Below are 72,089 nucleotides of genomic sequence, written 5' to 3' on the forward strand. Positions count from 1 at the left end.
TCCATTAGACGACGAATACACGGACAACTGTCAATCAAATGACGTCCGCATATGAACTCCTCCCATGTCTTTCTCCACGGCTCACGTGGAACAGCACGTCACTGGTGACACCGGATCTTCCCGGTACGTCATCATGATGATATGGGAATCCCGCATCTGATTGGCTAAGAGGTATTTAAAAGTCCTGGCTTTTTCGAAGGCAATTGTTAGCCCCTGACGAAGGTGTCATTGTACACTGAAACGCGCGTCGGGCTTCAGCTCGCTCTCTCTTCACGTATTTCTTCACTAAGGGACACCTTTATTTCACTATGGGTATTTAGACCCACTTTCAATCTTACACTGTGTGCTCGTTCCTAGATAGCACGGCAATGGGGGCTTAGGCAGTGGATTTAACCGCACAAGTTAGGCTTAGCACAGAACACCCTCGAAGGTGTTACATGAGAACCAGGGATTAGTTCAGAGGATTTCTTTTCAAGAACCCTTTCTCTGTCCCGTTCCTTTTACGCTATTATAGCTCACTTCTCCTGGTTAGAAGCCAATACTCAAGGGTTGATGCTGATACATATTCCTATATCATTATATGATTCATGTGAAACATATCTTTATATCTATATATTAGATTCAACTACAGCATTACTCTATCCTGTGCAGTTTCTTGCCTAAACCTATAGATTTAGAGGGATGTGTCTCTGCCCCTGGCTCTAAAATACAATAGGTGAAGCATCACCATTTTTTTCATATCAGTAGCCATAATTGGGGGAGATCCAATATAGTGTTCCTTTGTCTATTTTATTTTAAAAGGACTCAATAAAGATATATTTTTTATTTTATTTTTTTTTACAAAGGACACTTGCTAAGCTAATAGGAAGCATACACTCCTGCTTCTTATTATTTTCTCCCTCCTCTATATTTGCCACACGTTCTAGGACTGGTGGGTAGTTTCTAGACAAGTTGTTTAATTTGTTAACTTGCCAGCAGTAGATCTCCCCTAGGGGAGATTTCTCCTGTTTTTTCTATAATTCATTAGTGGGTACAAGCCCCTGGTGGAGCTGGCACCACCCTCTGACCATACTTTCCTTGCCTCCACCTCCCACACCCTTCTTTCTACATCTTTGAAGGGTGATAGGTGAGACAGGAAAAATAACTGTTTACTTATATCAAGTAACTAGTTCTGCCTAACTGTGGTGGGTCCGCACGAAGAATTGGCTGGTCTGCCTGGGGTGAATGAACGCCACTGTTATCAATTTATCAGTTTTGACGCATGTGCATCAAGCCAGCCGCAGTCACAGGGTCCTGGTGCAGAGTTAATTCAGGATCCTAGTCCAAACTTTTACACATTCGCATCAGCTCTGCCACTGTCACAGGTTCTTTCCTCCAATGTGGGCACAGCGCATCAATTCAAAAACCACAACTGTGTAGGTGTGAGTGCATCATCGTGTTCACTAGGTTGTGTCATTCTCATTCTAAAAAATGTCGCAAGCCGCAACCTTTGGACTTTTTTAGATTATTTTATTATTCCGTCTGACACATTGTGCATCAGTGACGCTACTTTGACACAAGAGAATGGGCTTATATAAACTATTGCAATTTGCAAACTCTGGTCCAGGGCCTCTGTGATTATCTTCTCCCTTGTAGGCAGATCTCCTGCATGGAAAATGTTGCTCTTACTTTCACCTGGTGCTGGATTCCAGTTAAGTAAAAATCTATTTTATGTTAAAAAAAGAGGGTCTATAATTGTAATAGTCCCTAACAGGGCAGGATCAGATTAAACATACTTTATTGCACTATGAATTATAGGAACAATTTAAGCACATTCACTATTGTTCCTTATTTCTGTTCCTGACCCACTTATGTTTAGTGATATTTATATGGTTATCTACCCTTTCTTTCTGTGCCTTTATTAGGATTGCTGACTTATATTTTGCGGAGGATCCTCTCGTATCCTGACAGTCAAGCATGCCGACCCACCACCGGCAGACAATGCAGAGAGCACTTTCTCACCGCTCTCGGCAGGGTTCTAGTGCTCGGAGCATAATGAGAGCGTGTATAACGATGAACTTGAGCTACACATTCTGGGGACAGTTTGGTGACCCCAAAAGCAGAACACCAGGGAACAAAGTCATGGTGCTGGGGTAGGACCCTAAAATAAGGACCACCCCAGTGAAATCTGGACAGTTGAGAGGCCTGGGGCATGTGTATTCTTACAAATGAATCCTGTGAGTTTCCCCGTGGCACTACCTCCACCAGATACAGCATGCTTGGAAGATATGGCTGTTTTAGTGCTTTATAATCTTCAGAATATAACATTCTGTAATAAGATGCATCATATCGGTCAGCACCAAGTCTAATGGGCTCTTATCCAGGCACTAATGCTGTGGAAGTGACATAGTGATGGCATCTCACCTGTCATAGGGTTATATTCATATCGTGCATGTTTCCAAATATTTTTCCCATTTTTTTTCCATCTATGCTATGCTGTCATGTTATATTTTATCTGTATGCCAGTCTCTGGCGTGTCTATAGCCCCTTTACATTGATCCAACTGCCAGCTAATGTGTACCTGGCAATTGATGTTTATCTTTCACTGTTTAAATAATTTCCAATAATCTCCCGCTTCCAGTTTCTGTTGTTGAAGTTTGTCATCCTTGGAAGGATGACCATGGCCAGTTATAAGGATTATGCTATAACTGTGTATAGGTTCCATCCAATGCATTCTTCAAGGTAACTTGTTATGTCTGGCCATTCTATACATTTTTACAGGCAGAACGAAATCTTACCAAATACTTAACTCTAATACCCTTTAAGTACTAGTTATATTTTATTTAGCATACCCATTGGGCATTCCTAATTAGGATTAGGCCCCCCTTTAAAACCTGCAATAAATGCAATTATCTTATCTGTAATTCAGCACTGAGTAAAGCTACCTCCAGGGCTGATGTCATCGCTGCCCTCATATGGAAGAGTTTGATTGGCCCATGTCACCGGCTCAGAGTGGGCTCAAATATCTCTGAATGTGCAGCGTTTCAAGCAGAAACAATACACATACAGATCCATGCCACCATGACCACTTCTAAAAGCAGTCATAATCATTTTAGTTGGAGCAGCCCTTTAAGGATCTCATGACCGTGGCCACAGCAGGAATATTTTTTTTTTTCCTTGCTTAATGCCCTTTCTGTGGTCTTATTCCCTTTAAAATACAAACCGTTGATAAAGTTTAAATGCCCAATCCATTTTAAAAGGTTTTAGAGTTATATCCACATATACAAAGTGCTAGTAAAATATCTGATAGAGCCTAGAAAGCTGGGGTTGTTATATCTTAAATTACTGATGGATAGACTCAAAATTGCATTCAGGAAATCTTAAAGGAACACAATAGTGTTAGAAATACAAATACGTATTCCTAACACCATAGTGCTGGTATATCTGGCACTGTCACCCCAAGATTGCAATGAAAAGGTTTCTAACTTTTTCTCCCTTTCCGTGGCTGGCTCTGCCCTTATGGCTGAGATCATCAATCTTGATTATCTCAGCCAATCCAATGCTTTTTTTTTATAGGAAAGCACTGGGAGACTATCCTGCATGCGTGGCAAAATGCCCCTCTGAGCCAACCAGTATCTCCTCTTAGAGATGCATTGAATTAATGCATCTCTATGGAGAGTGTTCAGATAGGAAGCACCTCTAGTGGCCATCTGAGAAGTATTACTAGTTAGAAATATAATAATAATAATAATAATTATACATGTATTAAGCCTTTGCATTGAAAAGCCTACAGGAGCATGCTATAGACATCAGAACCACTAAATTAAGCTGTTGACTATGTCCCTTTAATAGGTTTGTGCTTCACAGGTAAGTTGAAAACAGCAACAGTCTTATTTAGTGCAGCTTGAAGCATTAAGTATGGTATGTTTACGTGGTATAAGGCTTTAATAAATTGTGAAGAGTAAATGAGATTAAGAAAAACAGAAAAAGCAGTGTCGGGGGAAAAAAATCAATCTTTCTGTGTCTATTAAGTGGTTTTAGGCATTTTTAATAGAGTTTACTTTTATTACTCAAGAAGCAAGTGTTCCAGAGGCAGAATACATAACATACCATTTCTTGTTTAGCAAGTTCTGAAACACATTGAGCTTTCTGTGGTCTTAGATCTGTGCAGGTAATTTCATGGAAAACCCATTAAAGGGACACTATAGTCACCTGAACAACTACAGCTTAATGTAGTTGTTCAGGTATGATCTATAGCTCCCTGCTGGCAATCTAATGTAAACACTGTATTTTCAGAGAAAATGCAGTGTTTACATTGATTGATAGGAATACCTCCAGTGGCCGTCACTCAGACGGCCACTAGAGTGACTTCCTATCACGCAGGGCCCTAAAAAGGCCCTGTACACGTCAGACATATTAAAATACGTCTGACGTGTGCAGGAGAGAGAAGGCACTGTGTGCGCGCCTTCTCTCTCCAGCCTGTCAGCTGAGGAGGGGGGGCGGGCAAAGACCGCTAGCTGAGCTGTCACTCAGCTCAGCTCGCGGCCGCGCACACCACGCGCATGCGAAGCCGCGCATGCGCACAAGGGAGCAATGACGCTTCCAAATGGAAGCGTCTGATTGCTCGCGGCCGCCTATTTTATCATTTTGACGAAATAGGGGGCACGGCTTCACGAGGCTCCCGGCGCTGGAACCAGGTGAGGAAAGAGGCTTGGCTGGAGAGTCCCTTTAAATATATACACCAGAAAATATAATGTGGAAAGCAAACCGATCAAGGGGGCAAATGACCTAATATCCAGGCAACTCAGAATGTGGACTGGGTTAGACAAGACTGGAAAGTCATAACTTTTAGTGGACTGGGGCGGCTGGCCTAGATTTGTTGTACTGGTTCCTGTTTTTACCACATTTTCAATATAACTCTGTACCCCCTCACATGACAGCCTATCACTTCAATAGTACTGTGTGTCAGTAGGGTGGACATAGCAAGTTATGTAGCTATATTGGTTGGCATGGAGTGACATGGCAATGGGGAAGTCCACTACCCAGGATTACACCCTCATACTAATTCTTTAAACAAGCAATCTTTACTGATACACATTTAGGTAGTAGATGTAGAATGGGCAGACCTGTGAGCCTAATCACTTCGACCTGTGAACGTAATCACTTCGGCCTGTGAGCCAGAAGCATCTTTGTAAAGATGTCGGGAGCACCAATGGAAATCGACTCCTCTCTGGAAGACGGAGGGGCAGTCGAGGCAATGTCTGCCTGTTCCGTGACAAGTGGGTAAGACATTACCCTAAAAATTGGGGTGGAGATGGTCTGGTCTTCCATCTTAGAATGGGGTGGATGACGCAAAGGGACAACTCTAGATTTTAAGCTGTGATCCAATTTACCATTACAAATCATGTTTAGAGCATATGTTTTTGTAAATGAAATGCAGAAACCTGGTCGTAACAAACATAGAACGGTCATATAAATGAGATTGAGTCTCATCCAGCTTTATTTTCTGCTAATAAACTAGAAAACATGATAGTAATTATAAAAAAAAAAAGTGGAGCGCAAAGAAATACTTAGACTAATTCCTGGGCTTCATTCCAACGAGAAATAGATTTGAACCCCTAATGAACTTAAATGAAAATCGCAATTTCTTTAGAGAGAAGGGAGGGAATTACAACTCACTCCCCATCTACCCTTTCCGCCAGAAAGAGATACAGGAGAATAGAGGGAGAGAAAATAGGGGAGGAAGAAAGGAGAAAAAAAAGAAACAAGGACATGTCCTCTTTAGGGATTTTTAATTTATCTGAGAAAATTTTAATACTGACCACATTTCGTTGCTCATTAAGGGATTGAAATTTGCACCCACAAAAATGTTTAATAAATTCCAATGTTATATAGATCTCCACAAATTGAATAGAAATGTATGTTTAAGAAAAAAATTTCTGGGGGTGGAGCCTAGCAGCTGCGCTGACTGGTCACATGTCTGGTGAGTTCCGTACTGTACCGCTCATAGATCGCCGATATTAGAAAAAATAGCCCTGAATTTTGGCAGCAGACGTACCCCTGAGATGGATGCTTCCACCGTAGTCAAAACCCATCGTGTTCTTGACCGAGATCGGCGGCTTTCTCTGGGGATAGACCTGCGGCCTACAAGGAGCCTATTCAGACAGCGCAAGGGAGGTGGCTGATCCCTTGGCAAACTGAGGCACACTTTCCTGCCGGTGAGGGATATCCTGGCAACTACTACCAGTGCTACAGAGGCCAACATCAACCTACTTGTACAAGCAGGCCATCTATGACTATCATGGCGGATTCCACGTATAACTCTACATCCAGCGACTCGCAACCCTCTCTCTCTCTGAGAAATTGGATCACCTGTTTCACGACTTCTGGGCTAAGCTCTCCTATCGCCAGTGCATAAAGGAGAAGGCTCCACCAGCACTGATTCCACAGCTGACCGCCCAACTCTCCACAACTCCTGGGCAAGACCCTGACGCGGCTCCAAAGGTGAAGAAGCAAAGGCAAGCGCCCAAACAAGTGCATCAGCGCCGAAGATTTGACTCGACTGCTGGCCGCCCTCTCTCCAGGCTGCGGCCTACACTGAAAAAGCCCCCTCAAAGCTTCACTCACCTTCGGGAGCACAACACTCAGCATGTTAGAAGACTTGCCAATAACCCCAGAGTTGTATCAACACTCTGACATGGGACTCATGACTCAGGTTAATATCAGATCCGACAGTAGACATTAAAAATAAAGTTTCTAAATTGGTAGAAAAAGGTGTCTTAATAGGAGTTTTAAATAAAAAAGAAGCTGAATATTTGAATATGAAACAGGTAAAAATACCAGTCTTTTATTATCTATGGAAGATCCACAAAAACCTAATGAAACCTCCAGGTAGACCAATAATCTCGGGGATTCATTCAGCTTCTAGCAGATTATCAGAATATGTGGATAAAATTCTTCAACCGGTAGTGAAAAGTTGCCCTTCATAACTCAGAGACACTATAATTATTTTACATGTTTTAAAGTAAATAAAACGGGAGAAAGACGTTTTATTAGTAACGGCAGACGTGCCTTCATTATATACCATTATAAAACATGAATTAGGTATTTGCGCTACTGAATATTTTATTTTATTTCTTTTAATCTACTATTAATCCAGACAATCAAATTGGTTTTGTTTTAGAGGCCATTGAGATTATTTTAAATAATAATTATTTCTGGTTTCAAAACAATTTTTACTTGTAATATGTGGTACAGCTATGGGCACCAGGTTTGCCCCCAGTTATACAAATTTGTTTATGGCCCACTGGAAATTACAATATATTAACAAGAAAGGAAATGTGGTCAAACCTGGTGCTGTACAATAGATATATAGATGGTCTATTTTTTATTTGGAGAGGGGACAAAAATCATCTTACAGAATTTATACAAGACGTTAACTCTAACGAATGGGGAGTCTCACTAATTTTTAATTATAGTGAATTTAAAGTGGACTTCCTTGACCTTACAATTTTAATAGAAGATATTCAAATTAAAACTGAAATTTTTTTTAAAACAGTTGATGTCCATAGCTATATCGACAAAACAAGCTGCCACTTTAGTCCTTGGTTGGAAAATATTCCCAAGAGTCAACTAATTAGAATAAAAAGAAATTGCACCAACACAAGCACTTTTATCAACCAAAGTCAAAGATTAACACAGGATTTTAAATACAGAGGATATAAAGACGCTCCGTTGGAAATGGCCGTGGAACAAGTTTTTAATATGGATAGATAGACCCTTTTAAATTATGAAGAAAAATTATCAATTATAGAAAGAGAATAATTTCCCTTTTTTTGCCAGTACTCAGGAAGACACTCTAAAGTTAGAAATGCAATTATCAATAACTGGCACAGTTTACTAAAAGATTCCATTTTAAATAAAATTTTACCAACCCATCCTAGAATCATCCATAGGGGGTTACCAACCCTGAAAATAACTCTGGCAAACAACTTAATTAGAGAACATAAAGAAGATAGAATAGAAACAAATTTTCTAAAGCAATATGAAGGTTTTTTTTGGGTGTGGGAAGTGTAGAGCATGTCAAGAAACGAAAACACATGGACATTATATAAAGGAATTTACTAATAAAAACAGGAAATATACCATTACAGATTGCATTACCTGCAATACAAATAATGTTATATATGTGCTCACCTGTCCGTGTGGTCTCAAATATGTGGGACGCACCACTAGACCACTGAAAATGAGGATAAGAGAGCACATACATAACATAAAAAGAAAATATGCCCAACATCAAGTGTCCGTACACTATAGGGATAAACATAATCCAGATCCTTCAAGCTTGAAATTTAAAGGCACTCAAAGGGTGAACAAAAATTGGAGAGGGGAAGATCTTATTAAAAGAATGGGACAAGTAGAGATGAGATGGATATTCGAACGGCATACACTAGTCTCATATGGACAAATAATGGCTACTATAGTAACCATTTATTCAGGAGCTTACTTAGTGGTGTGAGTGAAATAAAATAGATAAAAAATAAATAGAAAATTAGTCAAATTGAACTGAAGAGTGAGAAGAAAGAGAAAAATAATGATCTAAATAATGATCTAAAGTGCAGGTTACGTGACTTCCTTTGATATACTTAATATGGATTAACCCTTAATCGTTTGATTTAATCATATAATTAGACCCAGTTATGTGGGACCCAAATGGGTAGGGAAGGTATACAAAGGAGATGAGATAAAATGCAACTCCAATACTTAGTTGTAGAGAAAAGTAAGAATAAGTATCTATTTAGAGGATACAGTAACCAAATGGTTAAAATGTGTCACAAAGTATCCAATATCTTCTATTGAAACAAATGATTTCTTAGAGTGAATAGGCTTATTATAATAAAACTATTCTGTATTAGGCAATATAGATATATATCGCTAAAGACAACTGTAGGTATAAAAGTATTATTTATTAAAAATATTAAAAAATCCAAATATTCAAAAAATAAAGTTAATAGCACATCCACAATATTAGTGCCAGTCTATTATGGGTAAAAAATGCAAGACCACCTTGTAAAAAAGTATGGATGGATCCGGATGCTGTATGTGATCCTCTTGCCCAGATCCTGGTTGCCGGTGAGGACGGCGTGCGTTCCACAGTGCGTTCCACCTCAAGCCTCACTTCGGGGAATAGCTCTACTTCATCCGTCTCTGATGAAGTAGAGCTATTCTCTATGAAACGCGTTAGACAGCTAGAACAGCAAGAAGGAACATCCACACAAGCTGTATCCAGCCAGGGTACTTCTGCAGAATCACTCACCTGTCCCGGATCCCAGGCGCATTACTGACACCGCCGCGAGAGCAGTACTGTTCCCCCTAAGTGAGGCTCGAGGTGGAACGCACTGTGGAACGCACGCCGTCCTCACCGGCAACCAGGATCTGGGCAAGAGGATCACATACAGCATCCGGATCCATCCATACTTTTTTACAAGGTGGTCTTGCATTTTTTACCCATAATAGACTGGCACTAATATTGTGGATGTGCTATTAACTTTATTTTTTGAATATTTGGATTTTTTAATATTTTTAATAAATAATACTTTTATACCTACAGTTGTCTTTAGCGATATATATCTATATTTCCTAATACAGAATAGTTTTATTATAATAAGCCTATTCACTCTAAGAAATCATTTGTTTCAATAGAAGATATTGGATACTTTGTGACACATTTTAACCATTTGGTTACTGTATCCTCTAAATAGATACTTATTCTTACTTTTCTCTACAACTAAGTATTGGAGTTGCATTTTATCTCATCTCCTTTGTATACCTTCCCTACCCATTTGGGTCCCACATAACTGGGTCTAATTATATGATTAAATCAAACGATTAAGGGTTAATCCATATTAAGTATATCAAAGGAAGTCACGTAACCTGCACTTTAGATCATTATTTAGATCATTATTTTTCTCTTTCTTCTCACTCTTCAGTTCAATTTGACTAATTTTCTATTTATTTTTTATCTATTTTATTTCACTCACACCACTAAGTAAGCTCCTGAATAAACGGTTACTATAGTAGACATTATTTGTCTATATTCTCTTCTAGGTTTTTTGGTGAATCCCTATACCTTTCCAGTTTCAGAGCTTTTGTCTAACAGGCTGACTCCCTCTTTTCTGTTTTCTATTACAGTGAGCAGTTGTGTTTCTTACTAGTCTCATATGGACTGAAAAAGTGTTTTGAAATTTGCCATTTTTTATAATTATATTTTAGGATTTTTAGAATTTGTATATTAGACATATATATTTTTTGGCAAATTGACATTAAAATACCATCTCATCTCTTTGCTCCAATATATTTTATATGATACTTTTTTGATAAGGTGATGGAGATTTGCACTTGTCGTATTAATGCTGATTTTTTTTTATTGATTTTTTTATTGTCCTTTTGTTATAGGTGCTGTTCTTTTAAAATTATGATGCTAATATTTTATTGATTGTTTATTGATTTTTTTTTAATTGTCCTTTTATCAGAGTTACTGTTCCTTTAAAATTATAAGGAAGCTGGAGCTTCTTAAAACACTTTTCTCTGCAATATATATTCTAAACATCCGATTATGTTTTTCATGTTTTCTAAGCTGTTATGCTGCAATTTTAATTTTTTTATTGTTTGATAATGTGAATAAATATATTAATTTAAAGTTATTTGGTTAAAGAGAATGCAAATCGTGTTTATACTAATGGATTTATGGGATTATGTTACTTTGAGACACTTAGATGTCCGTGGACTTGTAATTATGCAAATAAGGACTTGTAGATGTAGCCAATGAGGATTAAGAGAGCCCAAACAAACTTTGCCCATAACAAATATGGAGTAAACTATGACTCACATCCTGACGAAGCCGCAGGCAAAACGCGTATACGTGCGTATTGACGCCATAAGGTGAGTGGAGCTAAAGAAAGCCACAAGATACAAACTATACACGCAATAGAGAAGGAGCTCGGTATTATTGGAGACACTGCCCGGAGAGACATTGTCCGGAGGAAACAGACTGGATTGGGACCTAGACAACTATAGTTGACCGTCTGAAGGTCAAAGCGCTTGTGAGTGGTGGTGTTTTATATCACGTATGCTCACCACAAATCTCTAGTAAGGGACAGTGATACCCATCTCTATGTTGCTGTATCTCTCGTGCAGAGAGAACTTGCTGGCATTTCGGATCTGGACTACCCGTATGGGTGGGACCAGTCTGATATGCTTCAGATATGTTCTCTCTGTAATGGCACAAGATGAGCTAAAACCAGCTTGAGTTCTGAGCGGGGACCCACCGAAGGGCAGGCTATTTCAGCTGCTGTCCGTTCTCAGAATACTCTTGCAACACCTTTTTTCTCTCTATTGTCTTATTATATGTTGATTTTGGCTTTGCTCAGTGGTCAAGTCCTGGGGAAAAAGTGAGGGAACTCACCCACTATTTCCAATGACTTAAGATGGGTGAACGGTCCTGTATTTGTTTAGCATAGCGCAATTGAGACACATGAGCACTGCATTTGCTGGTGTATTGTCTCTGCTGTTCCCACAAGTGGGTTACCAAAGAACAAAATTGGACAGGGCTGGCGTATGTGCAGAAGGAGCTGTTTGTGGTGAAGTGTGTGTAACGGGATCTTTGGTAAACTATGTGTAGCTGGGGGCTGTGTTGTGTGCGTCTACACTTGTATAAGGGCTGTAGAGATTGTGCGTGTGTTGACAGGGGCTGTTGTGTGTGTGTGTGTGTATGTATAGAGCCTGTAGAGAGTGCATGTATATCTAGTGGTTGCAGTGTGTGAGTGTATATGTATTGTGGATGCATTGTGTGTATGTATCAATAGGCTGCAGTGTGTATGTATGTGTACAGGGGTGAAGTGTATGGATAGGTGTCAAGTGTGTATGTGTATGGGGTGTACTACATGTGTGTGGGGGACGTACTGTCTGTGAGTTTGTACTGTGTGGGTGTGCTTACTGACACATACACAGACAGTAACCCATATATGCACACGCTGATCTAAACACTGACCCACACACACACTGACCCACACAAACAAGCATTCAATGACTTGCACAGATGATTCATACATACACAGACAGTGACCCATATGAACATGCACACACTTACCACAGTCACAATATATTGATTGTCAGCCTTTTGGAGATTTTACTAACCAGTAAATGGTCCAGCGTTTTGTTTGTTTTTGGTTTCACAGAGACTGATTATGCCCTAGGGACACTATACTCAAGCCTGATCCTTAGCTATAGCCTAATTCAGTCTTTATATTAAAAAGGGACACTATACGCACCCAGACTATTTCAGCCCATTGCAGTGTCCCGGTCTCCATTAGTCCTGCAATGCAAATTATTGCCTTTTAAAGACTTTAGGTCACTTGGAGCTGGACGTCCTCACACTCTGCATGAGGACTTCCAGTGTCAGTTAAAAAACCATATGAAGGTCCTGAAGCAATGCTTTCCTATGGGGAAGGCATAATGTGCTCGCTGTGCATGGAAATTAGTTGACCCTGTTGGATGACATCAAAGGAGGCAGCGCTGAGGGAGATCGAAGCTTCTCTTGAAGCACTGTGTTAATAAGATTCCCAGTCTGTGTTAGGTGATTGGCTGAGGTTATCCTGAGATTAGCCAATACACAATGGTGTACAAGAGGGGATGTGTGAGGAAAAGTACAGGAAGCTAATTAACACTAGCTAATTAGCATGACTGCTGACCCATATTCCATCCCACCGTTGCCCCCAAATAATACACTGGACACCTTTTAAGTGGATAAGGGCAACGGCCACAGCTTTATTAAACAGTAAACTTAATTCTTAATTCCTGCCAGCTGTTGGGTGAGGACCCAACAGGCAGTTCTCCTTCTTTGTTGTCCATGAGCCCAACCCAGCCGTCGCTAGCCATCAGCCTTGCGCCGACTGTCGTCTCCCCAAGGTGACCTTGCGTCATACTCCTTTCCTTTTCGATTCCGCAGTCCAGGGAAAACCGCCAGCTGTGACAATGAGAAAAAACACGAGAAACCACCAACACACCACAACACAAAAAGACCAGGGAGGGAGGGTGGGAAATTAAACCAGGGTAATGACAATCTCCTTCTGACTGGTAAGTCTCCTCCCCTGCTCCCCCTTTATCCTTCCATCTTTGCAACATTGTTGCTCCCATTATACCATCCCACTATCCTGGGCAGCAGTCATGCTCCCCCTTCCCTATTTGTCCAGGGGGACACTTGACTGCTGACCCATATTCCATCCCACCTCTGCCCTCAAATAATACACTGGACACCTTTTAAGTGGATAAGGGCAACGGCCACAGCTTTATTAAACAGTAAACTTAATTCGTAATAGTAAGAGGAGCACATAAGGCAAAGTATTATATATATATTTATGTAAAAACTAGAAAACAGAAGTTTACACACACACGTAAAAATAATGTCTTAAATAATAATGCAAATTTCTCTATTTTGCTAGTGTTTATGTTGGTACTAAGACCCACTTAGCAGCATCTATTTTATCCTTGTTTACTTTAAAACCATCTGCCACACATCACAAAATATTGGTAAAACTATGATCATAAAGTTATTAAAAAAACAAACAAACAAACATACAAACAAAAGCAAGGAAGACTCAATTTCAGGACTTCTGGAATAAAAAATAGAATTCTGCCCTCAAAACAATTCTACATTTACCACCAGGAGTAAATCGTCATATATGGATATCCCGCGGATTAATATATCTGGGTCTCTGTGGGTGACAACCATCTGCTCTTAGTACATACCCCTTTGTAGTCTAGTGAATGGAGAGGATCTGTGCTCTAAGCAGCACAAATCTCTCTCCTTCAATCCTATGTGTGGTTTGAATTAGAGGGCATTTCTTAATGCTCCAGCACCCTATCTGTAATATAGTGCTCAACGAGTGGGAGCATAGAAGGAGCACAGATCACCGGCTTCTTACCTCTAGGTAACTAGGCACAGACAAGGCTACATGGGTACCGAGCACCTGGTACCCAGGGGCTCAGACACAGCTGCACCTTCTGCCACTTCAATGCTTACATCTAGTTACACCAGTCTCTCCTGCAATAAATTCTCTGGTTCTGCAAAGGCTAAATTGCCTGCTGACAGAACACAATTGCTATGTATCATGCTGTTTGTGGAAGTATGAGACAGATTGAAAGTACTTCCTAACTGATTTATGTCACAGTATATGATACATGGATTGCCATCTGGCCTTATTAACCTAATAATTAAAGCTAAAATATAAAATTTGTAGGAGATGTATATCAAAAACTAAAAAAATCCATTTTTTTTATTCATGACAATGCATATCAGAGCCAGTGAGTTAAAGAACGCGTTAATGGAAGGGTGTGATTTATTTAAAATGTTTCCATTTAAATATAATGTTTTTGGCAAAAGGAAAGAAAATTATAAATGCTAACTCTTTTCTAACAAACTCTTTAGCAATAACATATTGCTCTGGAATACATTGCAGGCTCCTTAAATAACAAAAGACTTAAATATATTTTAAAAATTGGCAATGTTTCCATAGCAACTGTATTCTTTTGTAGCATTTCACGATCTGCACCCCGTCTCTTTCTGATACGTTTATTTTTGACACCTTATGTCTATAGAAAATTATACATGGAAATGTTACCAGCAGAAGCCGTGCTACAAAAAAAAAAAAATCATCCATGTAACGAATGCCACTCAGGATGTGTCAAAAATCTTTGGGTTGGAGGCGATATTTTTTCAGCCCTACCCCCAACCCGTTCTGTACCTTCTCTGGTGGCCTAGTGAGGGTTCAATGGTTGTGATACAGCTAGCACAAATCTTTACAGGGATCTCTTGTGGTCTTCTCAAATTATAAAGAGGAACAGTAATTTCTCAGAGTCAGTAAAACACAAACTCACTTTCACCAACAATTTAAAAATAGTATTACATATTAAAAACAAATAGCTACCCAGTAAAAACAATCCAGTCACTCTGATCACTAAAGCACACTGTAGTGGTTATGGTGCCCATGTAAGTAGTCAAAATGTTTAGAAATTGGGGCGGAGCCGCACCGCCGAGCTGGACTGTCGCAGGCAAAAGGAGCTCCTGCTACACATCACCAAATATGAGAAAAAAACCCATATCTTTCGCCAAACAGCGGACCGACAGCAACAGTGCCCACAGCAGAAGGCCTGCTGGTGCCAGGGAGAGGCTGGCTTGATACGCTGCAGTCCCCTGGAGGAGAGGACCATGTTGTCCCAACTGGGGCCTTCTCCGGCGGTGAGTGAGGCGGACGGCCGCCGCATCACTATCCTGCCACATGGCGGACCCGGCCCCGTCCCCCCCCTATGGACCGGGGGGGTGATCCCGGTCCTCACCCGGAGGCATGGCAGCCAGAACACAGGGGCGCCACCGTCCCTCTCGAGGGCCAGACCGCACCACATAAGATGGCGGCTGCCACGTGCGCCGGAGTCAGCAGAGGGGAGCGCATATCAGCGAAGACGCAGATCTCTCCCTCCACCCCTTGGACCGCAGGGGGTTATCACGGTCCACCACGGCACCCTACAAGCCTGTTATCACACAAGCGGACCCTGCTGGACAGACGCAAGCGGGAGAATGCTACAATGCTCCACACATCTAAGATGGCGGCAGTCCTCATCACGATGTCTCATACAAACGAGCCGCCCCACACATCGGAGTAGCAGGAGGCTGACAGGCTCTGTGCAGCGATGGAGCAGCAGAAGCCAAAGAGGCCGGTGGCTATCAACCAAAAGCGGCAAGCAGTAGAGAGTGCCCCACGACAGTGTTAGAGAGAAGCCTTACCCACTCTCTCCAGCACTACACGCCGGCACACAGAACGCAACGGCTGCTGCATGACAACAATGCATATTGTCCTGGCCCTCTCTAGCCTCGACCAAGGACTGCATGACCCAACCACAAGGGATGACGAAGTCTCGAGTGGCATGGACTGATCCAGGGACTATACTTACCAATAGAGCGCTGAATGCTTCTTACCCAGTCGCAACCATACTGCCACACATCCCCTCTGCTCTCACCACCGGGGGTTACCTGCTGGGAAGCTCATCCTGATCAACGGTGCTGTGACTCATAATAATCTGACACTCCAGGTTTAAACATCCTTTACCAAGCTGGTGTACCATCTTAGTCTTAAATTCCTCTCTCTTTTCCTTTTTTCTTATTTTTGTGTCTAAGTTTAAGTTTAAGCATGTTTGAGCCTGTGTACCAGATAACTACTACATCTAATTTCTAAGCTTGCTAGGGAAGCTTGCCCACCTATATTGGCTTGGCATTCACACACTGAGGCTACTTACCTGCATAGTTTAGACATTAAGACATAAGTTTATTTTATACGCTCGGTCGTAAACATCTGGCTCCCTGTGAAGGGTTGCCTCTAAGCCTCATCTAAATTACTACTGTAACCATGCTTAACCGCGCTAGCCTGTGTAACTTACTAGTAATATAAGCTTGTACAATTTGTGTTATCACCAGATGGTCTGACGAACGGACCTAGCCTGTTTGCAGCTTGAATGTACACTTTAAATCGATGCTGTACTGCTTTAACTGATTCTGCCTACTTATATTATAAAATTGTGCCTGTAAATCAAAAACCCCGCATGTTCAGCGAGGGAAATGCCTGAGGATTGCTGTCGGGGCACCTCAAGCATGTTTGTACCATTTCTTTGCACTACAAAAATAAAAAAATTGAAAAAAAAAAATGCACGTTATTCCAAACAATTTAGGAATGTTTGGTGATTTATGCCCTTTATAGAAATGGTTTCACCTCTTAAAAGAACACTATATTATTAGGAATACAAACCTGTAGAGCCCCTGTCTCTAGTTACATATAGTGTCCCTTCCAATATATTTAATAAAATAAAGCTTTTTACACATCTTTTTCCAGGGCCGAGACTCACTCGGCGGTGCTCAGCTCTCCGCCAAACGCAATATTGTGAAGGAAGCATGGCTTTCTCTTCCAGCGTGGTCCAATCCACATCACAGGGAAGAATGAAAAACCTTATGAGCAAGCATGCTGTAGTGGTTATGGTGTTTGCAGTGTTTCTTACAGGGATACTTGAAGCACCAAAACAACTTAAGCTTAACGAAGCAGGTTTGTCGTGTAGATCATGCCCCGGCAGCCTCACTGCACTTCTATACCAATTAGGAGTTAATCCAATTTTGTTTCTGTTTATGTAGCCCTAGCCACACCTCATCTGGCCAACATGAAGCATGGTTTAATTTACAATCAACCTTTACAGCTCAGTATGTTTACTGTAGAAGTTCTTATCCCCTGCTCTGTTAACTGAAAAGTAATCATACTGATAAGGCTGTTTCAGACTCTAACAGGCTGTTAACGGAGCAGGAGATAAGGAATGCGAAGTTAAACACACTGTGCAATAAGCAAAGCTACAATTTGGACACTTTTTCAGGACATGTGCAGGGAGGCTGTGTGAGTCTCAGCCAGCGAAGGTATGGCTAAAGCTACATAAACAGAGTGATTTTACTCCTAAACGGCAGAGATTTGAGCAGTTGCATTTAATACAAAGATACGAACATGCAGCCATTCAAAATAAATAAACTCCCAGCCACACAATGAAACATGCAAACCCACTTCATCCTGCTTCATCCATATTCCATCGTTCTATCCTGAGTCTCGTGGCACAGCAACTAACAATCCAATTTCTACTACTTTTTATAGACTGCTTTATCATTAGACTACCAATCATTGGTAATGAGTATAGTCTTAGGGAATCACAGTATGCTTTCTCTTGGGGAAGAGAGTAATATAGCATGGGCCAGGGTTAGGCAACCTTTGGCACTCCAGACATTGTGGACTACAACTCCCCTGATGCTTTGCTAGCATTAGGGCTGTTAGATCATTATGGGAGATGTAGTCCATGACATCTGGAGTGCCAAAGGTTGCCTAACCCTGGCATAGACTAGTTTTTGTGGACTATACAGAAAAAGGGGGTATATGTTGTGCTGTGCTTTATAGCATTATGTAGTCATGTGATACAAAACAATTGAAAGGGACAATTTCATATTTTTTTTTATTTTTAATTTTTAAATGTAATCAGTAAAGAATAAGTCAGAACATCAACATTAAAGGATCACTAGAGTGTCAGGAAAACAGAACCCGTTGTTTTCCTAAAACTACAGTGCCCTTAGGGTCCCCCTCCCTTGGCAGTGAAGGGGTTAAAACCCAGTCAGCAGCTTACCTTAATCCAGCGCCGAGTGACCTCTCCTCCCCCGCCGACGTCAGCTCCCAAGTGGAGCGGCAAGTGCCGCGCGCGCATTCAAACAGTCCATAGGAAAGTATTTCTCAATGCTTTCCTATGGACGTTCTGCACGCTGGATGCAAATTTTGTGTCCAGCGTCACAGTAGCGCCTCTAGCGGCTGTCAGGAAGACAGCCACTAGAGGCTGGATTAACCCTGCAATGTAAACATAGCTTAAAATCTGAGGGACCATTGAGCTGAAGTGGTCTGGGTGACTATAGTGTCCCTTTAATATTTGGCAACACTGAAGCCAAATAGGCAAAATTGCAGATTGTTTTTCCCCAAATCATCTTTTTTATTTGTATTTGTCACTTGTCAACTTAACTGTTTACAGAATCCTAAATTGTTATTGATCTTCATTTTCTATATATAAGGATAGACCTTGGCTAAGTACTTTGCTGACATTATCTGGGATAACATTCTGCTTTCACTGGCTCTTTAACAAAGTCGATTAACTCTGAGTGTAAATCAATATATATGTGCAATGTTCAACCCATGCTCCTACACAGTCTATAGTATTTTTGTATTGAAAAAAAAAATCAGATGTTTCACTGTAGTAATAGATGTATAATTATCTATTCACGTCAATATTTATAAAACTGGATTATAAAGTTAACAGCATGCATGATTATCAATTAATTCTTTTAAGGCAACTAGATAATGTATCCATGTGTAGCGGTACTTACCCTTTCCGCGCGGCTCATCCGAAGGCAGGAACAGGAAGGCGGGCAGTGACCGCGAGAAGCGGTCACGTGTCCCGCCTGACTCTAAGAGTGCGCCGCGGGTCTCGGGCGCGCTCTTAAAGGGACAGTGGGAGCCTAAATTAGAAAAGGCCTCCCATTGGTCCCTGTCATGCCACACTCCCCATACACTTACCTTTTGGGGGCGTGGAGATGACAGGGACCAATCAAAATAGATGTTAGTTATTTATACTCACCTTTTCCCCTTGGTTGCTTGTCCTATCGTGGTTTCTGTTTCAGTTCCCTTTAGCACTTGTTGTGTTCAGTTGTGTTCCTTCGTACTTGACCGTGGCTTTGTTTTCTCACTACGTTATCTCTTTCTCCTTATCTGTTCTGTTTGCCGGCTTGCTGTTTACTGTGTACCAGACCCCGGCTAGTCCTAGTTTACGCTGTCTCTTTGTGCCCTTGACCTCGGATCGTTCCTGACTCTGTACTTCTCCTATATACGTCGAGTCCGGACATTCTAAGGTCCGGTAGACGTATCTCCCCTCTGTGTTGTCTTCTGTTTAGCTGAATCCTGTGTGTTGGGGTATATTCTCGTTACATTACGATAGGGCCATGGACCCCGCAGATTTAGCTCAGCAAATGGCATCCCATGAGGCTTGATTTGTAGAGCAGGATCACCGTATGGATCAGATAGCCCAGGCTCTCCAGACGCTCTTATCTAGAACCATTCCAGCAACCACACATTACCCTCCTACACCTCTTCTTCCTGAAGTATCTACTTTGCCTAATACTTCGGCCCATTTAACACCTCCTCCTAGGTATGGAGGGACTCTAAGACATGCAGAGGTTTCATTAATCAAATAGAATTCCATTTTGAGATGTCTCCACATTCATTTCCCACAGAAAGGTCTAAGGTGGGGTTCTTTATGCACGACTTACCGATAAAGCACTTGAGTGGGCAAACCCTATTTGGGAGGCTAATGGACCTATGGTGCATGATTTCAACAGTTTTCTTACGGCTTTTCGTAGAACTTTTGACACAACGAAAAGAGGTCTAAAAAGATTGTCTTCTAGGCAGGCTAGGTGGTCACTGTTTTTGTCTCATTTCAATTATATTATCACCTATATGCCAGGTGATCGCAGTACTAAAGCAGACGCTCTGTTCAGACAGTTCGAAACTGCTGACAAACAAGAGATTGATGTTACTCCCGTCATTCCCCCAGACAGGATAATAGCTACTACTATTTTGTCTATTTCCTCGTCCCTCTTGCAGGCCATACAAGCGAAACAAAGCATGGCTCCTAGCGAGAGGCCTACTGATAAACTATTCATTGATGTTCCCGAGAGACGGGATATTCTGTTGTTGTATCATGACACTAAGACTGCTGGTAATCCTGGTATTTCCAAAACGGTGTCAGCTGTTTCTCGGTGTTTCTGGTGGGATTCCTTACGCAGGGATGTCACCGACTATATAGGTGCTTATACTACTTGTGCCTGTATGAAATCTTCTCGCAGAGTTCCTTGTGGGCTGTTGCATCCGTTACTCGTTCCCGAAAGACCTTGGTCTAACATGTCCATGGATTTTATTGTTGAACTACCCCCTTCGAATGGTAACACAGTTATCCTAATGATAGTAGATCGGTTTTCCAAGATGGCCCATTTTGTGTCTCTTCGCAAGCTGCCCACGTCTAGGGAACTGACACTTATATTTGCTAGAGAGGTGTTTAGGTTGCATGGCATTCCTGTATCTATTGTGTCCGATAGGGGTAGCCAATTTATTTCCAGGTTCTCGAAAGCCTTTTGTTCAGAAATGGGTATTACTCTCTCATTTTCTTCCGCATACCACCCCCAGTCTAATGGAGCTGCTGAACGTGCCAATCAATCTCTGGAGCAGTACCTTCGTTGTTTCGTATCCCACCATCAGAACAATTGGTCTGACCTTCTTCTTTGGGCTGAGTTTGCTCGGAATAACGCTACTCATGATTCTTCCGGCAAAAGTCCTTTTTACGTTGTCTATGGCCAGCATCCCATTGTTCTTCCGGCGGCTTTCTCCTCACAGGGCATGCCAGTTCTGGATGAGCATTTGGCTGGTTTACGTAATACTTGGGAGCAGGTTCAGCGTTCTTTGGTGGATTCCGCTGCTCGCCAGAAGGTGCAGGCTGACAAGCATCGCAGGGCGGCTCCTTCTTATGTCGTGGGGGACAGGGTTTTGCTTTCCACGTGGAATATTCGCCTCCGTGTGCCTTCTATGAAATTGGCTCCCCGCTTTATTGGTCCTTATCGTATTTTGCATAAGGTTAATCCTGTTTCGTATGCTTTAGGTCTTCCTAAGAATCTGCGTATTCCTAATGTCTTTCACACGTTGAAGCCTTACATACGCAACCGCTATACCCGGCATACTCCTCCTCCCCCTCCTGTCTCTGTGGAGGGTCATGAGGAGTTTGAAGTTTCTGCTGTTCTTGACTCTCATTTCCTTAGAGGTCGACTTCAGTACCTGGTGCATTGGAAGGGCTATGGGCCTGAGGAACACAGTTGGATTTCTGCTGACGCTGTTCACGCTCCTCGCCTTGTGCGTTCATTCCATTCTCATTTTCCTGCCAGGCCTGGCCCTCCCCGCCCAGAGGGCGTGTCCTCGGGGGGGGTACTGTAGCGGTACCAGTGCCGGCCTTAGGGCTTTAGGCGCCCTGTGCGAAAAATCTTCACCGCGCCCCTTCCTGGTCATAAAAAGTTTTTAGAATAGTGCAAATTTGCAACTTTCCCAGGGAAAGCACTGGATTGGCTAAAGTTGGCAAAGAGGTGGGGCCAAACGCAGTTTTGGCCAATCTGTACCTCCTCATAGAGATGCATTGACTCAATGCATCTCTATTAGAAAATGTCAGCGTCTCCATGCAGAGCATGGAGACACTAAACGGCAGTGCTGCCTACTGTGCAGCACTGCCCCAGGAAGCACCTCCAGTGGCCACTTGGAGGTGTCCCTAGGGGGCAATGTAAATGGCAGTGTTTGCATGAAAATGCCTGAAGTAAATGATTATACTAAACAGAACAACTACATTAAAGCTGTAGTTGTTCTGCTGACTATAGTGTCCCATTAAAGGAACTGTCCGTTTATTGTTTCTAACAATTTAGTAGATGTACCCCCAAAGGAAAATATGTGCATGCAATTCTTTGTGCATGTTTTCTTTGTGGATGTGTGAAATCTGTTTGCAATAGCTGCAGATCTAGATTGATTTACCCTGCTTTGGGACACTTACCAAAGCAGGGCAATGTAGGTGCTGGTGCTAGTTTGTAAGTTCTTGTTCAAAACACCTTAGACTTGCAATATGTAGTTCTTTTGTAAAAGCAGACATGTGCATTGAGCATCTGCCCATTAAAAAAACAAAATAAAAAAAATACACACACACTACATTAACCTGGACATTTACTGACAGTATACACATTGACTTGAGTCCTTCACATACAAGAATATTGCACAAACTACCCCATATTAGGCTTCTCCCTCTTCCATAAACTTCACCTCTCTCCCTCTACCAAACCTCTTTTTTTTCTCTCCCACACTCCTAGAAAGGTTTATCCTTCTAACCCCACTTGTCCATTTTTCTATCTTACTCCACCTCCTGTCCCTTTGGTCTTACCATGCTGTGCCTGCTGTCTGTCCCTGCCTTCACAGCAGACTTCTCCCTGCTTCCCACACTGCTTGTTCTGTGTGAGGAGGGGGCGGGGCTAAGGTGTCACACTGAGTACAGGGAGTGGAAGTGCTGCTCGGTCAGCATTGAATGAGTGAGTGTGGGTCCCTGCTGCCTGCCTGCTTACCATGCAGTAAGTACTGCTTAGTTAAATTCTGTGGGCTGGCTGGGGAGATCTGATCTCCCCAGCCAGCCCATGAAAGCTGCAGACATTGAATTGTGTCGGCTGCCAGGGCGCCCCTGTTGCCATGGCGCCCTGTGCGACCGCACAGCTCGCACACCCCTAAGGCCGGCCCTGAGCGGTACTTACCCTTTCCAGGGGCCGGCCGGGGTCCTCTGTTCGAGCCGCGCGCGGTCCTGCTGCTGCACGAGCCGTACGCGGCTCATCCGAAGGCAGGAACAGGAAGGTGGGCAGTGACCGCGAGAAGCGGTCACGTGTCCCGTCTGACTCTAATAGCGCGCCCGAGACCCGCTTTATCCTTATCTGTTCTGTTTGCCGGCTTGCTGTTTACTGTGTACCAGACCCCGGCTAGTCCTAGTTTACGCTGTCTCTTTGTGCCCTTGACCTCGGATCGTTCCTGACTCTGTACTTCTCCTATATACGTCGAGTCCGGCCATTCTAAGGTCCGGTAGATGTATCTCCCCTCTGTGTTGTCTTCTGTTTAGCTGAATCCTGCGTGTTTGGGTATATTCTCGTTACACCATGCCTTTAAGGGACTGGGTATGCAATAATGCATATCTCCTGAAAGCAAGACCATGATGACAGGAGGGACCTTAATTGTCACTGTTACGATATGTGTAAGCAGAGGCATAACTAGAAATCACAAGGCCCTGGTGCAAAAATTGCCCTGGGGCCTTCCACCATGCGTCTCACATCTGCCGAACAGGGGCCCAGTATATGCCGCTGCCCTGTACATATATACAACCTAATAAACTGTTTTGACTTGGGGCGCCTTGGAAAAAATATTGAAATATTAAAGGTGCCTTGAACCGAAAGTTTGGGAACCACTGCTATAAAGTAATTAAGCAAGCTGAAGTGCTTTAGGAGACTGGATATGTAATAATGCATATCACCATAAAAAAAGCTGGACCATGATGACTGCCCCCAAAAATTATCTAGAAGGAATCTTTCCTCTTGTCCTCACTCTTTCTACACCCATGGCAGTACTGATACCATCTTATTTGGATATAGGCACCCCCATCTGAATGAAATGCTGTAGACATCTGAGGATTTTCAAGAACAGTGCATAATCATATCATCTCCATGGCTTCTTATTTTAAGTGAATTTTTCTGAAACTTGCGGGGGCGTTACAAAGAGTGGAGTATTAACACTCTCAGTACCAAAGACGTGTAATCAACACAGAGTATTCAGGAACAATCTCACAATATCCTCAACTATAAGATGTTGATGGGAGCTCCGGACCAGCAAATATCTGCTTCTGAGTTTAGTAATTTCTTCTTAAATAATCTATATCACCTGGTTTAATCATTCGGTAATTTAGCTCAGCTTGATACAGGCATATGTTATCGCAAATAAGATAAACCTCTATTGTTAATTGTTACACTCTTTGTACAAGGCACTCTTTCTGTTTGTTTGGGAAGGGTTAATGAGTTTTTCTTTGTGTACTGTATTTATTGGGAGGGTGAGTACATACTTCAGCCATTTATCTCCCCTGATGTGTAGGAGGTGAGAGTCAAATGTCACTGACTGGCAATAGATAAGGTGAAGGTGTTTAAAAGAGAAACTCTGTTTGGCGTTGTGCGATACGTAGAGTACAAGAGACGCAAATAAGGAGGCTGTTGTATAACTTGGATTCCGCTAGAGATGCTCTCACAGATTTAAGCAGTACTGAAGGTTTATCGAGCGGACACAACTGTGGTTCCGAGCAGGATTAACCATAAGGTAGACCCAAGGCGGCTGCCTAGAGCTCAGGGGTAAGACCGGGACACTAAAACTATGAATTTGCTTGGACCCATTAACCATCCCTATGTGAAGATTGAAGAGGTCCCAAAACGGTTAACCCGCCTAGGGCCATTTGTTGCAAAGGGTGTGAGTAACATGTAACGAGGGCAGCCATTCTGCCACTAATGCTAAACTGGTGATGTGGTTTGCATTCGGATGTGGCAGGATGTTTTAGTGTAGCTAATGAGTTAAGTTGCCAATTTGCTTAACATTATGGTAGATTATATGGATTTGGAGAAGCCCCTTTGATATGAAGGTTAGGGAGAAGAGTGTGAAATGACGACAGATTAGAATTTTGTGATCAGAGGTAGGAAATGCATATACTGAGACGTAAGACTACAGGGTAAATCAAGTGAGTGTCATAATCTGTTGGAGAAGAACACAATGTGGGAGGTCAGAAAAGGAGTTAAAGGCATTTTGTTAGAAGTAACACAGATTAAAGCCCACTGTTGTCAACAAGAGTGGAGGAGCACTATAGTCTCAGGAATACAAACTGTAGTTGTAAAAATTCAGTTAGGTGCCGCCATCCCTCTGCTTACTTTAAAAAGGTGTTATGAATGTCAGTGCACAGTGTGCAACAGTGACCCAAAAAGCACTTGTAGTGGCCGTCTGAGTGACTGCCACTGGAAGTGTTTCTAGGCTGTAATGTAAACACTGCCTTTTCTCTGAAAATGCAGTGTTTGTGTTGAAAAGCCTACAGGGACTGACTAAACCTACCAGAACAACTACATTAAGCTGTAGTGGTTCTATGACTATTGTGTCCCTTTAAATACTCCCAGTATCAGCATAGAATGTTGCAAGAAGGAAAATTGGAACGTCATGTGACAACGTGATTCTGAAATTGGGAAGTTGTGCTGTGGGGAGGGGGAGGATGATAGATGACCATGTGACAAAGAGAATGGAAAGAGACAGACATAATTTACTTTATATGAGGTTGAAAAGTATAATGGAAAAAGAGAATGATGCCAACATAACTCATCTGTCTCTCCAAAGGGGTACAGGTTTAGGTAACATCTTAACAAGCAATGTAAAAAGGTGCGGTGTACCTTTAACATACTATACGGTGTGTGTGTGTTGTGCAACACAGTGCAAATACCAGTGCACTATAAGGTGCTAAAACATTTTTAATTAAATAATACACAAATAAACTGGAGTGCTAAAATTGCAAGTGCACAAAGTGATAAGTATATTAGAAACTTACTAATAATCTTTAAAATTGGAGCTCCATAGTATTCTCCCAGACATAAATTGGAACATAATACATAAAAATACAAAGAGAATATATAGTCCGATATTGTAACACTTATGATATAGAATGAGTAAATTAAATAAACTCACAAGGAGAAAGCAGTTAAAGTCTGTTCTAACTTAAATAGCCTGTGTCCAAAACTCAGGACTGGAGTATAGCAGATGACCAGGACAGCAGCTGGATACGATGAGATATGCTTTATTTCCACACAATAATAAAAATCACATAACAGTGATATGGCTCTTTCTCCCAAGTGAAGTCTTTATCCCTCAGCTCTGCAGTCTTCAAAACTCACGGTTAGCACATGTGGTGTTGTAGTATGCGGCACTGTGGGGAGTGAGAGGATAGTGAGTTTGGGAATATAGTGGATTGGTATGATGTTGGCGATGTTCTGAATTTTGGATTATTTGTTATGTAAGCAAAAATGGGAGCAGGTGGTAAAAGGACTGGGGATCAGGAAGTGGTCCCCAGCACTCAGCAGGCAGAATTAGAATAAAGAATACTGGTAGCAAATGCACGAGGCCTGGTGGATAATGGCTGTTTATTTTCAGTAGACTCAGTCGTAAACATATCTGCTAATACTCGAAGCCTCAGAAATAGTGATTACATTTGACCTGAAACCCACCAGTAATAGTAGCATCTCCCTGTCCTCATTGTTCCTCATAATAATCTGTTCAGTGGGAATCATTTTATCTCTAAAGGAAGTATAGTTTTACACGTCTATCACTAATTTGCTCTCAGAGTAAAAACAGAAGGAATATTCAGACGTGCATTAAAATAAATTGAATTTTTCATTAATATCCGTATCCGTTTGTTTGGTTTATGGAGCATATTAAATATACAATACACTGTGCATCTCTAGCGGATATACCGCTAGATATTTGATTATGTTTGGGTCTCAGACTCACAGTCACCTTTTACACCTGTCAAATCTAATTCTCTTCTAAGCAATGGCACTCAATGCTGCATGACAAGTCTCCTTACTGGAAACATTCTCACTTGTTTGCCGAATCAATAGTTCCATATATTCGGTAATGTAGCTCCATTTGTTGCTGAGCAGAGGAAGCAAACGACATAATGCTGAATTTATATTTTTAAAGACCGTACCCAATTCAGTTTCTTGCAAGACAGTCACCAGCATGGTCTAGCCCATGACATTTTACCTTCTAGGTACTTGCTTCTATGCTTGTACCAATGACTTACAGACAAGGTGATCATTTCTAAAATGGCTGACTTAATCAGTCGCAATAACTGTCCATTTCCATGTTTAATGCTTAACCCCTTAAGGACACATGACATGTGTGACATGTCATGATTCCCTTTTATTCCAGAAGTTTGGTCCTTAAGGGGTTAAAATGGTCGCCAACCATAGAGTCCTGATAGAGATGCTCTGGCAATGGCACCATCTTTAGAATTCACTTGTAGAGTTCTGTGGCAGATGCCATGTTTATAGTGTCGTTAATGTTTTAAAAAGGTTTCCGGCTTGGAGAGTCCTGGTAGAATTGTTATGTTAGCATCAGCGAGTCCAAATGTGATGGCTCGTTTTTTTAGACAATAAGCTCTTATGAGCAAGGTTCTCATCAACCTACTGTTCCTGTATCATTTTGTACTTGTCTCGTTTATTGTTTCATTTGCCAATCTTCTAATATCGTGAAGTGCTTGGGAATAATTTGGTGATGTATAAATGCCAAAAATAATAATAATATGTGACATACTAGAGTTCACTACAGAGAACTTAACATCCTTCTCCTCAGTACTCGACCATTTCTCTGCCGTAATTGCTTTCATTTGCTTTGCAAAATAAAATTTAGCCTATAAAACCTCACTTACCTACATTAATACGCCAGAAATGATTACCAGTTTGTACAGGTAGAATCTTCTCTGCCAAAAACTAATGCCACCTATTTAATGTCTGCAAATGCCCCCTCTCCCCTTCTTCAAAACAGTAAAGGAAGCTTCAAAGATGCTATCATTCCTACAGTGAGGAAAGGGAAAGAGTGAATGGTATCTCTCATATGTCTCTTGTACTTTACATTAAATTAACATTACACGGATTACTATGAAATAGGTTTACATTCCTTTTATTGTAGAAATATATGGGTTAACAGTACTTAATGTATTATGATTACATGCAGAAATTATTTTTACATTCTGTTGCCATTTTTTATAAAGCTGAACTAGGATTATGTATACTGTCTAAAGATTTTAATTTCCCAAATATGTTTCTAAACGATAAACAAATAAGTGAAAAATACATTTTGTGTAAATTTGCATCCTTTTTTTTTTTTTTTTTTCTGGTAGCAATTTTTACACACAATTGCTGTAGTGTTGTGCTAGCTATGCACCTATTGTGTCGGATAAATGTTATGCTAATATTTTTTTCAAACAAAATCTGCTTTGTGGTAAAGGGGTTAATTGTTCTGTTGGGTGTAACTGGATCCACTTATCATCGTCCTTGTCCTTGAATTGTCGCACTTTATTCTTTGTCCATAGATTTCCACAAATATATGCTGTTTAGGCTTAATGTGACTTGGTGTCCCTCTGAGAAACAATTATAAATCTGCTCTCTGCTAATGGTATCTACTGGTCCTTGTCTGCATAAAATATAAGACAATAAAACACAATTATCTAGACCATGAAGATGGCTATTATACTGTACATTTTGTGTAGATATTCTGTGTATATTATGTTGTATGGAATTTATAATTATTGTGAAGACAAAACAACACAAATAACTTCTAAACATAGATCAGAACAGGATAGGACAGACAGCAAAATGACTTCCCAAAGAAGAACAAAAGGCTGGAGATAATGGAGAAAGGGTGAGTACAAATTGTATCGGCACATCAAGACTTCTGGGTATCTGTTTTGTCCTTCCTTCCACCAATCCCACAAGTGGAAGTGTAGAACCCTTTAAGCCCAATATTTATCGGAAGGAACAAACTGATCCAACACACAAAGTAAAAGCAGGTGCAGAATTAAATTTTAGAGAAGAGAAAAAGTTAGTGGAAAAAATACAGTATCGAACGTCAGAATGGTAACAGTTAGAGCAACACAGACTTCAAGGAGGTAACAGTATAGTCAAGGAATTCCTGAGGTCTACAGCTCTCTAGCTATACAACCTAAAGAAAACTAGCAAGCTTGAGAGTCACAGGATCCAGACGGACCAAAGAACATTCTGTACAGACACAAATAAACACCAACAATGTAAAGAGTAGATGCTGGAGGGCATGAAAACACAAAAAGGTTAGGGACTTGGCTTTTATAGTAAAGTGTTGGGATTCAGCAGCCACTCAGTCACACCAGAAAACCTGTTATATGCTGAAACATCAAGCAGATATTTAGCTACACCATGTATGCTCAGAGGAACTCAACTATAGGACAGAACACAAAGGGATGGCATAGGGAGACGGAATGCTGAAGGAACAGTCATCAGCTGGAGTGATGGCTAAGGCGAGTGATGTGACTGGGGCCCTGATAACATGTTCTGAATAAGGCTCAACTTTTCAAACCAGCAAAGAAGGACTCTTTCATTTTACGAGGTTTGTCAGAAGAGTACTTCTTAACCTATTACTAACTTATGTAAGTGCATAATTTAGAACAAGATTGAAACTTATACAGGGTTTTTCGCTAAATTGAGACTTGTCAGAAATCAAAGTGAATTTCATATTCAAGGACAAAATAACCGCAGTGGAGAATTCTCCAACCTAGGCTTCCAGTTGGTCTCTTATGGTCTAAAATTTTAAATTCACTTTCCCAACAATTCTCACTTAAGTGAATAATAATGAAACTTTGCACTTAGTAATGTCTAAATACAAGTGGGTTTTATTTTTGAGGCGTTCTTTTATACACCCATGCAAACATGTGCCTTGTACCGGCAATTACCAAACTAATCAAAATTAAAATGTTTCTTATTTTGTCCATGCGGTGGACTATATGGTAAGGCATGGATGGATTTTGTCACATGATGTTTACACAAAAAACCCAAAGGATTCATGTCTCCATCATAAGAAGCTTAATGCAGATGAATATGTTATTATTAGCATTACTGTTTGCAGCAAGATGTTTGTTCCTGTGAATGGTTTCTAAGCATAAATTGCTACTTTAAAGACCTCATTTTTCATTAGCTAACCCCAGTAAAATAGTTGTTTTTTTGGCAGATCCCGGGAGGATTGAAATTGTATTTTCTGCATAGTATTATACCTTTGATGTCGTGCAGTTGTTCTACTGAAAATAATCTCGTTATCAGGAATACATTAAGACTTGCTTCTCTTTGTCTGTCACTTACGAGGCAAATGGGACAAATTCTCTTTGTCTGTGTCAATGTGTACAGTGCTGACAGTGAGGGAGTATCTGGATTTGTGTTATTGTCAGATGATACATTGGCCATATGTGATTATTTATCTACAGGTGGGTTAGGGTTGTGTGCTGGAACATTTCTGGGGCATTCCCGTTAAGTTGGGCCAGATCACATGCTACTAAAACATCAATTGCAAATTATTGACACATGTCGTTATTGAGCCATTAGAATGTGGGCTTTGGCCTGACACTGCATTCATCAGGGCACATCATTATTAGAGAGCCATTTGTTACAGAGTAACAGGTATGGTTAGGGTTCTACTGAAAAGGGAACCATGACTTCTATAAAAATCTTACTATACTCCAAGTCAGTGCACACTGATTCTGCTTTACTCCACGGAGACATCCAGCTTACCCTGCTAGATGCAGAGAATGTACTAAAATTGTTAGACATCCTATTGTGGGATTACACTCAGGCACTACTGGTATGCAGACACCATAACCACTGTAGTGAGCTCTTTTGTTTTGACATCTTACCTGGGTCCCACCTGGAACTTATGACCATAGCCCCCACATCCTGTCTTCTATAATAGAAGAATCTGGATTACTTTATAGAGCAAATCAGAACCATGTGGGACTGTCCTCATTGGCTGATAGCATGATCCGAGTGTTCACAGGCCTGCAACAGCTATCCTTTGCTCCACAGAGACATCCAGTTTCTCATGCCAGAGAGGTCTGGATGCAGAGGATGTATTAAAACTGTTTGACATCTTACCATGGGATGGCTCTCGGGCACTCCTGGCACCATAACCACTATAGCGGTCTGTAGTTATTATAGTGCATGCAGTGTTCCTTTAAGCTTTCTTTCATGTGATGTTCCGGGAGGCATTGGAGGTTGAGAAATAGATATACAAAACAATTGAAGCATGCTTCAGCAGAACTCTGAACATGGGAACCTCTGAGAGTGTCCAAACAGAGGGTGTCACAACCCATTTTATGGACACTCCACCGATTTTCCCCACCCTTTAACCAGGTGACTCTGCCTACTCCCTTAGTGTCCTGCACACCCTTGGTCCCAGATTCTTGTTAAAGTTGGAGCAGTGTGCTTGTATGATGTCTGGAGTGAGAGGCACAGACTAGATTTCTAAGTTGATGATTTAAGTTTTGCGCGATTCATTTTCTTTCCTGGTTTCTATGCGATCTAATTGATAGGCATTATAACTTTTGTTAACAAAGTCCATTTTGAACAGCTTATTCTCTAAGTACTACCCTCAAATAGGCAAATACTGGAGTGAATATGGAGAGCGACTTTCCACATTGCCATATTAAACTTAGAAGACTATGTTTTATAAGAATTTTAAAAATATTTTACAATGTTTTCTAGATTTTGTCTGGTGTCAAGGCACAAAATGATGCTACCGTGTTTCCCCGAAAATAGGACCTACCCCGAAAATAAGCCCTAGCCGAATTTTCGGGGTGGGCTGCAATATAAGCCCTACCCCGAAAATAAGACCTAGGCATTTTACCTTTGGCGGGACTTCCTTCTTCTATGAGGAGGGGGAGGAGCGTTGCGGGCCGCGGCATCGCGCAGCGTGATGACGACGTGCGCAGCGTGATGATGACGTGCGCAGCGCTGTCAGTCTGCCTTCACGGATCTTCAGCGGAAGGATCCATTCCGGGCGGTGAGGCACCCAGTGGTCGGACTCTTTGAACTGTGAGTAGATACCGGTATTTTATGCCTGGGACTTAATTAATTAAAGGGGGGGGGGTGAATTAATTAAAGGGGGGGTGAATTAATTAAAGGGGGGTGAATTAATTAAAGAGAGGGTGGATTAATTAAAGGGGGGGTGGATTAATTAAAGGGTGGTGGGTTAATTAGAGGGGGTGTGTGGATTAATTAGAGGGGGTGTGGATTAATTAGAGGGGGGGGTGGATTAATTAGATGGGGTGGAATAATTAGAGGGGTGGATTAATTAAAGGGGGGTGGATTAATTAAAGGGAGGGTGGATTAATTAAAGGGAGGGTGGATTAATTAAAGGGGTGGTGGATTAATTAAAGGGGTGGTGGATTAATTAAAGGGGTGGTGGATTAATTAGAGGGGGTGGATTAATTAGAGGGAGGGTGAATTAATTAAAGGGGGGTGGATTAATTAAAGGGGGGTGGATTAATTAAAGGGGGGTGGATTAATTAAAGGGGTGGTGGATTAATTAAAGGGGTGGTGGATTAATTAAAGGGGTGGTGGATTAATTAGAGGGGGTGGATTAATTAAAGGGGGGGTGGATTAATTAAAGGGGGGGTTCAATGTACATACCGGAACCGTAAATAAATAAGCCCTACCCTGAAAATAAGCCCTAGTGTGTTTTGTGTGACTAAAATTAATATAAGACCCGGACTTATTTTCGGAGAAACACGGTACATTTTACTGGAGTTAGACAAAGCTTAAAAGAGGATCAGCAGCATAGCGTTAATACAAGCTATGTATCAAATGTGAATTTAAAAAAGTGCAAACCCGCTATTACATAAACACAAAGGAAAATAACGGAGCCCATAGGAGTGTAATTTTGAGAATCAGCTTAGTGTTTGACCGTCTTTTAAAGACATGTCTGGCCACGTTACTAAAACAATTACAGTTTTCTGATCTACTTTCTAAATTTTCCTACACAGATATAAGGAAAAGCTACCGGCAATGAATGAACTATTTTTATAAAGGGAAATAAATCCTTTTTTGCTGGTAATGTTCTGCTGTTTTATTAGAATTTAATTGATCAAATGATACATGCCTTGCTGTTCTGCTCAGTCAAGTGACGCTCGGTTAAACGCTATAACAGTGATGAGCTTAATGGAGCGTTGCGTTACGAAGCTACCCAGCAGTAAAAGTGTCTGTCGGAGAACAGCTTCCTGATGGATTTAATCACTTTCAGATTTAGTTATTTTATTTTGGCACCTGGCATACATACTCCAGGCATCATTGGTGGAGACAGTCTACGTGGGACCAAGTACTGTAATTTACAGCACTTACATAGTCTTAGAGGTGTCTCCTTTAGGATTAAGGTAAGGGCACTGCAGGTTTTTACAAGATTGAGGGAGACCCAAGCAACTTTCTGATCCTATTCTTTAAAATGTATTATATTTCACGTTTAAACCCTTTGATTGTCAAATGCCTTTCAAAACAGTGCAGAGCACAGATAAGCTCACCAAAGGTATAGGAATAATGGTTTATTCTCTAAAGTGTGAATTGTTGGGAAATAAAAATTAATTCACAGTGAATTTTACATTTTTGGGCAATATAACTAAACTGGAAAAAATTATCCAAGTCAGTTAGGCTTTCAGTTTTGGTTTATTCCGCCTAAATGTTGAAATTCACTTTAAGAGCCTGTAAGAGCCTTCCGTTTCAGGGAATTTTAGGAAAAGGAAGGGCGGACAGGCAGGGAGATTCGTCGCTGGAACATTAACCGTTTTTGAACAGTTTAACCCCTAAGTTTAAGTTACTACGGTGAGCCAGCACCTGGGACCTCATGGCACCATGAAAACGTAACTTTGATTAAGTTGTTATGGTGCTCGAAGTGTTCCTTTAACTGGCTAATACGGACGGAACAATACTAAATTTCTCATATTGCCTGCTGAAATGTTATTCAAAACTATAACAATGTGATTATTAGCAGCAAGGAACAAACAGCCCCAAATGTGTTGTTCTATGAAGCAATCCGGGTGTATCATTCACTGGGGACATTTATTGGCAATGCTCACTGCAGGGCTCAATTAAAATCATCCCTTCATGTAACATGGATTATTACATTTCCCTGTCTAAAGGGAAGGTCTTGTTAACCTATCTGTGAAGGGTATGTATATTTCAATAAATTGACTCATAGAATATTTTCCTCATTGCAATGATGGCCTTAGACATTAACAAAATCCCCCAAGTGAGTTCTTTCCCCAACTCTTCCATTTCAGAACAGAGCGTAAGATATGCAGGACTCTTCCCTAGTGAAGCACGCTCTTAAGTCAAATTGTATCTCTTTAAAGTGAGAACCATTTCTCCTCCTGATTACTATTATCATTATAATCATAATAATGCCTCTGTTGGAAGAGGCAGCCCAAGAGCTTCCATCAGTGTAGTCCTCTCATATTGCAGACACTAACACTTCTAAATGGAAGTGATAGAAAGTGAATGGGTATATATTGATCTGAGCATTTAAAGAGGCACGGTCATTTCTGTACTTTTAGCACAACTACTAAGAGCCAATTAAAAGATAGCTATTGGTTGTGATAATCATGTTTTAAAATCAGAATACATTTTGTTTTGTTTTAATTTACATGTTATGTAAGGGCAAAGAATGTAAATTAGTTTAGAATGTAGGGTATAGGGCAGAGAATGTAAATTAGTTTAGAATGTAGGGTAAAGGACAGAGAATGTAAATTAGTTGGGAATGTAGGGTACATGGCAAAGAATGTAAATTAGTTGAGAATGTAGAGAACATGGCAAAGAATGTAAATTAGTTGGGAATGTAGGGTACATAGCAAAGAATGTAAATTAGTTGGGAATGTAGGGTACAGGGCAAAGAATGTAAATTAGTTGAGAATGTAGGGTACAGGGTAAAGAATGTAAATTAGTTGAGAATGTAGAGTACAGGGCAAAGAATGTAAATTAGTTGGGAATGTAGGGTACATGGCAAAGAATGTAAATTTGTTGGGAATGTAGGGTACATATCAAATAATGTAAATTAGTTGGGAATGTAGGGTACAGGGCAAATAATGTAAATTAGTTGGGAATGTAGGGTACAGGGTAAAGAATGTAAATTAGTTGAGAATGTAGGGTACAGGGCAAAGAATGTAAATTAGTTGGGAATGTAGGGTACATGGCAAAGAATGTAAATTTGTTGAGAATGAAGGGTACATGGCAAAGAATGTAAATTAGTTGGGAATGTAGGGTACACAGCAAAGAATGTAAATTAGTTGGGAATGTAGGGTACAGGGCGAAGAATGTAAATTAGTTGGGAATGTAGGGTACATGGCAAAGAATGTAAATTAGTTGGGAATGTAGGGTACAGGGCAAATAATGTAAATTAATTGGGAATGTAGGGTACAGGGTAAAGAATGTAAATTAGTTGAGAATGTAGGGTACAGGGCAAAGAATGTAAATTAGTTGGGAATGTAGGGTACATGGCAAAGAATGTAAATTTGTTGAGAATGAAGGGTACATGGCAAAGAATGTAAATTAGTTGAGAATGTAGGGTACAGGGCAAAGAATGTAAATTGGTTGAGAATGTAGGGTACATGGCAAAGAATGTAAATTAGTTGAGAATGTAGGGTACATGGCAAAGAATGTAAATTAGTTGGGAATGTAGGGTACAGGGTAAAGAATGTAAATTAGTTGAGAATGTAGGGTACAGGGCAAAGAATGTAAATTTGTTGAGAATGAAGGGTACATGGCAAAGAATGTAAATTAGTTGGGAATGTAGGGTACAGGGCAAAGAATGTAAATGAGTTGGGAATGTAGGGTACACGGCAAAGAATGTAAATTAGTTGGGAATGTAGGGTACAGGGCAAAGAATGTAAATTAGTTGGGAATGTAAGGTACAGCGCAAATAATGTAAATTAGTTGGGAATGTAGGGTACATGGCAAAGAATGTAAATAAGTTGGGAATGTAGGGTACATAGCAAATAATGTAAATTAGTTGGGAATGTAGGGTACAGGGCAAAGAATGTAAATTAGTTGGGAATGTAGGGTACAGGGTAAAGAATGTAAATTAGTTGAGAATGTAGGGTACAGGGCAAAGAATGTAAATTAGTTGAGAATGTAGGGTACAGGGCAAAGAATGTAAATTAGTTGGGAATGTAGGGTACATGGCAAAGAATGTAAATTTGTTGAGAATGAAGGGTACATGGCAAAGAATGTAAATTATTTGAGAATGTAGGGTACATGGCAAAGATTGTAAATTAGTTGAGAATGTAGGGTACATGGCAAAGAATGTAAATTAGTTGGGAATGTAGGGTACATGGCAAAGAATGTAAATTTGTTGAGAATGAAGGGTACATGGCAAAGAATGTAAATTAGTTGGGAATGTAGGGTACACGGCAAAGAATATAAATTAGTTGGGAATGTAGGGTACAGGGCAAAGAATGTAAATTAGTTGGGAATTTAGGGTACATGGCAAAGAATGTAAATTAGTTGGGAATGTAGGGTACAGGGCAAATAATGTAAATTAGTTGGGAAAGTAGGGTACATGGCAAAGAATGTAAATTAGTTGGGAATGTAGGATACAGAGCAAAGAATGTAAATTAGTTGGGAATGTAGGGTACATGCCAAAGAATGTAAATTAGTTGGGAATGTAGGGTACAGGGTAAAGAATGTAAATTAGTTGGGAATGTAGGGTACAGAGCAAAGAATGTAAATTAGTTGAGAATGTAGGGAACATGGCAAAGAATGTTAATTAGTTGAGAATGTAGGGTACAGGGCAAAGAATGTAAATTAGTTGAGAATGTAGAGTACAGGGCAAAGAATGTAAATTAGTTGGGAATGTAGGGTACATGGCAAAGAATGTAAATTTGTTGAGAATGAAGGGTACATGGCAAAGAATGTAAATTAGTTGGGAATGTAGGGTACACGGCAAAGAATGTAAATTAGTTGGGACTATAGGGTACAGGGCAAAGAATATAAATTAGTTGGGAATGTAGGGTACAGGGCAAAGAATGTAAATTAGTTGGGAATTTAGGGTACAGGGCAAAGAATGTAAATTAGTTGGGAATGTAGGGTACAGGGCAAAGAATGTAAATTAGTTGGGAATTTAGGGTACACGGCAAAGAATGTAAATTAGTTGGGAATGTAGGGTACATGGCAAAGAATGTAAATTAGTTGGGAATTTAGGGTACACAGCAAAGAATGTAAATTAGTTGGGAATGTAGGGTACATGGCAAAGAATGTAAATTAGTTGAGAATGTAGGGTACAGGGCAAAGAATGTAAATTAGTTGGGAATGTAGGGTACAGGGCAAAGAATGTAAATTAGTTAGGAATGTAGGGTACATGGCAAAGAATGTAAATTAGTTAGGAATGTAGGGTACAGGGTAAAGAATGTAAATTAGTTGGGAATGTAGTGTACATGGCAAAGAATGTAAATTAGTTGGGAATGTAGGGTACAGGGCAAAGAATGTAAATTAGTTGGGAATGTAGGGTACGGAGCAAAGAATGTAAATTAGTTAGGAATGTAGGGAACATGGCAAAGAATGTATATTAGTTAGGAATGTATGGTACGGGGCAAATAATGTAAATTAGTTGGGAATGTAGGGTACAGGGCAAAGAATGTAAATTAGTTGGGAATGTAGGGTACAGGGCAAAGAATGTAAATTAGTTGAGAATGTAGGGTACAGGGCAAAGAATGTAAATTAGTTGAGAATGTAGGGTACAGGGTAAAGAATGTAAATTAGTTGAGCATGTAGGGTACAGCGCAAATAATGTAAATTAGTTGGGAATGTAGGGTACATGGCAAAGAATGTAAATAAGTTGGGAATGTAGGGTACATAGCAAATAATGTAAATTAGTTGGGAATGTAGGGTACAGGGCAAAGAATGTAAATTAGTTGAGAATGTAGGGTACATGGCAAAGAATGTAAATTATTTGAGAATGTAGGGCACAGAGCAAAGAATTTAAATTAGTTGGGAATGTAGGGTACATGGCAAAGAATGTAAATAAGTTGGGAATGTAGGGTACAGGGCAAAGAATGTAAATTAGTTGGGAATGTAGGGTACATGGCAACAAATGTAAATTAGTTGAGAAAGTAGGGTACATGGCAAAGAATGTAAATTATTTGAGAATGTAGGGCACAGAGCAAAGAATGTAAATTAGTTGAGAATGAAGGGTAGATGGCATAGAATGTAAATTAGTTGAGAATGTAGGGTACATGGCAAAGAATGTAAATTAGTTGAGAATGTAGGGTGCATGGCAAAGAATGTAAATTAATTAGGAATGTAGGGTACAGGGTAAAGAATGTAAATTAGTTGGGAATGTAGGGTACATGGCAAGGAATGTACATTAGTTGGAAATGTAGGGTACAGGGTAAAGAATGTAAATTAGTTGGGAATGTAGGGTACAGAGCAAAGAATGTAAATTAGTTGGGAATGTAGGGTACATGGCAAAGAATGTAAATTAGTTGGGAATGTAGTGTACAGGGCAAAGAATGTAAATTAGTTGGGAATGTAGGGTACGGAGCAAAGAATGTAAATTAGTTGGGAATGTAGGGTACAGGGCAAATAATGCAAATTAGTTGAGAATGTAGGGTACAGGGTAAAGAATGTAAATTAGTTGAGAATGTAGGGTACAGGGCAAAGAATGTAAATTAGTTTGGAATGTAGGGTACAGGGTAAAGAATGTAAATTAGTTGAGAATGTAGGGTACAGGGCAAAGAATGTAAATTAGTTGGGAATGTAGGGTACATGGAAAAGAATGTAAATTTGTTGAGAATGAAGGGTACATGGCAAAGAATGTAAATTAGTTGAGAATGTAGGGTACATGGCAAAGAATGTAAATTAGTTGAGAATGTAGGGTACATGGTAAAGAATGTAAATTATTTGAGAATGTAGGGTACATGGTAAAGAATTTAAATTAGTTGGGAATGTAGTGTACAGGGCAAAGAATGTAAATTAGTTGAGAATGAAGGGTACATGGCATAGAATGTAAATTAGTTGAGAATGTAGGGTACATGGCAAAGAATGTAAATTAGTTGAGAATGTAGGGTCCATGGCAAAGAATGTAAATTATTTGAGAATGTAGGGTATATGGCAAAGAATGTAAATTAGTTGAGAATGCAGGGTACATGGCAAAGAATGTAAATTATTTGAGAATGTAGGGCACATGGCAAAGAATTTAAATAAGTTGGGAATGAAGGGTACAGGGCAAAGAATGTAAATTAGTTGGGAATGTAGGGTACAGGGCAAAGAATGTAAATTAGTTGAGAATGAAGGGTACATGGCATAGAATGTAAATTAGTTGAGAATGTAGGGTACATGGCAAAGAATGTAAATTAGTTGAGAATGTAGGGTGCATGGCAAAGAATGTAAATTAGTTGGGAATGTAGGGTACAGGGCAAAGAATGTAAATTAGTTGAGAATGTAGGGTACAGGGCAAAGAATGTAAATTAGTTGAGAATGTAGGGTACAGCGCAAATAATGTAAATTAGTTGGGAATGTAGGGTACAGGGTAAAGAATGTAAATTAGTTGAGAATGTAGGGTACAGGGCAAAGAATGTAAATTAGTTGGGAATGTAGGGTACATGGCAAAGAATGTAAATTTGTTGAGAATGAAGGATACATGGCAAAGAATGTAAATTAGTTGAGAATGTAGGGTACATGGCAAAGATTGTAAATTAGTTGAGAATGTAGGGTACATGGCAAGGAATATAAATTATTTGAGAATGTAGGGCACAGGGCAAAGAATTTAAATTAGTTGGGAATGTAGGGTACAGGGCAAAGAATGTAAATTAGTTGGGAATGTAGGGAACATGGCAAAGAATGTAAATTAGTTGGGAATGTAGGGCACAGGGCAAAGAATTTAAATTAGTTGGGAATGTAGGGTACACGGAAAAGAATGTAAATAAGTTGGGAATGTAGGGTACACGGAAAAGAATGTAAATTAGTTGAGAATGAAGGATACATGGCAAAGAATGTAAATTAGTTGAGAATGTAGGGTACATGGCAAAGATTGTAAATTAGTTGAGAATGTAGGGTACATGGCAAGGAATATAAATTATTTGAGAATGTAGGGCACAGTGCAAAGAATTTAAATTAGTTGGGAATGTAGGGTACAGGGCAAAGAATGTAAATTAGTTGGGAATGTAGGGAACATGGCAAAGAATGTAAATTAGTTGGGAATGTAGGGCACAGGGCAAAGAATTTAAATTAGTTGGGAATGTAGGGTACACGGAAAAGAATGTAAATAAGTTGGGAATGTAGGGTACACGGAAAAGAATGTAAATAAGTTGGGAATGTAGTGAGCAGGAAATACCACAAATTAGGCCATACTAGTGAAAGTGGGAAAGTAGCTGAGTTGGGAGATTTTTTTCAGTTCAGAGATTTCTTTCCTACAATTTGAAATTTCTTGAACTGTTTATTTCCTTTCACAGTATAGGGTAGAAGTAGTTAAACTTTTTTTTTTTTTAATAGGGACCCAAGTTAATTAATTTGCTAATACATTTTAACCATTAACCAAGCTGCGTCCTTGGAAAACCTAATATCCCGTTCTCCAAAAAGTCTTGGGTTTAGAGCAGGGCTGTCCAACCTGAGACCCCCCAGATGTTGCTGAACTACAACTCCCATGATTCTTCCAATTAAAAAGATAGCCAGGGAATCTAGGGAGTTGTAGTTCAGCAACATCTGGGGGGCCGCAGGTTGGACAGCCCTGGTTTAGAGGTGCATTCCTGGTTTTAAGGTCCTCTACCACCATAATGGGTTTGTTCCTTGGTGTCTCACATCTGGGAATACCCGGCAATTGTATTGAAGAAGCACAAGCGAGGTCCTCATTAGAAATGCTGTGTAAACCGTACTGATGGCATTCGGCCCATGGCAGAGTGCTCTAACAGTCAGCCCAGTGTTCATTCATGCCAGGTCCACACACCCTTTTTTGCACAGCGTTTGCAGCCTTTTTTGATAGTCTCACTCTTTTGGAAATTGGTAGGAAAGCAGTCTGCATCATTGGCACGCCCCTTTAAGTCTGTCCACCTCGTCCCAATTTCACGCCACCCATTGTTGAGTTATGATTTCACGTTTGCGATGATGTCAAGTGAAACGGGAAAGTACAAGTTAATTTCTTTGTGAATTGTGATATTATATTTATTCAGCAAAAAAATACTATTTCAAGACTGTCTAAAAGTGAGCATTTAAACATCCTATAATACATACAGAGTGTCAAACAGCAAAGGTAAAAGTGGACTAAAAATCTGGGACTATTTTCAATAGTTTGATAGTAGGTGGGGTTTTTTAGGCATTGATGAGAGCTGCATATAAAGCATTTACAGTTTTTTATTGTATAATGTATTCCTATTGGTACCTAATATGTTTAGGCTCACTAAATATCAGTGTTCTATTTGTAATGAGTGCTGTACCATTTCCTCGGCGCTGGGTAACTCTCCTCCCTCTTCCGACATCAGCGCTGAATGCGCATACGCACCAAGAGCCGCACGCGCATTCAATCGTCCATAGGAACGCATTCACAATGCTTTCCTACGGACGGCAGCGTCTTCTCACTGTGGTTTTCACAGTGAGAAGTGCGGAAGCACCTCTAGCGGCTGTCAATGAGACAGCCACTAGAGGCTGGATTAGCCCAAATATAAACATAGCAGTTTCTCTGAAACCGCTATGTTTACAGCTGCAGGGTTAGCCCTAGATGGACCTGGCACCCAGACCACTTCATTGAGCTGAAATGGTCTGGGTGCCTATAGTGGTCCTTTAAGAAGTAATAGGTAGTGAAGGCCAAAATACATGGAATGGCTGCCAATTAAATCTTCCCCAAAGCACAGTTCTCGACAATTGCAGCAAAATATGGCTACTGCTAGACTCTTCATTAGTAAGGCAATCCAGCAATAGCCGTTCCGATTCAGCCCAAGGCCTCTGATTGCCATGGCACCATGCCACAAAAATCCTACTGGGCTTCATTAATGGAAGATTCTGGTATTTGCGGATTGCAAGCTAGCTCAAGTATGAGACATTCAGCTATAGCTTTCCAATGCTTGCCCTGGCAACAATATTCTGTGAGAAGCAGTCAGAATGTTCCAGTGCATGTCAGATTGTATCTGATTCAGGCATTGCAGCATAATGTGTTATCTGCCCAGCCCTGGGGTGTGAGGGTGTCCTGACTGAAGTCTGTGTAGCACACACAGAATTAGGTATTTTGGGTGTGAAAACAGACATTACAAGAATACTACAAAACATTCTGCTGGACACCATGAGGGAGAACCCTAAGTGGAGCAGGTGTAGGCACATCTAAATACTTTGCCTGTGTCAGCTTTAACGATGGGTGGAGGTCTATGTAGGTGGGTTCCCTGTATCATTAGGCCCAGTAAAAATGAAAATCCAGCACACTCCCTTATCTACTAAACAGCTACTTTGGTGCTGACAGATTTTGCTAGTTTTATTGAAAACACCTAATCTAGGCTAAAAAATAATGGGGGTTTAGTTACATTATATGATCATACATTGCATAAGCCTGCCACAAACGTCAATGTACCCCATCTTTGGCAAGTCCTACTCTCACTGCCAACTGTCTACTAAATGAGCTACTCACTTGGGGAAATCCTTCCATCTCGAGTTCTCTGCAGTAGAAGGCTAAATAGGGTCCTGAGATGAGACACATGTGACAGGAAGGGGTGCAAAACCAAGGAGCTGGCTAGACTCCTAAATACTCCTAAAATACTCCTAAATGGCCCCCAGCAGCACCCCATTTAAGCATGTTCAGGTGAGTGCAGCCAGCCCCTTGTTTTCCCATATATCATTAGGCCCACACTGAGTATGGGGCTGCAGTGGGCCTTGTGTTACCACTGTGAGGGGAATAGGAAACATTATGGTGTGATAGGGTAAAGAGGTGTATTCCAGTCAGATAATCCATTTTATTTCATATTCTCCACAGAGAAATCATCACATTATAAAATCTAAATGAATTGACCATATTTGAGCCACATCTAATCAAACTCCAATTAAAAAAAAAGTGAATTTTCTCTTTAGTTTAGAAAGAGCCACGCTAGAACATTCAGAGAGACTCCCTAGCATCCTTTCACAGAGACAGAATAAGGTTACAACCACAAGCAAGCTCCCTGTATTTTGTGGCAACGTCTGTGAAAGTGCAAAAACCAGTAATAGGTGTGTACAGTAACCAAAAGGCATTGTGTGGTGAGCCCTAATCATGGCTGGTCTGTGCTGAGACATACACTCTGCCAGCTTTCTCTTTACTCAGCACGCTTGGGGTCTGAATCTCTTCTGGGGCAGATTTAATAGGTGCTACCGGGTCGCAGCATAATGGAACTGTGAGCTGGTAATGGAGCTGAACGCTTTGATTCTAACTTCTAACACAGACCTATTAAATTATGCATTAGTGTCAAAGTGCACTTCAAAAAGTGCTAGAGGATTAGAGTTTGCAAGTGGCCATTTCATTTAACCCCTACAATGCTGTGGAGCTGAATACGGAGTAAGAAGGAGGCTCTCACATAATATACGATCTACAGCTTACTTTGTGTTTACCCATTTTTTTCCGTCGAGTCGTATTCTTGCTAAGTCTGCAATTAACCGTTTCAGTAAGAAATTGTGTAATATATTGCAAATAAATGATTTCCCAGAATTTGGCAGTGAAAGGGTTCGTATAGCTGATTAGTTACAGATAATACTACAGGTGTACACAAACGCTAGATCCCAAACTGTTGTAAGGCTGTGTATTTCTTGAATATTTGCTAACCCTGATGCTGGCAGAGCATCAATGGAGTCTACTACAGCTGTGGTTATACCGTTCAGACATGTCACACTATAACGTTGGTAGAGACGTACTGGATACCGCACTCACCAAGTAACCCAGGTGATCTGAAGCCAGGGCTGACCAGGCCTCCCTTCCAAGATATGCAGAATAACTAACGGTTCAGGCACTCTGCGATAACAAAAATAGCAGCTTTATTGAGGCAAAAGCAGCAAAGTTTCGACCCTGCTGGGTCTTTAGTAAGCTTGATAAAGACCCGGTAGGGTCGAAACGTTGCTGCTTTTGCCCCAATAAAGCTGCTATTTCTCTTACCCCGGAGTGCCGGAAACGTTATTTATTCTGCATAAAGCACTTTTACTTTTTGTAACTAGTGACGTTAAAGTAACAATGAGCACTAGTGTTTAATACAGTGGTTGTGGTGCAAGGACAACACAACAAGCCTGTGTCAATTTGACAGCATCAACAATTGCAATTCTGCTTGGCCAAACACTGCTCACCTGTTCAAATATTTTAAACCACAGGTGTGAGCAAGGACTGTTCCAGGGGATCCAGGCACGCCCTATTGAATTACCAATGTACCTAGCTGTTCCCTGTTTAGCTCACTAAGAGCACTGTGGAATGATTTTAATTACTGTCTGATGGAATGAAATTGAGCGTCTTGTTGCATATACTTGGTTAGCACAGAAAAAGAATTCTACATCTGGTATTTCGTGCCTCACCTTTTAAGTAAATATGAACTGGTGCAAAATAATAAAATGTTAATTTGATGAACTGCAGTACATGTCCTTTATGAACTGTGGTTTTGTATTTTATTTTTAAAAAAATCACTGTTTGAAACCCAAATGAAACATATCGCGCATGCTTCAAAACCCATATGAGATGCCAGGTTGGCCGAATGATATTTGGGTGACCGAGTGCTAGAATCTTTTGAGACACAGAGTCATGGTGAGGAATTATTAAGGTGTTGCTAATTGTGGAGTAATAACCAAGGGAACCGACACGATTCCATTTGTTTCCAAGTAATTTCTGCACTTTTGCATTAGAGACGATTCTAAATATCTACCCCATTGTGAGGTTATATATCGACTGTAGGAGAGATTCACTCGGAATTCAATGATTTGTTTTCTTCTATTGGGAAAATACCAGCAGGTAGAATCTGCTACAAGTCATGATCTGAACAGCTCTGCGATTTTCTGTTTGTTTAGAGCAGAATAGAAGATGTGACAGATTGAAGGAAGGTTGCAGATCCTGCTGTGAAGAATAAGAATCACGGGGCCAGAACAGTGTCCAACCAATGGCTGCGATTATGATCACGCACGTATCCTGTCAATTATAGCTACTGAGATAGACAGACAGAATATGGGTGTGCCTGCATCTTGGCAAGCTAAGCTTGAGTGCTAAAACCGGCAAGGCACAATCACATATTTAGTCCTCTGCAGAGTATATATATTATATAGTATGTGTGTGTGTATATATATATATATATATATATATATATATATATATATATATATTCATAGGATAGCTATAAACGTTACTGGAAAATCTAGCCGTACTGCCTTTCTATCGAGGAGGTTGGGTGAGAAGCACATTGCAGCCTCTGCTGATTGTCAAGGTCACCTTAACAAATCTACGTTCCTTCTTCTAGGAACAAATTCCTCCCCCTCTACCGATGTGACATATTCAATGAGGAAAGGGGGTTCTCTGATTACCCTTAAGAGGATTTTGGCTGAACATGCACCGTTTGTTTTGGACCACTCTCATTTTTTTTTTTTTTTATGTAGGATTTTTTATTTAGATTTATTTATTTTATTTCATTAAATCAAAGGCTGTCAGTTCATTAATTTTCCATAATCAGGGATGGCACAAGTTTTAAGCCACGATTTTGTCGCCCATTCCAAGCTCAATCCACAGGGCTTTTTGTATTTGTCACGCAAAGACTCGAAAGAGACTGAAAAAACCCCAGCCAAACTGGAAACATTCTCCAAATCATTAAGGGCTATAATTTGCAATTCCCTTCTCGTTTCTATACAATTCCCATTTTAGCAAATAAGCTCCAATGCTCTAAGCAGCTTAGTGTCCAAGGCACGGCGCTATACTTCCGTCTGTATGGACATTTTAACCTTGTGTATAATTAAACCCAGCACTTGCATTAGAGATAGGCCCAATACATATTTTAGGGTCCTTTTTAAAAGTAGATTCACCCTAACCCAATCCAGAGTGTCATGCAGTTTGATATTCATACCAGTTATATTTTTAACCTCTCACCCACACAATCACCATGGTTTCTGTTTCCTTCTCCTGGGGGAATGAGGATTCTCCGGGAATTAAGAATACATAATGACATAATTTATTCAATTGATGCAGAGCAACATAATCTATACAAATTCACTGTTACTATGAGACACTGATTTGTGGTGTTTGGCACATACACATGGTATGCCTTTATCTATAGTAATTTTTGAATAAGAAATCCAAGCCACTAATTCTTGGTACATACTGTGCTAGAATTTAGGATGCTTTAATGCAGTATACAATATAGAAAGAAACAGATTTAGAGATGGTTGTTAAATATGGATAGATAGATAGATCAATAGAGAGAGAGAGAGAGATCGATAGATAGATAGATAGATAGATAGATCGCTAGAGAGGTAAATAGAGAGAGAGAGATATAGATAGATTATATTGGGTAATTTACTGATAAATTATAATTTAGCGTTAACTGGAATAATTTTGTTAAAATTGTCAACCCATGGGCTCCACTAAACATTGCTAAACAGATTTTGATTTAATTTTAGTTGGAATAAGATATTAATATATTCACATTTTCACATCATTTCCATGAGCTAAGGACTTGTCTGTCACTCCTGCAGAGATTGCCTTGTGGGTAGAGGGGAATAAAGTGTGAAAACTATAACAGGGGAAAGCGCTAGTAGCTAGATAGGAAATATTATAGTGAAAAGGGTGCGAACAAAGGAATAGAATTCAGAGAATCAGGACATGTGAGGGGTCTATTCACTAAACAGAGAATTGTAGCGTGTTGTAAAATTTAGGCTGAAATGGCCAAACACAGAAAAAAAGCCTCATTTTGGTTTATTTTAGAGCTTTTTATTAAAAAAAAATTTTTTAAATGTTTTAGGCCTACATTTTGCACATTCAGTGTCAACTAACCGCAGCTTCTTAAATGTCTTCAGAGAGAATTGTTATTTTATCCAGTGGACAGGAAAATATTCAGTGATAGGAGTTACTAAGCTGTAATAAAATGTATTGTCAGGTTACAACTCCCATCATCCTCAAAGAGGTTCTCTTTTATTTATTTATTTTATGTTTGGTACAAATTTGTTGTGATCAGTGTGCCGAGGGGTTAAACAGCAATAGACAACATGGTGTGAAGCCAAATATTTATTGGGTGGCTGAGGTTTATCAGAATTGCGCTTTTACAACCAGCAAATAATAATGTGGTGGTCAGGTTGCCTCTCCTTGAGTGATAATCAGACCTTGTGTTTCCTGAGAATGACATGCTGTTCATTTAACACAGTGTGGATGCCGAAATTACGGGCGCCTAATTTTCTAGAAAGCAATTTAGCATATGTTGGGGGAGGGCAAAGACATACGAGGGGGAGGGGGTTCCGCATGCTTCTGAAAAACCAAATCTTAAAGTATTAGGGTTAATTGGGGTTATTTCACTAAACAGTGAATTGAAAAAAAAAGGCAAAATATCCAAATTAGCTACAATTACAGGCTGGATGTTATACACTGATTATTCTGCTGTTCTATTCATTTTATATCAATTCTCCCCTCCAATTCACTGTTTTAGGGATATTCACTAATGTGTGTTAAACTCAGAATTCAGCAATCTGAAATCTTCAAAATATAGGTAAAATGGGTGATTTGGAAAATTATCCAACCCAGATGAAGCTTGGCAATTGTTGCCTAATTATTCCAATTCAATGTTCACTGCAATCTGGAGCTTAGTGAATAAACCTCAAAGTTAATTCAGAATTTAGGCTACAGTAGCCAATTTGGAAAAATTCTGTAGAGGTTGGTGACAGATTGCAAAGATTCTGCAGCATAAGATCAGGGGAGGAGGTAGAGAGTGAGTGAAACATCAGTCTAGAGAGAATCAAGCTTAAAATAAACACAGAAAAGCATTCAGAATCCAGAACGTCATATGTCGTATTTATCAAAGGAAAATTCTGGTGCTAAAGTGACAAATTTGGAGAATTCTGTAGGAAAATACTTTTTTTTTTTTTTGGAGAGTCATTTTAAAAATGTCACCATTCAAATGAAGGAAGGGTGGTATCTAATGCAGTCTATTCATAATGACAACAGGTGTTAATATAACACTGGGTTCACTATATAATTGCGGACTTTTAAATGCTTTCCAGTGTAATCAACGGTGGGGATTACTTGCCCATCACAGATCCTGTCTGTCTATCTTTGGGAACTTATAGAAAATAAAAAAAAATTATCCTACTCTAAAATGACAATCTAATGTATTCCTTTGCAAAAGGTGTATTTTGCAGGTTTACATCACAATGCTTTTCTGAAAAGTATCCAGAGAAGTTTGACCCTAAAATAAGGTCTTACGACAAGGGCATGGCCAGGTTACGGTGATAATAACCGGGAAATAATTAGTGTCTTCCAATTAAGCAGAAATATTACTCACAGCCTGCAGTCCAATTTCCCTCTCTGGGAATGACCGCACAGGAAGGAAAGACTGCAGTTTATATAGCCCTTAATTGAGTTTTTAGGGAACTCCTGTTGTTATTAATTACAATTAATGTCCATGCATCCTTGGCTGCCTTTCTCTTCATCTGTAAGTGGCTCTGTGCTGGGCATTTCTTTATCCCTTCGTACATTATAATGTAGACTTTATTTACCCCCTACCTAATGGGTAGAGTCTCAGACAAAAGGCACAATCACTGAAATTCTATAGGTACAACTGACAAATTGTCAGAGAGAATAATGTCAAAAATGAAAATAGATGAAAAATATGGTGCAAAGAGTTTAATGCTGCACTCTAGTGGTAGAAAGTGAGAACTACAACCTGAATATTTACCTAGTTAGAAACTGTACACCGCCCAGATTTTGTTTTTTTATGGAAAGACTATTGTTGTTGATGTTATTATTATTGTTGTAGGTTATGCAAATTTGCATTTCCTATTCTATTTGTATGTTAATAATCTGCATTTAAAAAAGTGCATACAACAAGCCAGGGCTGGCCCAAGACATTGTGCTGCCTGGGTCCAAGGATGAAATGCTGTGTGTGTTTAGTCGATGGATGCTGCGTCTTTGTGTCGTGGATGCTGCATCTGTTATTGTGTCATGCATTTAGTGTGTATTGTATGCAGTGTGTATACTGGAGGCAGTGTGTAGTGGATGTAGGGTGTGTGTGGTGGATGCAGTGTGTCTAGTGGATGCAGTGTCTGTGTAGTTCATGTAGTGTGTGTGTAGAGTTGGATAAATGCTGGTGGGGGAGAGCAGTTTAAATTACATTGGGATTACCCCCCCCCCCCCCTTCCTGCCTTTTACCTGTGGGCTGGAATGGCGGGACAGTGTGTAGGGGACAGTGTGTAGGAAGGGGACAGTGTGGGGGGCAAGGTGTATGAAGGCTGTGGGGGCAGGATGTGGTGGTGACAGTGTGGGGGTCAGGGTGTGAGAGTGACAGTGGTGGGAGGCAGTATGTGAGAGTGACAATGACAGTGGTGAGGGGCAGGGTGTGGGGGTGACAGTGTATGGGGACAAGATGTGAGGGTGACAGTGGTGGGAGGCAGTATGTGAGGGTGACAATGACAGTGTGGGAATGAAAGTGGTGAGGGGCAGGATATGAGGGTGGCAGTGGTGGGAGGCAGTATGTCAGGTGGCAATGACAGTGTGGGGGTGACTGGTGAGGGGCAGGATGTCAGGGTGACAGTGTAGGTGGCAGGGTGTGGGGGTTACAATGGGGGGCAGGGTGTGAGGGTGACAGGGTGACAGTGGGGGGGGGGCAGAGTGTGAGGGTAACAGTGGGGTGGGCAGGGCGTCAGGGTGACAGTGACAGGGTAACCGTGGGGTGGGCAGGGTGTGAGGGTGACAGTGGGGGGAGCAGGGTGTGAGGGTGATAATGGGGGGCAGGGTGTAAGGGTGACTGACAGGGTGGGCAAGGTGTGAGGGTGACTGTGGAGGGCAGGGTATGAGGGGGCAGTGGGGGTGACAATGTGGGGGGCAGGGTGTGAGGGTGATAGTGGGGGGGCAGAATATGGGGTGGGCAGTGGGGGTGGGCAGTGGGGGGTGACAGTGGGGGATGAAAGTGGTGAGTTGGGGGCAGGCTGTGGGAAGGCTGTGACCAGCCTCCCCACATTCACATACCTTTTTTTTCTGTGCTCCCCATTCTCTGGTGGTCCAGTGGCTGGCTTTACAGGTCTGCAGCTCCGCCAGGTGTGAGCTGCAGACCACGTTCTCACAAGCTCCAAATAGAGCGTTGCCGTGGTACCCCACGGAAACGCTCTGGGAGCTCGCGAGCTTTCCATCACATGGGCTGCTGCACTTGGCGGAGCTGCAGACCGAAGGCTCTCCCCAGGCAAACTGATGGAGGGGCCCAGCGGCACACATGGCAAGCTGCCGGGCTCCTTCCTAGTGTCGGGTCCTCAGACACTGACCGAGGACCCGACTGATTAGTCTTCCCCAGGTTTATAGAGTCGCCTCTGTAGCATATATATGCAGCAGAGGCAGCCCGGAGCGGCAAAATACCGCCCCTGTTAAAGTGCCACCTGGAGCTATTGCTCCAGTCCGTGTTATGGACGGGCTGGCCCTGCAACAAGCCTGCACTTTGTGAACCTGGACAACAATAGATCAAAATGCATACATTATTCATTGATTTTTAAAGTGAATTTCATATGTTATGTCAAAATAGCAGAAATTAAAGCATAGCTTTGTCTGAGAGCTGCATGGAATGTGTCTGGGAGCTGCATGGTGTGTGAATGTGTCACTGGAAATTGTCCTACTGAGCCACCGGTTGGAACCAATGAATCAGGGCTAAGAACAATCTTCTAGAATATAACAGTGACCAGCACTTTAGGAGACAGAACAGGGCCCTTCCACACTGTGTGGATAGTGAGGAGAATGGCAAGATCTATTTGGGGTAAGGAAGGGGTTAAAAGTATTATAAATAATATTAATAATTGGAAAAGGAAGGTGGCCATCTATTTAGGGTAAGAAAGGGGTTAATATTATTATTAATAATAATTGGACATGGAATGTTGCCATCTATTTGTGAGAATAAGGGAGTTATTTGGCAGGGGAATGTGCCAAACTAAATTGGGAAGGGAGATAGTTGGCAGGCAAATGTGGCAAATCTAATCAGGGCAGGGGTTAATTGTCAGGGTCTAAATTTGGGAGTGAGAGGGTGAACTGGCATGGGGATGTAGGGTCTTGTGACTATAAAGATGACTATTTGGCAGTGGCAAGTGGGACATTTTTGGGGAAGTAGAGGTCAATTCTCTGAAGCATAAGGGGGCCCAAAGAAAATCTTGCGCCAGGGCCCTCTGTTCATTAAATTTGCTATTGGACACAGGAAAATGTTCCCAATCAGCAGAGAGTGAGCACATTGTTAAACATTGCATTGTGCGGAGTAACCTCCACCTTCTTCCCATTTGCCCACCCCTCTTCCAAATCTCCTATTGTTGGAATCTGCTTCCAAATCAGGACTGTCTCACTGACTCTCGAATGGAAGTGTTGCACTCCATATCTAAGAGAGCTTTCTTAATCGGTTTTCTAATTTTTCTGTTGTTTAAGTACCACGAAGAATCATAATTTCAGACACATAAACAATATAATGCATAAGAGCAAGACTGCTGCAAAAGAGTGTTTACGCACATAACTCTTTCTCCGTTCAAACATGAATTGTATGTGTACAATTATGAACTCCTCTCCCAGGAAAGCAGCACCTATGTACTAAACCAGGATAGGTATCTGATAAGTATCCACTTCAATATTCACTTTAGCTAATTAAGCTGCAGCTTCAGTTTGTCTGAATCATTTGTTCTGGATTTCACATCCATTTCAGTTTATCCAAAGTAAATTGAGGACCAATTTGGTCTGTCTACATTTTTTTTAAAGAATATTTTTTTAATGAAATGGGGGGCATCCTCTGTTAACACTTTGAATGCCATATATTGTCAGGGTACCTGTGGTCTCTACCTCCGAAAGAGGTAGAGACTTAGCTGTTCCTCCATCCAGACGGTCTGATGGCTCCCTTCCCCGCGGTCTATCCGGTCATGCTAGGCCGGCCGCGAGGGAGTGACTGCCTTTTACAGCATCTAGGCAGGAAGTAGTCATCAGGACACTCCCCCGGAACAACCTGTCAGTCAATGGCTGCAGGACCAATCAGGACGCCTTGGAGGCGTGGTTACTGCTCTGAACAGGGTATTTAACAGAGCTTCTTTCATTAGCTCATTGCCCTGTCGTGGTTCTAGCTTGTTCTAGTCACTCAGTGCTTGTGTATTCTATTATCCCTTTTGGTTTTGACCCGGCTTGTTTACCTTACTCTGCTTATCTCTGTTACCCTTGATTCGGCTTGTCTCTCGCTTACCTGTCTTCTGTTACCCTCGACCTCGGCTTGTCTTTGACCATTCTATACTGTACTACTTACGTTAGTCCGGCCATTCTAAGGTCCGGTATACGTATCTGGCTACTGTTTGTACTCTGCGTGTTGGATCCCTGTCCCGATCCTGACATATATAAACTACATTCCATACATTACCTCACATTTGTTTATTTTGCACCTATCCTGCACTACAAAAAGTTATCTTCTTTAATAATAATAATAATAATAATAATAATGATAATAATAATTATTAAATCAAAGTAATATCAACATATTAAACATATTAAAGCATGGAAAAAAAAAATCTGCTAGTTTACTATTACACCCTGTTGTCTATACATTATTAATACAAGGATTACTCATATCAAAACAGTAAGAAACATTTTTTTTTAGAGCAACCATTCTTATCCTGCCCCCCCCCCCCGCCCCCATCTTAAAAAAATAAAAACCCTAGAACATTGCCAACATCGGGATGAGGCATACTGCCATAGGAGGATATCTGTCTCCAGCATGCTGACCGCGGATTTCCAATATGCACAGAATTGATATTAGCCAAGAAGCTCCCGTGCCACAGACATTTAGAGAGGCTTGAAGGTCAGACATCTGTCCAGGGGACTATGGGTCTGGTCTCAAAAGTCCCTAAAAGGGTTTATTGTCACTGTAGGGAGGGTAATGGGGGCCCTAGACGCTTACTATACTTCTCAGCTGGACCTGAGGACCTCTGGTGATCGCCTGTACTCAGGGCCGGACTGGGAATGCAAAGTAGCCCCATAAAAAAAATGTATGCCAGCCCTATAAGTTATTGTGCCACAGTAGTGTTTGTGTGTGTATGTGTATATGTATATATATACATACACACATACATACATACAAACACACAAAAACACACACTACCGTGGCACATTGACTTATAGGGCTGGCATACATTTTTTTCCATAGATTATATATATATATATATATATATATATATATATATATATAAAATACTTATATATAAAACCTATTTTTATTAATTAGAATTACTCAATCTGGGGTAGCAAGACATAGCCATATTTTAAATGTCATAAAGGGATATTTAACATTCTCACTAAAGGATATATAAATATATAGTTTTATTATTGGTATTAAATTATAAATAGTAGTAAAAATAAGCATACTCACATGCAGGCACAGACAATCTCATTGACACATGTTCACTGGTACACTGGCTCACTGACACACAAGATCTTGACAAACACAGAAAAGCTTACAGGTACACACAAACTTAGTACAGACAAACTCTCTGACACACGCACACAAGCTTACTACAGACAAACTCACTGGTATACACAAAGATGCTTACTACAGACAAGCTCACTGACACACACATGCTCAGTACAAGCTCACTGACATAAACATGCTTACTACAGACATGCTCACTGACACACACATACATGCTTACTACAGATATGCTCACTGACACACACATACATGCTTACTACAGACATACACATACATGCTTACTACAGACGTGCTCACTGACACACACATACATGCTTATTACAGATGTGCTCACTGACACACATACATGCTTACTACAGACGTGCTGACACACACATACATGCTTACTACAGACATGCTCACTGAAACACACATACATGCTCACTACAGACATGCTCACTGACACACATACATGCTCACTACAGACGTGCTCACTGACACACACACATACATGCTTACTACAAAAATGCTCACTGACACATACATGCTCATTACAGACATGCTCACTGACCAACACATACATGCTTACTACAGACATGCTCACTGACACACCCATACATGCTTACTACAGACATGCTCACTGACACACACATGCATGCTTACTACAGACGTGGCCACTGACACACAAATACATGCTCACTACAGACAAGCTCACTAAAACACACACATGCTCACAACAGCAGGCACACACACAAAAGATCACTCTCACTCACTAGCTGCAGTGTATTTGAAGCCTACCTGGCATTGCAGGCTGCTGCTGTGGAAGCCCTGGGAGGTGAGGACTTTATTCCCTGGCCTCTTCCTGCCCTGAGGTCACCAGCTTGTGACCGGGGGTGGAGCCTTTGGCAGGGGCAGAGCTTGAGTGCCAGAAAGCTCCCTCCCTGCAGTGCTCCCTCCGGCTGCCCCATCCTCAGTGCGGCCGTACCGGCACCAAACTCCTCCCTCTGTAATTCCCTCGGACTCTCACAGTCCGAGGGGAAAATTAACCAATAATATTTCTAAAGGTATTAGGGCTCTCTCCCCGGCCCCAAGTGCTTTGGCCCACTGGGAAATTTACAGGTATCCATGTGTACTAGTTTTACATATCAAGCGCAGGACCACTCTGGCACTGTTCATCGGATCTGGATTGCGCTGAGGTCTGGCAAATAGAGCGCTCTTTTGAGGGGAGGTCGAAAAGGTAGGAAGGCATAGGAGGATACCTGGGATTTGAGATAGCTCCCTTCCCCAAGGGTACAGGAACCTCTTTTGTAAGACCGGGACTAATCTGCTTCATGTCTGGAACTCACTGGATCAGAGAATAGCCGTGGCCCAGTAAAGCTTTCAAAATTTGAGAGCAGATTCTCTGATCAGGGTGCTATTTGGATAGTGATGGCACCTGGGTGTAGAGTACAGGGAAAGGGTGTTTTGTGTGCTGTGCCGCTAGGACTGTGAGGGCACAGCAGGGAGCCAATTGTGTTAGCTGGGGATAATGTGATTAAGTTCCCAGACAGCGAGGCAGTGGGAAGGAACAATTGTACTGTACAATGTATTGTATGGAGGAAGAGTCAACATTGCTGTGTATAAATAGCTGTGTACTGTGCCATAAAGATCATTCTACCCCATACACTCAAAGTTGTCAAATGTGTGGGGTCTGCTTTACAAGAGAGAAGGTCTCCTGAGCCATAATCATGGTTGCCTCATCCAGTGAAAGAGGCCCTTTAGAGATACCGGTCAAGCTTTGGTGACTTGGTCTGAAGTGCTCCAGAGTGCCTGGTAGCAACGAGGTAGCAGAGTTGGAGGATGTTCTCAGTCAGCAGAAGCTTCATCACAGTGGAAATGTAACGAGAATTCTAAGAGAGTTTCAAATTAAAGAGGTTTCCCAGACCACTTCATCCTCTTCCAGAGATAGTCCACACCTTGGAAAACCTGGACAATGTAGCAGTCACTGTATGTGTCATTTGTTTATACAATAAGTGGAGTCTAGCTTACTTAGAACAAAGTGGTGACATGGATGGTATACGCCAAACAACAGCTATGTTCATTTTGGTAGCTATTAATCTGTGAGTTGCCAAATGTCTTACTGTCCCGGTAAGGGAGGTAGGAAACATGTCTAGAAGAAAATTCTCAGGTATGACGAATAAACACATATTAATGGTATGTAGAATCAGATTTTGAATATGTGAGCAACAAATATGGAAAATCAAGCTAACATCTGTATGGTATCTCCAACTGAATGATAGCACAGCAAGGGAAATGTTTGCTACACATTGCATAGTTAAGTACCAGCAAAAAAAGCTATTTTCTATGTGCTTGCCAATGATTTAGACATCTGGAAGTAGAGTGTACATAAGGGATAGCTTTATGTTATTGATGTTGAGTAAACAGTTTCTGAATATCCTGTACCCACTGAGAAATGTAAGGCAATTTTTCAGGTGCTGCTAATTTAGCTAGGGTGGCACAGCATGCGAAAAGTGTATTAGTTCCCTGTGATTTACTCATACACAACCTACCAATGGGTAACAATGTGGTAACAGTCACTCTCCAAAGCCTCATAAGGAGGAGAAGTCTGAGAAGGCAAAGAGAGAGGTTTTGTCAGAGGGTATGTCTCTGATGAAGTGTCAATGAAGCACAAAATTGGAAAATGCCAAACACTGGTCCTGCAAAGATTGCATGACTGCCACAGGAAGTGCCTCTAGTGGCTTAGGTTACTACAACCACCATGACCACTTCAGTGATTTTAAGTCATCATGGTAGTAGGAATCTGTATGTGCAGCGTTTATGCTAAAAACTTCAAAAATACAGAATAATATGCACTTGTGTGCCGGCCGGGGACTAGTTACACACAACTCTGTTCCGGACTGCCAAATGTCAGTTGTGTGCATAAAATATGTCCCTCATCAGCGTGCAGTGCACTCTAGCATCTGAAATATTGAGCTTAACCCCTTAAGGACACATGACGTGTGTGACACGTCATTATTCCATTTTATTCCAGAAGTTTGGTCCTTAAGGGGTTAAACAGACGTATTGAGACTCTGCCCGCAAGCGGAAGCGTGGATGTCTCTTCCTTTAAGACAATTAATAAATATGTCATAAAAGCCGTCTTTTATAATGTGCATTAAGAGTTATTAGATTAAAGCTTATTTCTATCTAACATTATTTTGTATGTGGGTGGTTGGTGTTGTTGTTACAGGGCAAAGATGTTTAAAATTCTCCAACTATGAGCTAGGCACTTTTGTGGCAAAATTTCCATTTTCCTTGTAATATCTAAACAACTTCCCATTTAGTGAATAGCCCCACTATGCATTTGTGTTGCTTATGGTTTTTCGATAAACTAGGAATGGTCTGAAACAGGTAAATTGGGACACGTTTCCAGCTTGGCTAGGTCAGCCTGAAATTTGCAATTGTGAATGTTTTACTGAACGACCTTCCTCATTTGCCTTGTAAAGCGCACTTTCTCTTTGTGTAGCACAGTGCCATCTCCTGGAAAGGAACGATAAGATATTTAAACACATTGTCCAACTGAGAAAATAAAGCAAATAAAAGATTTAAGCGATTTCCATTAGTTACAGGATTCTGTGTGGTTTATTTTGTTTATTGTGAGAAAAATTGTTTCTACAGTAAATGGAAGAAAGCCGCAGCACAATTCAATTTAGAATAGACGTTTAATCCAACATCCGCAAAATGGACCTGGCAACGTTTCTACCCTGTGTTTGTCTTTATCAATCTTTGTCAAAGGCTGTTTCTAGTCCTATCCCTGGCACCGTCACCCGAGTGTTACATATGATCTTACTGCCAAGAAAAGGCAGGTGTTATGTGATGTGTTCTGGGAATGGTATCCATCCTTCTAAACACATCGATGAATATATCCCAACATACCTCCATCACTGTGATAAGCACCTCTCACACCGTTTGCAAATTAATATTTTTTTTGTTTTGTTTATATACTCATACAATATATTGTTCTTTTTTTTTTTATTCTTTTTTTTTAATTTTCATAGCGCATATAAGGAATTCACACATTCCCGCATCGCCACAACAGCGATTGCGGGCGTAGTAGTGTACATAGTCATATAATATTATGTTGCACCGTTATGAGTGTTATTTAACTGAGTTACATTTGTCCTGTCCGAAGACGGATCTATGCGTGCGATAACTTATAGCCATATATAGAAGCCATATATAGAAGTCATTTTGGAGAGTGGCGAGGAAACAATATTACTTTAAACAATGGAGCACAGGGAAAAATAAACAAGCATAAAAAACAAAAACAAAATAGTTAGTTATTCTCTTGGTGTGCTGTACCGGTATGCTCGGTATCTTGTTCAGTGGCTTGTTGGTATGGGCTTATGGGGGTGCTATGGGTGGGATAGTTACTTCATCTGTCTCCCTCCTCTGAACTGGTATACAGGGACGGTTGTTGAGTTACCATTGTGTTATGGTTGGTCGGGTGTCCGTCCGGTGTTGGCGGCTGGGGCAAATAACCTTATCTTGTCTTTCAATGAGGACCTGGATAATTAAGTGTCGGTGCTATAAGTTCCTGGGTGGGTCTACGTGTGCGACCTAGTGGGTGTGGTCTGCGTCAGTCCCTGTTCCCCCCTTACTGTAAGTGTGTTGGTGAAACCCATCTGGTCCCCATGGTCTCTACTTGTCTGTGAAGTTCAGTCGTGGGGGTCTGATTGGTAAAAACATTCTGAGTAAAAGCATACGTAACGGTAGTTATGGCATTACATTCAAATAAACCAAAAATAAAAGTAAAATAAACAACAATAAGGAATAAAGTACATCAGCAATTAGGAGCACTCGTGTGGCCTTCAGTTATTAACATCATCACATTGGGGCTTGCGTGAAGGCCCTCTATGGGGTTAGTGCGGGTAAGGATTCGCCATATATTGTTCTTTTTTAATTATTGCTTTTTCAGGCATATCCACTAGTTCCTTTTGTGTTTATTGTATTTATAGTGCGACCTTGGCTGTGATTGGTCTCGGTTAAACCCTTTCTCCTAATATGATCTTGTTTATTATTTTCTTGCAGCCTTGACACTATGACCTTAACTGAATTCTACCTCCTCCCACTAACACCTTTAGAATATAAATTATACTAAGGATACTGGCCAGACTATACGGTTTATAAACTGCATTACAAAAACACATAGCCATGCTCTTTTTCCCTGTAATTTTTTATTGTGCGTGTTTATCCCTGTGTGTTCATATTTATTGTTTATCTGTATGTTTTTCTATCTAGCTTCAGATCATCATTACTAAAGTGAATTTGACAGTTTGGTCATAATTGGAAACCATTTATTATGCTAGTTCCACCTAGGCTATTGAGGATTTAAAATTCATTTAAATTCTTAATTTAGTGAAAAGCCCTGTCAATATCTATATCTCCGAACCACCCATCATCCATCTAACCATAACACTTTCTGAAAAGTAGATTTATTTTAGAATCTACAGTAATTTACATTATGAAGCTTGCATGAAAAATATAAATTACAAAGTACAAAACATAAGGAATATAAGCATAGTGAAGGAAGTGGAATGTTTTTTTTTTTTTTGTAAATATGTTTTATTGAAGATCTTTTCAATGGTATAGACTCGCAGGTCCCAGCAATCTTATACTTTGTTCGGTTTACATGAGAAATGAGGATTATAGTGATATACATTGGTGACTTGCAGGTTACAGTATTTTGCAGTTAGCATCATTGTGTTGGACTCACAGGTCCTATTGCATTTATACAATTATCGTGTTTTTATTCATTGAAATGTAAAATGAATGTGAAAAGTTATCAATCGTACATGCGACTGGCAGGTCTCAAAAATAACCATGGACATTTGGTTGCGCTGGACCTGTGCATAGTTTATGTGTTTGCATTAAAGGTTTATCAGAGCAAGTCGAGACTCGCAGGTCTCTAGGTTATCAGAGGTGTGTGTGTTGTCGCAGGAGGCTGGCTATACGCTCCGTGTTATGTGTTGATGTGTTCGAGTTCAGTTAAGCTATTAGTGGAGTGCGCAGACATCTCTTTTTTTTTTTTTGTCACCTGTTTAGTGGTATGGTAAGTCTAGCTTTTGTTACCTATGTGGCATGTTCTCCTTTTCCCCTGGTGTCATGTTCTGTGGGTTAATTGGCCACGTCCCTTTAGCTCTCCTCAGGGTGTCTCTCTCCTCCTTCCCAGATCCACGTGGCTGCCACTCCTCAGGGTCATGGGTTTATCCCTCTCCCACGTGTGGGTCTACCCCGCCATGATCCAGATGATGGGATGGTGGGTTTGGGGTTGGGTAAGGAAGTAGAGGTGGGGTAAGTCAGTTCAGATCCTGGCGCACCCAGGCTCCCCCGTTTTCCCCTAGACCATCTCCTCGTGGTTAATCATTGGTAGTGGTCTGTGCGAGGTATACGTACCAGGGTCTCCATTGTTCTGTCTGATTGTCTCTCCTTCCCAGCAGGTCCGCTATTTTGGCTTCAGGCCCATGGATCTCTTCCACTTTCTGCATCCATTCTCCGATGGTTGGTGGACGTGTCTGTTTCCAGTGCAGTGGTATGAGCAATTTCGCCGCGTTGAGTAAGTGCTTCAGAATTGATTTTTTTTTTGTATATGGATAGTGGTAGTTCCGTGTAGTATAGCAGAGCAGTTTCTACGGTGAGGTGTGGTGTATCTCCTAGTATCGTTTGTATCTTCTGTTTAACCTCCGCCCACTATGGTTTTATTTTTTCGCAATCCCACCAGATGTGTTGGAGAGTTCCGGTCTACGTTTCACATCTCCAGGAAGTGGAATGTTACATTAAGTTTAACACTATAAAATGTAGTGAGTATAATTACTCAACAGTAGCGAGTGTACCGGATAAAAAAGAAAGATCCCAATTTTCAGTATTCTTTCCTTTCCTATGAGTCACATGAACACTCGTACGATGCTAATAGCTGTAGGATCTTCCTAAATACCCTTCAAAATAGAAAACACACGTTATAATGAATATCAAGCAATACTCAAGGACTATCTGATGATAATTATTAGGTAATTATAGGGTAATTATTATTATTATTATTTTATTATTTATATAGCGCCAGCAAATTCCATAGCGCTGTACAATGGGTGGACTAACAGACATGTAATTGTAACCAGACAACTGGACGCACAGGAACAGAGAGGTGGAGGGCCCTGCTCAATGAGCTTACATGCTAGAGGGAGTGGGGTATAGTGACACAAAGGGTAAAAGTAGGGGTAATGAAATAGATTGCTAGGAAAGTACCGGTAAACACTGAGAACTTAGTAGGTTAATTTTGACTAACAGTTTATATGATATTTTTCAAAGATTATTTGAAGGAGTGGAGACTGGGTAAAAGTCTAACAGAGAAGGTGCAGCCCTGGAAAAGTCTTGGAGGCGAGCATCAGATGTGAGAGTTATATCACTATTAATTAAAGATGAAAAACTGCATTAAAAAATGTGCATGGCATGGAGTGTCCTAGGACAGGCCTAATCTCCTAGTTTGCAAAGTTAAATCTAGTAGCCTTTAAGTACTCATTTCCAAGTCCAATGAACCATCACTGCCAGTAGTTCCTTTTGGATAAAATTAGTCCTCAAGTGATCCTAGTTATATGTTAAATAGCTCCTGGTTCCAGTTCAGTCCCTATAGTCCATTCTTTCTCTGACATCTGTACCTGCTTACCTAGCTCACGTTTCACCAGGCCATACCACACCTCCTTGCCATTCAGCTACCAGCCAAGTCTGGTGACTTTGACAAGGGCCAAATAACAATTACTAGACGACGGTAGCACCTCCAAAACTGCAAGTCTTGTGGGTTGTTCCCAATATGCAGTGAACCGGCTTCAGGGTCATAGGCACCCAAGGCTCATTTTTCATGCACATGGGGAGCTGTCAGGGTTTCTCTGCTGTTTTAAACAGCAATCCTTCTTTACTTTGTGTCTGAGCTATTCAGTTGCTTTTAAGGATCAGCTCCTTTCATTACCGTTGCCATGGCTACTCACTTGGTTGTTATTGGCCAGCCCATTTTGCTACTCAGTGCAGCCTATTCACACAGCAAGTCCCAGTACCTCCTTGCCCCTGCGTGGTTTCCTATTTCCCAGAAGATTTCCTGTATTTCCTGGTTCCTAACTTCTGGCCTGGTTCCTGACTGTGCTGTTCTCCTGAATCCGGCTCATCTGACTACCTGCTTTGGTTCCTGACCCATGCACGCCTCCGGGACTTTGCTTTTGGACTATTTTCATTTTTGCTATTTTTTTTATTAAGAAAGATGTTTTGCATCTGCGTTCTGTCTCTGTCTGGTTCCTGGTCCCTAACAGGAGACAAGATTAGCCCATCTGGTCCGATCACATAGAAGAGCTACTTTAGCTCGAACTGCTGAAAAACCTAATGCTCGCCATAATAGAAAAGTTTCAGTACACATAGTGAATCACAGTTTGCTGCGTATTAGGGTGCGTAGCTGAATACTGATCAGAGTGCCCATAATGACCTCTGTCCACTGCAGAAAATACTTTCTATGGGGACATGAGCCTCAGAACTGGACCATGGAGCAAATGTCTTGATCTGATGAATCACGATTTCTTTAAGAGCAGGTAGATGGCAAGGAGTGTGTTGTTTACCTGGCGAAGAGATGGGAGCAGGATGCCCTAGGTATGAAGGCAGGCCAACGGAGGCAGTGCTGTGCTCCGCTAAAACCTTGGGCAATGTTCTGCTAAGAAATCTTGGGTCCTGGTATTCATGTGGATGTTACTTTGACATGTACCAACTAGCAAGACATAATTGCAGACCATGTACACCCCTAGATAATGCATCCTGACACACTGCAAACATGATGCGTTCATAGATCTTGTGGAGTCGATGCCTCAAAGCATTAGAGCTGTTTTCGCAGCATGAAGGGGACCTTGAATGGAGTGTTCCTTTAACATTTCACTGCAAATAGTCCAATAAATCAGTCTCCAAAGTCAGAGCCTATTCTGGGGGGTCCTGGCCTGACTTTCATGGAGAAACTCCTCCAGTAGCCTGCTATAAACAGCTCTCTGTTACTTCCTAGGCTTGAATCCCCGGAGAGATTTCTGCTCCCCAACCTACTAGACAAATCGAATAGCAGTCTGTTGGCTCGTCGGGAGCTTACTTACCCCACCACAGCAAATGTGTCCCAGTGCACACCAAGCGGGAGAGGTGACCGATCTCCTGACCTGGAAGTGCCTTCAAGCAGCCACCGCCGAACACATGTCCCTGTCATCACCCCCTCCTTGAACCGATGGGGATGATCCCAGTCCACCCCAGGAAGGTGACCTAGACCATGCAGGAGCATAGGTTGAAGCCTTTCAAACTGGCAGTATCCACCGTGATTCCCTTGACATGGCGGAGGCTGCATGTTTTCCTACCCCAAGCAATGAACCGCTTGATCTCAGATCCAAGCTGGACAGTCTCTTTGATCATTTCTGGCGGCAGCTGGAATGCAGTATGTGCCGACATGCCTTACTACAATCGAGTGAACACTGGCATTGACAGCCAGCATCAAGTCTCTATCAGGAGTCCTCAGCGCTCCCTGTGCAGAAGAGCCAAATATGTCGGCGGAGCAGACAGCGAGATTTGCCCAAAGACAAAACAACATAGACTGGCATCGAAGCGGACCACAGCTGGGTCTCATGAAGAGCTGGAGATATTGCAGGAAGCACCATTCCTGGTGCATGCTATCACTCACCGACTTCCATCTTGCCTTGAAAGTCTGAAGTATTCCTCTTACATGCTGGACTGTGCTCTGTCCATGGTGGGCATCGGGTGAATTGAGGCTCAGGCACTTACTTTGCCATTTTAAGATCATTAATGAAGTGGAGGAACAATGTTTTCAGCTTTTATGGGTTATTACTAGCTCTGGTGCACCCTTTCTTACTGTTATTTATTTGCTCTTCACTTATTTATTTTCTTGGAGTCTGGCCTTGCCCGATATTGCCTACTCTCATCACCTACTCAACAGGGCGGACTTCCTGAGGACATACTCTAGATATGCTCCATCTTAAGTCAGTTATCCATTCTGGCGAATCTCTTGTCACTTTATCTCTGATCAGACTCACATTAGTCTAACTTGTTTTACTAATATAAAATGTGCAGTATTTCTTGTGACGTTTTCTGCTACATTTGTGACATTACATATTTGTGTCAAACTGTCTATGTGTTACGTCTGTCACGTATTTGACGGGAGGAGCCCAGGAGGCAGGAGGCAGCCAAGGCGAAGTACCAAATTCGTAGTCAAGGAAAGCCAGGGGTCAGTTCAGGTGGCACAGGTTCAGAGACGATATAACAGGCAGAGGTTCAGATACCGGATAAATCAGATAAGGCAGCATAGGCACACTGAAGTTGACACCACAGTAAGCACAGTAGAACTGAGCAATGAGGTAGAGGTAGACTGCAATTATATAGCGGAGAGGTATCCACCTCTCACATTCTATTGTTTAGAAGGTGATTAGTCCTTTAAATAACTTCAGCTGTACTGTACCTTTAAGAGACTGGCGTTCGGGGGCGCGTGCCTAGTGAGAAATTCACATGTGGCTTCAGCTGGGACCTCCAACGGGTCGCGGCGTGGTGTGGAAAGCGCCGGTAGGAGGTACATGATGCTGTGCACGCCGGAGTCCTTGGCTTGCACCGAGAGGAGACCACTGCAGTCACAGGCGGAGACGCAGGTAAGTGCGGTCGTGAGACTATGTAAGCTTAAATGTCTAACTGTGCAATCCTAAAATAAAGAATGCCAAATCTTAGTTTGGGGCCTATTCTTAGTTTGGGGGATGAAGTTCAGTGCATTCACGATACACAACTGGCATCTACATTGACAGCAGCTAAACTGTATTGTCCCCATTGTTTCTACAACAGCTTCCATGGTTGTCAAGGAAACAAGCTATGATGTCACAAAGCATATATCTGAGCTCAGTATGAGTTGAAAACAAAGGAAACCGTGACTACTAAAACTGGTAGCAAAAAAATAATCTGGATTTATTGCTGAAAAATTAACAGGAATATATATATATTTTTTTGAATAATCAGTTTTTATTAAAGTGTGAATAAGATAAAGTTTAGGCTCGCAGGCCCGCATTAATAACAGAATGCAAGAATACAATGTAAGAACAGTATATATCCATAAAGAGATTACATTCAGAGACAGAGCCAGTTTCAGTTTCAATGTCAGTTTACATCAGATATCATTTTTCAGTTGTACCTGCGTTCCTCAACAGAAATTGCAATGCTGTGTCGTGTTAATACCGTGTGTAACCAAATAAGTCCATCAAGAACTAGATCAATGTGGACATATTAATGTCCCTAATTACCTTGAAGTTGCGTGTTTACAAACAATTAGTATCTTCAATTTTTGTCGATAAGTGTGAGAGTGTGGCGTATTGTGTTGAGTTGTATTATGGCCCAAAGGGGTCTGTTTATAGGTGGTGGTAGTGTGTTGGCATGGCACAAAACAACTATTATAAGTGGGAAGAGAATAAAATAGTGCGGGCCAAAATAATTCAAATTATAGTGTACTAGATATCCCCTCTTGTTGTATGATCTTCCGTGTGTGTTATCCCTGTCCGTACTGCGGCCGTTTTTACTTAGCGTGACAACTCCAGTGAGGGTTATCTCTTGGGTTATCATGGCGAGACCTCTCCTCTTCAACGTTGCGTGATTTCCCCTGTGACTCGAATGGTCCAACTAGCATCCAATCTGTGTCCCTGGCTGGTCTGTATGTTGCCAGGTTGTTGTGTTTCAGGGACGGTGTGCGAGGGAGGCTGCTTGGTAGGTTGCATGTATTGGTGAGGAATATTAACTAAAGTGAGAATTCAATGTGAATTCAAAGTGAATTTCAAATTTAGGTCACGATATCTAAACTGGAAAATTTCTCTAAGTCACCCCTGGCCTTAAATTTGAAATTTACCGTACTTTGAATTCTCACCTTAGTAAATAACCCTTTCAAAGTGCAAATATTCAGGTGCTGCTGAGCAACATCAATAGTTAAGAAAACACAAAACATGTTTTTGCACAAATGTATTCTTGGTATATTTAAAAGTACATTGTTGGTTATTCCTACAGAAGGCAACTGAATTACAAAATATAAAAGAAAAGACGTCAGGAGCAGCCGAGAGAGTAGGACACAGGCAAGCTGAGCTCCAGAGATTTTACTCGTAAATAAAGCGTCAAATCCTGGATTTATGCGATTAACTTTTATCTACAGTTGTTTTGCTACTCCTCTTATGGACTGTGCATGTCTTGGAACACTTTAGCCTGGCACTTGCCACTATAATTCTGGTTTTGTCCTCTGTGGCCTGGTAGTATCTGTGAGACGGGCAATGCCGCCAATCTTCCATCATCCTAGTCCTGGCAGCCCCACCCCCTCCCCCCAGTCCAGTCCTGATCATCCCGGTCCTCTACAGCAATGCCCTTAGACAGGCACCACACTGAAGGGCACTTTTGTTAGTGCAATGACACCAAAGATGGCGCAGAATAAATTTTAAAGTGCAAGTGTAACTATACAATTAGCTACTGTATCACCAATTAATACATGCAGCAACCATAAAAACTGGTGAACAGATTCCCAACAAACAACCACTAAAACGGTGCACAATTATCTTGCAATATATATAACGTAAATAGATAATAATTAAGGTGCATAAGTAATCACTAATTATTCATACAATAATGGTACATAGATTAATTAGGTGCAAAAAAAATCACCAAATCGTATAAAGTGATTTTCCAGCAGTTAACAAATATAACTTGCACATTATCCATTCGATGATCTCAAGAATCTAAAAACAGAAACAAAGACAGTCCTAGTGCAACACTGTCATATATCAAAAACAGAGATACAATTCTAATTAAACAAAAAAAAAAACAACTCACAAACATGGAGTGGTTATAGTACCACTCCCAACTGAAGGGCTCAGGGAGGACCAGCCCCTTGTGAACGTGGGATCCAATAGACTCACCACCAGCCAAACTGTTCATTTAAAACCTTTATTATATTCTAGAAAAGGTTAAAGGTTCAGGTACCTGCCCTCACAAAAAACAGTCTGAAATTTTTTTAACTTACTACATTTTAGTGTTTAGTAAGTTACTCTATAACAGGTAGTTGTAGTTTTTATATCGTAAGTGACTTTTTTTCCCACGTTGACCACCTGAATCCTTACACTTCTTTTTGATGCACCTTAAAAAAAAATTGTTAATATATTCAAGAGTATCAGTGTTTCATATGTTTTTGTTTTTACCGAATAGGAGGGGGGCAGATCCCAAATTTGTAGCAGTGCACTATGTCTGTGTTTAGCCCATAGTGAAATAAATAACACAAGCCAGGAAATAATTATTCAGCAGATATATATAAAAGCAGACGTTAGCATTTTTTAAGTCGGAGACTAAAAGCTTCAGAAGGAGAACTGAGAAAAAGTTAGGTTAGCTGAGGAGACGTGAATGAATAATTACTAAACGTATATCGTATAAGGTATACATTGAGCTAAAACAGCTCCTAAATAATGGCTCCAAAAATATATGAAAAATAAAAAAGCAATATAGTATATTTGTGTAAAAATGTCAGATTTTTTTTTTTTTTTTTTTTTAATTGTTTGGAAGGTGAGTTTTACTTTATTTACAATGATAGCTTGGTAAATAAAACATGTGGACAATAATCTTAAGTTATGATACCTGCATACTCTAATGCAGCCTAGGGGGTGCTGTCGCTGCTGTATACATATTCATATAGGGAGCATACCGAATCGAAACAGAATGAGTATCTAAGGTACAAAACCCTGGATTCAAGGCCGAGTTGTCACTACTACTAGACAATAAAAACAAGCCTTTCTGGGATTGAGAGGCTTAAAGGCCGTAACCACTCCCACAAATACCCTTCTTACATATTGCAAACCTCAGAATATTTAAAAATGGACAACCCTCACACAAGGAGGGCGGGTTGAAAGAGACACAAAGGGAAAAAATGGGCATGAGATACACTAAAGCAGGTAAGACAATCAAAAGAGGGGATAAGAAACATAAAAAGGGGTAAAAGATTCAAAAGAACAGTTAAGAGAAACACAGGGGAAGATTAATTCATTTTTTTTTTAAATTGCGGGTGGGGGTGGCAAAATACATCTTTGCCTGTGTAGCCAAGAGTCCTTGTACCAGCTCTGATCAATGTCAGATCTCCTGTATTCACCTTGGAGGTCCGGCAATCAGCTGTTGCTCCGATCCAGCGGACCGCCACTCCCACGCAGCATGAGGCTCTGGTCAGCCTCATGGATTCTGGCTGCTATGCGCCCGCCCCTTTTTATGACACGGCGCACGCATGCTGACATCATGACACCAATAGAGTTCCTCACACTCTCACCTTTTGGGGGCGTGGTTATGCTAACCATGCTCCAAACATATAAAACCTCGGTCTCCCCAAGGCTCAGTGCCCTGTTGTGGTTCCTAGAGTTTCTAGTGTCCCAATAGAATGTTCTTTTGTCTGTTTAGTGTATTGACCCGGCTTGCTTTTGACTGATCTGTTTTCTGGTTCCCCTGACTCGGCTCTGTCGCTCATATTTGTGTATTTCTGGCTTCCCTTTACCGTTGCTTGTTTTGACTTATTTATTCTATCTAGCCGGCCATTCTGAGCGATTTGGGGTCCTTATTTTTTAAGGACACATGAACACTACTTCAGGATATAAATAATGTTTGTAGACTCATTAGTGGAAAAGCCTTTGTGAATTATACAATATATTTCCCTTAATAATGGAATTATATGAATTGCAATTAAGGAACAGAAAGGTGACATTAATAGGAGTTCACAAAAAACTTTGTGAACTTCCCCTAGAAGGTCCGGTACCTGCCTGCACTAGAAGATCACAGATACTCTCAGCTTGTATAGGAAAAAAATTTCACTCAGGCACAAAGTTTGCCTCCATCGGAGATGTTCCTCGCCACCCTAGTAAATTGGCTCCATCGAAAGGTATCAAGTGTCCTCTCAGGGTAAAACCAGCTGTTATTTCAACAGATTATTTGTCTGTAGGTTTGGAGTACATGTCAGTAAAGAAGCCATCTGCTTCACATCTGAACTTAAGGTCAAGAAATGCAATGGATGTCTCACTAAATTAGATGGTATATTCATTCAAAATATACTCTCAGTTCTTCCTTTGTACCGCACCATATGGCAAAAATGTCATTGATGAACCTCCACTAGATCCATGCAAACCTCTGAAACAATTTATTGACATACATGTGCCTGGTTTCAAAATCACCCATGAGCACGTTTGAGCAAATTGGGGGATATCTGAGAAGAGCAGAATACTTTAGATTGAGAGAGCATCTGTATTATAACATAGAAATATATTAAAAAATATATATAACATAGAAAGCTAAACACAGTGTCTCAATTTAGTTTGAAAAGTAGAAATGTGGTACATATTATACACTGCCACTGGGGTCTATTGAAATAAATCTTTCCCTGAAATTCGTGAATTACAATTATCATCTTTATTTTCCTCTACAAGCACACATAATAATCAGGATATCCTAGTTCGGGCATATATAGTACTAAGGATAAGTACACAATATTTTTGGTCAGCTCTCATTAATGGCACCTCTCGGTGCCTTATTCACAATTCGTGTTATTCCATTATTAAGGGCAATAAATTGTACACTTACTGTACTTCCACACATTTACAATAAAAGGCCTTTTCACTGCAACTCTACCAACATTATTTATTCCATAAAGTGCCCGTGTGGTCATCTCTTTGTAAGAAAGGCAACCATGAAAATTAGAGAATAAATACAAATCTACTATAAGAACAAAACAAAAATAATTACATATACCTGAACATTTTTTTTTTACACCACAATCACAATGTTTCACAATTGTGCTGTCACGTCATAGATCATGTCCCACCATAGAGCAGGGAAGGTGACCGCAAAAATTACTACAGAAGAGAGAGGCCTTTTGGATCCGTACATTGATTGGATCCATAGTAAAGAATTTTCTTGGGCTCTTGCCTATGAGCATTATGCTTTTTTCTATATTTTATTAAATTAATAATTTCTTTTTTTTACTTGTAGTTCCTTTGACCTGACATACCCTTACATTGGAGACTACCAACGTAGCAATGCCACAATACAGGTCGTCACAAAGTGGCAAAGTTTAGCCATAATAGCAGTAACTTTCATAGCTTCTATGTCATATGCATGTGTCACTTGAATTAAATTGAAAGGGACTGTAATTACTGTCTCTGTAACTTTACTTAAAGTAAATTCCCCTATAGATATATAATGTCTGCAATGGACTATCTCTATCGCCCAATTTATATAACACGCATTTTGTCTACATTGCACAGGGTTATAGTGCAAATACTTCAATGCAAATATTGCAATACTGATTGATGTGCAAATACTCCTGTGCAGTTCATGTGATATATTAATAAGAGTTTAAACACACATGTAAAATACATATTCGTTGTCTGGAATGTTTACATGGTTTTATTTGTTCAGATCATCTCAAATTAATTTTTGTATACAATGTACCGGATAGCTGTGCAAATACCCCGTGTCAGTTTTTCTTTTTGTTTCACATTTTTTTTTATGTGGGGTTTAATAAAAGTAATTTTATTATACATAACGAAGGCTCCTGTGAGCCAAAGCGTCGTCCATTTTGTGGGATGGTATTCTCCCTAATAAATGTACCATATATACTCGAGTATAAGCCGAGTTTTTCAGCACATTTTTTTGTGCTGAAAACCCCCAACTCTGCTTATACTCGAGTCAATTGTCTGTATTATGGCTACTTACATTGCCATAATACAGACAATGGGGCTGTGGGGGCTGCAGAGAGTGTTTACTTAACTCTCCTGCAGCTCCTGTCAGCTCCCTCCACCTCCGCGCCGGTCCGGTCAGCTCCCCTGTCAGCTCACACTGTAAGACTCGCGAGAGCCGCGGGGTCATAGCGTGGCTGCGAGACTTACAGTGTGAGCTGACAGGGGAGCTGACCGGACCGGCGCGGAGGAGGAGGGAGCTGACAGTAGCTGAAGGAGAGGTAAGAGCTCCCTGCCAGCCCCCTCCACTGAACTGCCAATGCCACTGCACCACCAGGGAGTGAGAGCCCCCCTCCCTGCCATGTATCAAGCATAATATATAATATATAATATATAATAATAAAATAAAATAAAAAATAATGATAAAAAAAATTATTAAAATAATTTTACAAAAATAATAATAAAATTGCCCACCCCCCACCAAGGCTCTGCAACACACACACACTGCACTCATACACACACACACTGCACTCATATACACACACACTGCATTCATACACACTGCACTCATATACACACACTCTGCACTCATACACACACACTCTGCACTCATACACACACACTCTGCACTCATACACACACACTCTGCACTCATACACACACACTGCATTCATACACACACACTGCATTCATACACACTCACTGCATTCATTATATACACACACTGTAAATAAATATTCAATTAATATAATTTTTTTAGGATCTAATTTTATTTAGACATTTACCAGTAGCTGCTGCATTTACCACCCTAGTCTTATACTCGAGTCAATACGTTTTCCCAGTTTTTAGGGTAAAATTAGGGGCCTCGGCTTATATTCGGGTCGGCTTATACTCGAGTATATACGGTATATCTTTCAGCATTCCGGGAGTGTTTCCTATGATCCCTTGTATGTACTGATTTTATCTGTCACTCAGTAGAATCCATGATATCACAAGAAGCAGCAAAATAAAAGATCTGACATTGTTTTTGTGTGAGAAATGCTACTCAGAAATAGTAAAACATAGCAGTGATTTAAATCCTGATTTGCTTTAGATCATCACAGGAGGTACCAACCCCTGTTTAATCAACCCTGTTACATTCCTCTAGTGCCTGAAGGGTAAATGAACTTTGTAAGGAATCCTCCACTTCCTTAATCAGATTAGTAACTGACTTGAGTCTTTTTTTGGACACTGTCACAAGATAATGCAATTACATGCAGTAAACCTTTCTGTAAGATTCTGTCTACCATTTCAAGGTAAATATGGAATCGAACACTCCAACCAAAGACATTTGCAAAACACTTGCAACAACGCAAGATGTATTAGTCCATTAAAATGCTTAAGGATTTGTACCAAATATCCCCATTACCAATGGCAATTACTAATGGCAAAATGAACCATATTATCAGAGCTGGATTTAGAACCTAAAGGTACAGACAATGCATTTTATAGGGACACTATAGTCACCAATACAACTTTACTTCACTGCTCAATTCTCTGTAATTTAGGAGCTAAATCACGTTTGTTTCTGTTTATGCATGCTCTAGTCACACTTCCCCTGGCTGTGACTGACAGACAGCATGAAAACAAACTGGTTTCATTTTCAATCACGTTACCTACTTTATACATTGTATTACTCTCCTGCTCTGCAAATTAAACTTTAATTACATACAGAAGGCTCGTGCAGGCTCTAGCAAGCTATTAACAGAGCAGGAGATCAGAAATGCTAATTAAACAGAATTTGCAATAAAGGAAATGTAAGCATTAGATTACTTTTTACAGGAAGTGTTTAGGAAGGCTGAGTATGTCACATGCAGAGAGGTCTGACTAGGGCTGCATAAACAAAGTTATTTACCTGTTACATTGATACCGGAGAAACTG

The sequence above is a fragment of the Pelobates fuscus genome, chromosome 7, assembly GCF_036172605.1.
Source record: "Pelobates fuscus isolate aPelFus1 chromosome 7, aPelFus1.pri, whole genome shotgun sequence".
In the NCBI taxonomy this organism is placed as follows: domain Eukaryota; kingdom Metazoa; phylum Chordata; class Amphibia; order Anura; family Pelobatidae; genus Pelobates; species Pelobates fuscus.